We start from the raw sequence: 69,804 nt of genomic DNA, 5'->3' as shown, positions 1-69,804 counted from the left end.
TGGGATACATAGTTGAAAGTTGCTAAAAGAGTAGATTTTAAAAGTCCTCACCACAAGAAAAAAATTTTTGTAACTAAGTATGGTGATGGATGTCAATTAGACTTACAGTAGTGATCACTTCACAATACATACAAATATTGAATCATTATGTTGTACACCTGAAACTTATATAATATTTTATGTCAATTTACCTCAATTTGAAAAAGGAAAAGGTCTACCATTTAAAAAAAACAAGAAAGCATTTTTTGGGGAATTCCCTGGCGGTCCAGTGGTTAGGAGCTGGGCCCTGGGTTCAATCCCTGGTTGGGGAACTAAGATTCCGCAAGCTGCATGGCATGGCCAAAAAAACCCCACATATTTGGCCAAAAGAAAGCCCTCAATATTCAATATCATAATAGCTGATTTAATCATAAGTGCCTGTAGTAAGGCACTTGTTCCTATTTTATAGATGGAAAAACTGAGGTTTGAAGAGATGAAATAACTGGGCTAATATTGTACAACAGGTTAATAAGAGAACCAAGACTTAAATCTGGGAGAGACTGGCCACCATGCTAGACTGCCTCTTTATATTTCAATTAATCCATGAACAGGTATAAACATATACACGTGAAATTATAGATAATCTAAGAGAGCTTGGATTACATAACTAATATATGGTTACTCAAAATCACCAAGAACAATTGCTGAATGTGGGAGTGAGATAAAGAATAAGAGGAAAGGAGCAATTTTCCTGCACCCAAAGAAAATTTGTATCACTGAATTCAGCAAATATTTCCTGAGAAACTGCTGTGTGCCCAGCGCTATGTACAATACAAAGACCCAGCTCTTGCCTGGCCAGGGCTTTAGTTCTTGTATGAACACTAGTAACAATGATGTCAGACAAAGTGTTAACTGCATTAGGGGTACAAAGTACTGGGGGTTGGGTGGCCAGATTTAGCAAATAAGATATTTATCTGAATTTCAGATAAACACTAAAAACAATTTGTTGTTTATCTGAAATTCAAATTTAACTGAGTGTCCTGTATTTTATCTGGCAACCCTAACAGTGATGGAGTTCCACTTAGAACATGAGCAAAGACAGAGAAGCACGAAAGCATATATGTGTTCAGAGAACAAATAGATGTGTTTAGAAGAAAATAAGGTCAGAGAAGTAGGTGAACCCACGTTGAGAAGGTCTTGAGAGCCACGGCAGGAGAAAAGGAGGAAGAGGAAGAAGTAACAAAGAATAGTCAGGGGCTTCCCTGATGGCGCAGTGGTTAAGAATCCGCCTGCCTATGCAGGGGATACGGGTTTGAGCCCTGGTCTGGGAAGATCCCACATGCCGCGGAGCAACGAAGCCCGTGCGCCACAACTACTGAAGCCCGCATGCCTAAAGCCCATGCTCCGCAACAAGAGAAGCCACCGCAATAAGAAACCCTCACACCGCAACGAAGAGTAGCCCCCACTCACCGCAACTAGAGAAAGCCCACACGCAGCAACGAAGACACAATGCAGCCAAAAATAAATAAATAAAATTATATAAATAAATAAATAAGACCAGTCAGAGAGGCAGGAGAAGAATCCCAGGAGTAGAGTGCAGTGTTCCAGCAGGCCCTGGAGAAGACTTGTTCAGGAGAGGACAATCTAATAGGTCTAGGCTTCAAATGTCATATGCTACCAAGAGGTTCAGTAGGAATAAGACTCAGAAGGTCACTGAATTTAGCAATTGAGTTTTTATATGAAAATTAAAATCATATGGTATCAGTTATATGGGGAATCTAAAAAAAGATGTTAATGAACTTATTTACAAAACAGAAATAGACTCACAGATGTAGAAAACAAAGGGGCCAGCAGGGGTGGGGGAGATAAATTAAGAGTTTGGGATTAACATATACACACTACTACGTATAAAATAGATAAACATCAAGGACCTACTGTATAGCACAAGGAAGTATATTCAATGTCTTGTAATAATTATAATGGAAAAAAATCTGAAATATATATATATGAATTATTTTGCTGTACAATTGAAACTAACACAACATTGTAAATTAACTATACTTCAATTTTTTTAAATACCCAAAAAATAAATTTAAAAATAGAAAAGGAGGGGCTTCCCTGGTGGCGCAGTGGTTGAGAGTCCGCCTGCCAATGCAGGGGACACAGGTTCGTGCCCCAGTCCGGGAAGATCCCACATGCCGCGGAGTGGCTGGGCCTGTGAGCCATGGCCGCTGAGCCTGTGCGTCCTGAGCCTGTGCTCCGCAACGGGAGAGGCCACAACAGTGAGAGGCCCGCGTACTGCAAAAAAAAAAAAGGAAATTAAAATAATAATGAGATATGCTTTTCACCCATCAGATTGACCAAGTTCAAAAGTTTGAAAATGAGCAATGTTGATGAGGGTCAGGGAAATAAGACACTATGGTGGGAATATGTTACTTTAACCTCTTGAAGGCAATGTGACAAAGTAAGAAAATAATATCATATAATAAAGGCTAATGCTATGTGTTTATTGCATACCAGGTGCTCTTCTAAGCAGTTTCCTTTGTATATTAACTCATTGAATTTTCACAGCAACCCTGTGGGGGAGGTCCTATTAGAGATGGGGAAACTGTGGCATTAGAGATGAGGAGGTTAAGGGACTTGTCCAAGTTCATCCAACTGGTAAGAGGATGAGACAGCACGTGGCTCCAGTCTGTGCTCTACTACAATATCCTGGCCCTATCAGTCAAAAATCTAAAAGGCAACTACTCTGACACAGAAATATCCCTTCTAGGAAAATGGTCTACCAGAATATTTACACATGTGTGCAAAGACAATTGAACGACATTATTTATTGCAGCACGGTTTGAAAAACAATCTCAATGTCCATTAGCAGGAGACTAATTAAACACATTTTGGTACAGGCTTAGAGTGGAAAACTATGCAGCCCTTAGAAAGAATGAGGCAGGTCTATAAGTATGCATATGGAATGATCTCTGAGCCATAGTGTTGGGTGAAAAGAGCAAGACATAGAAGTGTGCCCCTACTGGGGTAAAAAAAAAAAAAAGCGAATATATATGTGATACACACATACACTTGTATATACAAAGATTATCTCTGAAGGGTTGGTTGCCAAGAAAATGAGCTAGAAAATGATTGCTTCTGTGGAGGAGAGAACTCAGTCACAGGTGGGAGGGAGGAAGGTTTACTCTCCATCTCATTCTCTTTGGTGCTGTTCGAATGTTTCTCCTTGTGCGTGTACTGCTTTTTCAAAATACACCATTTTTTTTCAGGCTTTAAAAAAGAGATTATAATAGCCAATGGTTTTGTAGCGCTCTCCATTTTATAATGTGCACTTATGCGCATGAGTTTCTTTGATGCTCAAGTGATCTTAGAGGAAAGCCTTATTGACCCCTTTCTGGAGAGTCATGTTATAGACATGAGATACTCTATCAGAGACCGCCATTTGGAATGGATTCTCTAGAGTGCTGAGCTACAGCAGTGGTGCTTTTATTGTCATACGTGAGAGGCAGAGGCCTGAGCAGTGCAGGCCTGTGTGTTCAGCTGTCTCAGCACACAGAGTTCCTCGAGTAATTATACAAATCCAACCTGACAGCAGGGCTTTAATAAGCAGTTTCATTCATGTGACCTGAGGGGAACAGAGTGACCAGGGCTTAATGAGTGGGAGGAAGAATGGGTGACTTTGGGAGGTGAAGACATTTGGTGATGAAGAAAAGGTGAGATACATGCAGGAATGAGGTGGGGAGGGTGGGGGCTACTGGGAGAAAGAAACTCAGAAAGGTTGTGTGAGCAGGGAATAATGGAACGAGCTGTCTTTGCCAATCGCAGGTCTAGGCTGTCATCTTAGCTCTGCCTTGGAAGGGCTACGTGTCCTTAGAACAGTTATTTTTTGTATTTTTTAAATGTGTGTATTGCACAGTATTTTTTTAACATCTTTATTGGAGTATAATTGCTTTACAATGTTGTGTTAGTTTCTGCTGTACAACAAAGTGAATCAGCTATACATATACACATATCCCCATATCTCCTCCCTCTTGCATCTCCCTCCCACCCTCCCTATCCCACTCCTCTAGGTGGTCACAAAGCACCCAGCTGATCTCCCTGTGCTATGCGGCTGCTTCCCACTAGCTATCTGTTTTACATTTGGTAGTGTATATATGTCCATGCCACTCTCTCACTTCGTCCCAGCTTACCCTTCCCCCTTTCCGTGTCCTCAAGTCCATTCTCTACGTCTTCATCTTTATTCCTGTCCTGCCACTAGGTTCATCAGTACCGTTTTTTTTAGATTCCATATATATGCGTTAGCACAGGGTATTTGTTTTTCCCTTTCTGACTTACTTCACTCTGTATGACAGACTCTAGGTCCATCCACCTCATTACAAATAACTCAATTGCATTCCTTTTTATGGCTGAGTAATATTCCATTGTATATATGTGTTGCACAGTATTTGAACACAGTGCTTGATGTAAAAACATTTCGAACCCTATAAATAACATAAAAGCCCCCATCTGCCCCACTTAATTTCACCCCCCTTACCAGAGGAAAGTACCATATCATGCTACTGGGGTTTTTCTGAGGTGTTTTGATATGCACCATTATGCGTAAGGTACAATATATAGGTTATATACATATATAGGATACAATATAGATTTCTATTGATACATAGAATATATAATATTTTATATTAATACAAATAGAGAATAGGTATATTTGGAAACATAATTTGGTTTGTTTACAGAAATGAGATCATTCTATGTGTGAATATATGTATATGTAAAATTTTTTTTCAGTTTAAAATACATTGTGGAGCTCTTTTCATGTCAGTACTGTTAAAAACCAATATTCATCCGAATAAGTTTGAAGATCTAATTAGCTTTAATCAATGATTCACGCATCAGGCAGCAACCCATCTTGTAAATAGACGGGAGCTCTAAGGGGGCGTTGTATAAACTGGAAGATTTTTATAGGAAGAAATGTGGGGCAAGGGAGCTATTAGCAAATGAAAATAAAAGGTTTTTTAAGGCCAGGATGTCTTCTTTTGGGGTGGGAAACGGGCAAGGTCTTTATCATGCAAACTATCCCTACTTCGGGGAGGAGGATGGGAAGGAAGAGGGCACAGATGACAGATCACCTCTGTGTGCTGACCAGAAAATTCCAGAGACGGTTAAGATTTCATTTCTGGTGAAGGTTGAAACTACAATTAGGTTAGGTATTAAATCTAGATTTAGTATCACGGGAACGAATGGCGCCATTTTGGGTTTTTCTCCTTAACAGGACATATTGATCTACTTTATTTTTTATGGATGCTACATCATATTCCATAGTATGTATTTAGCAGAGTTTATTTAACCACACTACTATTGATGAACTGTAAGACTTTTTATAAATTTTTACTATCACAAACAATGCTGCAATGAATATCCTTTTACGTGCTTTACTTTTTTTTTTGGCCCTGCCGCACGGCTTGCAGGATCATAGTTCCCCGACCAGGGATCGAACCTGTGCCCCCTGCAGTGGAAATTCGGAGTCCTAACCCCTGGACTGCCAGGGAATTTCCTCCTTGTACATATTTTAATGTGCAAATATTCCTCATGTTTTCCGGTGTTCGATTTTTTGTTGTTGTTAAATTTTATTTATTTATTTTTGGCTGCATTGGGTCTTCGTTGCTACCCACAGGCTTTCTCTAGTTGCAGTGCGTGGGCTTCTCGATGCAGTGGCTTCTTTTGTTGCGGAGCACGGGCTCTAGGTGTGTGGGCTTTGGTAGTCGCGGCTCGCGGGCTCAGTAGTTGTGGCTCCCGGGCTTAGTTGCTCCTCAGCATGTGGGATCTTCCTGGACCACGGCTCAAACCCATGTCCTCTGCATTGGCAGGTGGATCCTTAACCACTGCGCCACCAGGGAAGCCCCCTGTGGTAGATATTTAGGTACCTAGAAACTGGATTGCTGGGGTGAAGTGTATGCACAATTAAAATTTTGATAGCTACTATTTAATTGTTTTCCCTACTATTTAATTGTACGTACCAATTTAGATTCCCATCAATAATATACTGAAGCACACTTTTCTCTATACATCAGCTCTGGATATTGTCAAACCTAAATTTTTGCCAATTTAGTGGTTTAAAAATATTTCATTGTTGTCTTATTTTTCCTATGCTCAATTACTAGCCGGCATCTTTCATATGCTAATTGATCATTTGTTTTTCTTCTTCTGTAAATTGTTCACATTTGCAGTGGATATTTTGATTATTTTGCTGGCATCCAGTCCACTCCCTCTCCCAGAGTATAAGAGAAATTCCATCTGGGTGTGACCCTACTCTCAGCTCTACTGAGTGCCACAATCAGCATAATCTCACCCTTGTTTTCCAAGTGATTAAATTAAAAGGCCTAAATCAATCAGGCAGGAATGTGTATTCCTCAGGTATAGTAGTAGGTACAGTGCCTAGGGCCCACAGTCTTTTCATGAGCACATGAAAACATCTTAATTTCTTCTAAAATCAGAAGAAAAGAAATGAGCTTTTAGGTTAAAGAAGATGACTTTATAAATGTTATGGACTGAATTGTGTCCCCCCAAAATTCATCCCCAATCTCTAATGTGATTGTATTTGGTGATAGAGCCTTTAAGGAGGTAATTGTAATTAAGGTTAAGTGAAGCTGTAAGAGTGGGGCCCTAATCCCATAGGACTGGTGCCCTTATAAGGAGAGGTTGAGACACCAAACAGTTCTCTCGCTCCATGTCTACATAGAAGAAAGGCCATGTATTTTGTCATGGCCCCTGAACAGAAGAATACAATACGTAATATTTGTGTATCCATCTTTACTATCAGTGCAGTCATAAAATGTAATAAAAAAAAAACCTGTTTTAATGGGGGAAGGGAACCATGAAGGCAAAAGTGTCTGAGGCCCATAAAAGCCATAATGTGGCCCTGCAATCAGGCCCTAACTTTCTCTTGGTGCAAGCCTTTAGAATAATGGTAAGGAAAGACGACTGCTTTGGATGGTTAGGTGTGCTGATATGAGGCCTGGAACAGCTGCAGCTACTTTGCTATTACAAGGGAAGCTAATACCCTAGAGAAAACAGAGAAAAACAGACTAAAAAATTAGAGAAATATGCAATCAGAGCTCTGAGCCCTTATGCCTCTCTGCTTAAAAAAACAACAAAAATAATTTTTTTTAACCAAGTAATGCATGCATGCATTTGTTTTGTTTTGTTTTGTTTTTTTTGCGGTATGCAGGCCTCTCACTGTTGTGGCCTCTCCCGTTGCAGAGCACAGGCTCCAGACACGCAGGCCCAGTGGCCATGGCTCACAGGCCTAGCCGCTCCACGGCATGTGGGATCTTCCTGGACCGGGGCATGAACCCATGTCCCCTGCATCGGCAGGCGGACTCTCAACCACTGCGCCACCAGGGAAGCCCTGGGTTTTCTTCCTTTTTTTTTTTTTTAATGAATTTATTCATTTATTTTTGGCTGCGTTGGGTCTTCGTTGTTGCACGTGGGGTGGGCTTTCTCTAGTTGTGGCGAGCTGGAGGCCACTCTTCGTTGCCTTGCATGGTCTTCTCATTGTGGTGGCTTCTCTTGTTGCAGAACACAGGCTCTAGGTGCGCAGGCTCAGTAGTTGTGGCACACAGGCTTAGTTGCTCCACAGCATGTGGGATCTTCCCAGACCAGGGCTCGAACCTGTGCCCCCTGCATTGGCAGGCAGATTCCTAACCACTGTGCCACCAGGGAAGCCCCATGCATTTGGTTTTAAAAGTTAAATAGTAAGATTATTATTTTTAAAAAATTAATTAATTAATTTTGGCTGCATTGGGTCTTTGTTGCTTTGCACGGGCTTTCTCTAATTGTGGTGAGTGGGGGCTGCTCTTCGTCATGGTGCGTGGGCTTCTCATTGCAATGGCTTCTCTTGTTGTGGAGCATGGGCTCTAGGTGCGCAGGGTTCAGTCGTTGTGGCACGTGGGCTCAGTAGTTGTGGCGCATGGGCTTAGTTGCTCTGCGGCATGTGGGATCTTCCCATACCAGGGCTCAAACCCATGTCCTCTGCATTGGCAGGTGGATTCTTAACCACTGTGCCACCAGGGAAGTCCCAGTAAAATTATTTTTAATAAGAATAGTATTTTATACCACTCCTCTCCATACTCCCCAGGATGCCCCCCCACAATGGCCACCACCCTCAATTCTTCTGGATGCCTCCCTAGTATTTAACTTTTGTATGTCTAAAAAGTTTCTTTTTATTTTATTTTTTATGTATTTGGCTGCACCGGGTCTTAGTTGCGGCACATGGGATCTTTTTAGTTGCAGCATGGGGGCTCTTAGTTGCGGCATGTGGGACCTAGTCCCCTGACCAGGGATCGAATCTGGGCCCCCTGCATTGGGAGTGCAAAGTCTTAACTGCTGGACCACCAGGGAAGTCCCGTAAACAATATCTTTATAATTTCTTTTTTACTCTAATAATGATAACAGGAATGGACACATGTAAAGTGTTTAGTGCTCAACAAATGGTAGCTTTAATGTTATAAATCATCAAAGTAACGCAATGAGGAAAATATTATTTTTACCCTTCTGATGAAGAAACAGAGGCGCCAGAGATGATGTTACTCTCATGAGCTTTCACACCTTGTAAGGGGCTGGAACTAGGATTCTAAATCCAGAGCCACAGTAATTCACATATCACCTGAAACCACCATCTTGAAAACCGCTGGGGTGGAACGTGATACAACAGAACTTGCTGAGAATAAAGAGGGTAAGGCATGGTGGGGCTGCGGACCTGGATTTAGTGAAGCCCTGGAATAGGGTTGCCGGATAAATTACACAACACCTAAATTTGGATTTCAGATAAACCATGAGTAATTTTTTAGTACAAGTATGTACCAGCTAAAAAGTTATTTGTTGTTTATCTGATATTCATATTAACTGGAGGCCTTGCATTTTAATTTGCTTAAAGAGGTACCTAGGAAGCAAGGGCATCATTTCAGCGCAGGGAGTTAGCCCCAGCCAGGAGCCCGCACTTAGAGCGTCCGTGAGGGCCAGTGATAAATCCAACCCCTGCCACTAGGCGACAGTAGAGGACTGAGCAGGACAGGGGGAGGGGCTGATGGTGGCTGCAGAGCAGGCCGAGGAATGGGCTTTGGGACTGCTGTCCATCATGGCTAGAATTTCAAATCAAATCACAAAGGAAGGAACAGGCAGCTCACAGAAAAAGAACAGCTTATTCATGACTAATAAACATGAAAAGAAGCTCAGCTCCATTCATAATTAAATGAATAAACCTGAATTAAAATGAGATATTTTCCAACTCTCAAATTGGCAAAAATAAAAATATCAAAAGGATTAATAATACTCAATGTTCTGAAAGTGTGAGGAAATACTGTGTGGGTGGAGACTAGCAGATCACCTTTGGATTAATATAAAAATTTAAATTGCATGTAGCCTTTAACCAGTGATTTAACTTTTAGGGATCTATCAAACAAATTTGCTTTCACATATATGTGGAAACATGAAGATGTTCATTGTTGTACTAGCCATATACACACTAACAAACGTAAGGTAGGTAGATAGCTAGTGGGAAGCAGCCGCATGGCACAGGGATATCGGCTTGGTGCTATGTGACCGCCTGGAGGGGTGGGATAGGGAGGGTGGGAGGGAGGGAGATGCAAGAGGGAAGAGATATGGGAACATATGTATATGTATAATTGATTCACTTTGTTATAAAGCAGAAACTAACACACCATTGTAAAGCAATTATACTCCAATAAAGATGTTAAAAAAAATAAAAATAAAACAAACAGCCTAAACGTCCACGCAAAGGGATGTAATTAATAAATGGTAACATATCCAGATAATGGAATACTATGCAGCCATTTAAAGAATGCTGTAGATCTATATGTTGATCAGTAAAAAATTCCAGGGTATTTTGCCAAGTGAACAAATCAATGTGCAGACAAGTCTCGCAATGTGCAGACCTTCCCTCTCTGTTACACACGAATTTGTTAATTTGTGTGTAACAGAGAGGGAATGAGATGTATTTATGAATTCATAAACCAGTTCTAAGGGGTACCCAAGAAACCGTCCACACTAGTTCCATGATGGAGGGAGGCAGGGGTCCGGGATGGGAAGGAAGTTTACTACCCATTGCATGGGTTCTACCTGTTAATTTTTTTTTTAATAAATTTATTTATTTATTATTTATTTTTGGCTGCGTTGGGTCTTCGTTGCTGCGCCTGGGCTTTCTCTAGTTGCGTCGAGCAGAGGCCACTCTTTGTTGTGGTGCGTGGGCTTCTCATTGCAGTGGCTTCTCTTGTTGCAGAGCATGGGCTCTAGGCATGAGGGCTTCAGTAGTTGTGGCACACGGGCTCAGTAGTTGTGGCTCGCGGGCTCTAGAGCACAGGCTCAGTAGCTGTGGTGTATGGGCTTAGTTGCTCCGCGGCATGTGGGATCCTCCCGGACCAGGGCTCGAACCTGTGTCCCCTGCATCGGCAGGTGGATTCTTAACCACTGCGCCACCAGGGAAGCCCACCTGTTAATTTTTTTAAACCACGTGTCGATATTACCTTTACCAATTTAAAATAAAGTAGAAGTTAGAAGAAACAAAGAATGTCGAAGTCAGACTAAGAGGTGGAAGGTAATGTGTCCAAAAATGAGATGGGAAAAGGGAAATGGGTCCAGTCCCTGGGCAACTGAGAGTGTCATGAGGCAGCAGCAAGCTGGGCAGTTCTGTCCAGAACACATGGAAAAACCTATGGTTCCTAGAATGCCTGGCCTCCCTTGGTGTGAGCTAGAAAAGTGCCCACAACCTCTGTACTCAACGAGCTGCTGTGGAGGGACCCTGACCACTGGCCGCTTCTCAGGCAGCCGGAGCATAAGATGACATTCATACAAACTGTGGATGAGAAAGACCAGCACAGGGCAGGGCCTGAAGCCTCTCCTCACCTGGGTACTTTACTTCAAGTAAGACAGTCTGAGACATCACTTTTTTGGTTTGAAAGAGCCTGTGGTCATGTTAGTCATTGCGGTTTTTGATGCTACTGATAGGAGAGGCCTAGAATATTAACAGTAGCAAGAAGAGAAAGGCAAAGAGGCCAAAAGTAGGGGCAGATGCTAAACGGGAAAAACAAGAAGTTTAGTCCAGGAGAGAGAATTTAGAATGAGAACAGTGGCTCTCAAAGTGTGTACTCCAGACAAGGCCCTAAACATTGAAAAACACTGACTCCACCTCCTAACACATATGCAATTAAAAAGTAAAAAATGTATGGATGTCTCTAAGCTCTGAATTTTCCCACTGTGACTGTTTTGATCTTTTAAATACCAAACATAAAATCCTTTCCTCATCTTTCTGCTTCCCTTATTTGCTAATACATGGAACTTGTGATTTAGATAGCTGGAGTTTTTTGTTTTTTGGGTTTTTTTTTGTGGTACGCGGGCCCCTCACTGCTGTGGCCTTTCCCGTTGCGGAGCACAGGCTCCGGACGCGCAGGCTCAGCGGCCATGGCTCACGGGCCTAACCGCTCCGCGGCATGTGGGATCTTCGCGGACCGGGGCACGAACCCATGTCCCCTGCATCGGCAGGCGGACTCTCAACCACTGCGCCACCAGGGAAGCCCCCACTTGCCTGGCTTTTTGATGGCTACTTCAGTGCTACTACATGGGAAGCTCTAGAGGTGGGGTCAGGAAATTGAATTTTAACCAGATGAATAATAATAAATACTATAGTAGCCAGCCTCCAAGATGGCCCCATTGCTTCCCGCCTTGTGATAGTCACACCCGTGGTAGTTTCTTCCCACATGGTACTTGGGTTAGCATCTGGCAGAAGTGAAGCGATTTCACTTCCGAGATTAGGTTACAAATGTTTTCGGCATCCACCTTGGGGGCCCGCTTTCCCTGTCTTTCTTCAATCTGTCACCCTGGAGAAGCAAGCTTCTACGTTGTGAACAGCTCTTTGGAGAGACCTGTGAGGCAAGGAATAGAAGCCTCTGTGCAGCTGAGAACTGAAGCTTGTCAACAACCTTGTGAGTGAGGTTGGAAGAGGATTCTTCAGCCCCATTTGAGCCCCGAGATAATTGCAGCCCTAGGCCAGCAGCTGACAACTTGAATGCAACCTCTTGAGAGGCTGAGTCAGACCATCTCTGCTAAGCTACTTCTGCATTCCTGGCCGTTGGAAACCATGAGATAAGAAATGCCTGTTGTGTGAAGTTTAGGGTTAATGTGTTGAAAAAGAAAACTAACAGAAGGACCATTTGTTGAAAGCTTACTATGTATCACACTCTCTTCCAAGTGTTCAACACACATTATTCCATGTGAATTTCTTAACATATTTGTGAGGTAGGGATTATTGTCCCCTTTTTACAAGGGAAGAGACTAAAATTCAAGGAAAGTGCTGAAATACCACCATTTTGCATATAAAGGTTATAAGAGAAGATCTAAAATGTTAAGTGAAAATATTACAAAGCCAGTTACTTTAACAAAGAATAAAAATTTTTACTAAAACTGAGCCTTGGTGTAATTATCAGAAAAAATCATTTTATATCTCTTCCCAAAAATGTACTCTCAAAGGTACCCAGAGTAGCAAATTAGTTGGCCATTCAGCATATATTTTTGACTTAAATTTTGGAGAATTCCTGCCAAATACAGCATTTTAAAATTTAGGCATAATTAATGCTAAGGCAGCCTTTCTGACAATTAATTGGTACTAAAGTACGTTCCCTTTCTGGTGAATTTGTTTATTAATTTGTGTCAATAAAATCATGTCATCAGCACAAATGAAAAAAAGGAAGAGGAAAGGTTAAGAGAGTTTAAGCGGAGTGTTCTCAGGAATTCCCTGGTGGTCCAGTGGTTAGGGCTCTGCGCTTTCACTGCAGAGGGCTTGGGTTTGATTCCTGGTTGGGGAACTAAGACCCCTCAAGCTGCATGGTATGGCCAAAAAATTTATAATAATAATTATTAATTAATTAAATAAAAAGAGAAAGTGATAGAAATTCTATGGTAGAATATCTCAATAAATCTCATTTTCAGGGATAGCTGACTACAGGGATAATAAATCTGTCATTGATAAACAAGACAAGTAACAGTCACTCATCTTAGCTGAGAGAGGCATGTGTAGCTTTTAAAGATTCCGCAAGCCTCACGGCGCAGGCCGAAAAAAAACTGGCATGTTACTTCAATGGGTAGTTGACTTGCTAAACTGGGATTGTAGCCTTGGCCTCTGGACTCCTGAACTGGGGCCATTCCTATACTTGAGGCTTTCTCTCTGTGAAATCCCAGACATTCCTCTCACAGATGCAAGGTGGAGCTGGGTCATAAGTCCTGAAGGCACCCTGGATGTCAACATGGACTTTACCAGCTGTGAAGTGTGACTTGACCAGTGGGAGGAGACAGGGGAAGCTCTGACTTAGGGAGCTGAATGTTATCTCTCTCCCCCTGACTTCTTCCTCCAGCTGCGCTCATCTCTGCTGCTCTGGGGAGCAACAGAGACAGTGTGGATTTTTAGAACCATCTAGACCTGATGTCAAATCCTGGCTCTGCCACTTACTTGCTATGTGACCGTGGCCTAGCAACTTTGCCTCTCTGTGCCTGAGCTCCTTACTTTCATTCATTCATTCACTCAATCATACATTTATTCAAAAATATTTATTGAGAACTTACTAGGTACTAGAATTTCATGGTGAACAAGATAAAGTCCCTTATCTCCAAGAGCTTTCATTTTAGCAGGTGTGAAGGGGTGCTGGGGAGACAGACAACAGGCAAGAAAACTAATAGATAATGTCGTGTGGGAATGGTAGTAGGTGCTATAAAAACAATGAAATAGGGTAGAGGGATAGAGTGGGCAGGGGTGCTGCTTACATGAAGAAGGAGATGGTAATCCCTACTTCACAGGATTGATATAAAGATTACGTAAGATACAACATGTGAAGCACTTAGCACTGTGCTTGGGACAGAGTAGTAATAATGGTAACAATTACTGAGTCTTTCTTATGTGCTAGATAACATTCCAAGTACTAAAGATTTATTAACTCATGTAATCACCTCGTTTTATAGATGAGCTAACTGAGGCACAGGTAGGTTGGATTACCTGCCTAAGGTCAGGAAGTTAACATGGCAGAATTTGGACTTGAACCCTAACATTCTGGCCTCAGAGCCTATGTTTTTAATTGATTTGCTAAATGTTAGTGGCTCTCTCTGCCTTCCATATTTTGATTAATAGAGGAGGGAGAACCCAGAAGAGGGCATATTCAATTTTGTTGGAGTTGGCAGGGACAGAGGCCAGGTGGGACCTAGGGTAGCTTGTGGAGCAAATGCAAGGGCATCTGGAAGGTGAGTAATCATGTAACTTGGTGATACAACTAGATGGCAAAGAAGGAGAGAGTTGAGGATAATGGAGTCATGAGATAATGCGGTAAACAGGGTGTCTTAATCAGCTTAGGCTACTGTAACAAAATGCCATAGACTGTGGGGCTTAAACAGTAGACACTTATTTTCTCATAGCTCTAGAGGCTAAAAGTCTGAGATCAGGGTGCCAGCATGGTCAGGTTCTGGTGAGAAGTCTCTTCCTGGATTGCAGACTGCTGTCTTCTAGCTGTGATATCAATGGTGGGGAGAAAGAGAGAGACAGGGAGAAGGCGAGGCCGAAGGCACACTCTCTGGTGTCTCTTCTTATGGGGGCATTAATCCCATCAAGAGAGCCTCACCCACAGTGACCTCCTCTAACCCTAATTACCTCCCCAAAGCCCTATCTCCAAATACCATCATGTTGGGGGTTAGGGCTTTTATATTTGAGAAGGGGCACAATTCAGTCCACAGCAGAGAGGATGGACAGGACCTATGGAGCTTACTGCCAGAATCTGGATCCACAAAGCTGCCACGGACAAGAATCAACAGAGATAAAACATAATAGGAAAAATACCAAGTCCTAAACTTAGATGCAAAAAATTACAAAGTCAAAGGATGGAAGAAAATATTTTGGATTTAATTAACTAGAAGCTTAGCCCAGGCTGGTGGGACAAGATGGTCACCAAAAGAGCTGGCTTTTCTCCTCTGGTCAGGTGCAGACATTACCGGGACAACATTATATCTGGGCAACCTCCCCAACACAGTTCTAAGTTGCCTTGAAGCTTTAGTGTGGGGTCTCCCAGACCCTGCTACCTCAAAACAAATCCTGCCATCTGCAACCCTTTTCCCCAGGTATTTTCAAATAGGCTGTCATCTTATTTGTGGACTTTATGAAGCATTTTATATTAAATTTTTGCTGACTATATGTTATATAACATGCCACAATACACTAGGTCTTCATATAGATAAGGGACAGCAGGTATCAAAAAATTAAGAAAAATACATGAAATTAAAACTGAAGGTTGAGAAAATTAAAATTGAGAACAAGCCTAGGATTATTTTTTTTAAGTGGTACAAAGCCATGTTCAGGCCAGCTCCCAGAACATTAAGGAACCACTGAAGTTCTGCAGGAATACGGTTTGAGAGCCATTGCTTTACTGTATAATCATCTCCATTCTTGTTAGCCCTTTAACTGCCTCATTACCAGTGGACTTTTTTTTCCTGTGGCCACAATATCCGGTCCTTCTTGTTCTCCCTCTTCATCATTTCTAGCTCTCCTCCCTACAGGCTATATGGCATGTTTAATCAGACATTCATTCATTTGCCAAATATGTATTGAGCATCTACTATGTGTCAGGCTCTGTGTTAAACACTGGTGATACAATAATGGCCAGAAACAGGCATGGTCTCATCTCTTATGGAACTTCTAATCTGGTAGGGGAAAAAAAAATCAAATAGTCTCATTAATTGTGCTCATAATTGTAAATCGAGGTGACATCTCTAAAAGAACAAACATCAAAGGCGGTGGTCACGGTGTTGTCCAACAAAGTTCAGTCACCTTTGCTAGTAAATTTACTTAAGTCAAGGAAGTCATAGGGAGTTAATTATCACAAGTTGACAAACGAGGACAGTGTCTTATGATAAGCCCGGTATACAATCTTGAGTAAACAATCCAATTTCATACAAAAACCATTTAAACAGAAGTAATTTCCTATAAAAAATATTTATGGTCTCAAGGTTGTTAGCCAGCAATCCCTGGAAACCGTGAAAACCAATGTGTCATATCACAAGGAAGTTCTTTGCCTCTTAGTAAACAAACTTAGAAGCTCAACTTTATAATGACAGGCTATAAGTAAATATAGATTTAACGTAAATTTTATAACTGATATGTAAATATTCTCTATTCTTTTTATTATCTATCCAAGATGTAAGGCCAGCTAAAAACTTTGTCTCCAAGCACCTGTGTCAACAGTCAACTTTTGCTTTTCAAGATTCCTCATTAAATGGGGAACTAAGGCTTGTGGCTTCTGGCTTCAGATATAATTCCTGGCTAATGCTGATTAAAGAATTTTGGGGGGTTTATCATTTCTGTTTCCTCATATGTGACCTAGGTCAAGTCCCTTAGCCTCTCTGAGCCTCAAGTTCCTCATGGAGACAATAATAGTGCCTGTATCATAAAGATATTGTAAGAATTAAAAAATATATAGGGAGGAAATTCCCTGGCGGTCCAGTGGTTAGGACTCCACGCTTCCACTGCAACGGGCATGGGTTCCATCTCTCGTTGGGGAACTAAGACCCCACAAGCCATGCGGGGCAGCCGAAAAAAAAAAACCAACAACAAATAAATAAATAATCTGAATTATTTAAAAAAAAATATATATATATATTTATATATACACACAGCACCCAGTACAGCGTCTGGTATATAGCAAACACAAGAAAACAGTTGTTGTTATTAATACAGGAAGTAGAGCTTCTAGGAAGTTAATAGAAACAGATCTTTATATCATGCTTAAGTAAAGAATTTACAAGTTTATTTCCCAGATGAACTAATGTGGTTCATAGCTATCACAAAAGCAAAAGCTGTTTTGGAGAGTAATTTGGCAATTAATCTGGAATGATGTTTGTGAATCATAAATATAATAATTTCCTTTGGTTTAATCATCCTACTTCTAAAATTCTTTCCTAAGAAAATAATCAAAGATGTGGGCAAAGATTTATGTGGAGCATGTTCATTATAGCATTATTTATAGTAGGGAAAAAATGTACATATTCAACAATATGGGAAAATTAAATTATGGTGAATTTATATTTTAAAACTTGAAATATGCATGTAAAACAATTGGAAGGAAATATACCAAAACACTCAGCTGTGATTGCCTCTGGACTGTGGCATTATAGGTGATTCCTATTATTTATGCTCTTCTATATTTTCCAAATTTTTTGTAATGAATATGTGTTACTCTCACAATCAAAGAAGGTTCTTTTTAATAGTCTCATAGACAGATTTTCTCCCTAACCTTTGTAAAAGACCACACTGGGATGACAGAATTCCAATATGGGAAAGGACTACATAAAAAGCCTCTGTCTACACTCTAATGTCACCTCTACAGTTTGGATCTTTTCCGGATTTCTCACGGACTAGTGCAACAGCTTCCTAACCACTCTCCTTGCCTCCAGTATTGACTGTGCCATCCTGTACTCCATACTGATGACTGCTAATATGAGCTTCCTACAGTGAAAACCTGTTTGTTCACCCCCATCACCTGCATGACTCCCCAGCATCCTAAAGCTGAAACTCCCTAGTAGGGCAGATCCATCACAGTCTAGTCTCCAAATACACATCTCTTCCTGCTTCATTTCCCAGCACTCCCCCTGGTACTTATGCTCCAGACATACCTAGTCATGCTCTTTGCACACAGCCACTAATCTGGCTGGTAAACCCAGATTATTCTTCAAGCTGTCAGATGCCCTTCCCCTAGGAAGCCTTTTCAGACACCTCCCTCTGCAGACAGCATTAGTTACTCTTTGGCTACCCTTTCTTTGGTGCCCGCTTTCCTTACAAGTTCTTGTGGCTACTGACTGATTTATTTGCTCATATCCCCAATAGGATGCACCTCCTTGAAGACTTTCATTTGATAACTATTTAATAAGTGCTCATCAGTGCCAGGTCTGTGCTAGGCACTAGCCTTTCAAAAAATACATTGTTTTCTTCTTCGTTTCTGCCTGGCATCTAGCTCATACTTATTGAATGAAGGGTTATCTAGTACAGAAGTTCTCAAACTTCAATGTGCATATGAATCACTTGGTGAGCTTGTTAAAATAAATGCCAGGGCCACACTCTAAAGCTACTGAGACAGAATGACCTGGGCTAACACCTGTATGCTTAGCAAGCTTCCCAAATGATTTCGATGCGCTCCAAAATCCCACTTATCTTCAGAAAAGACTCTGCCTAAGTCATACCAGGCAGATAAATGCTCACTCTGAATTTAAGTTTCCTCAAAGGAAAGCACTATTTACTGAGTACTTTATAAGTATCAGCTGCCTTATATGTTGAATCCCCACAAAAACTCTCTACGAAGACTACTGGTTTCCTCCCTTCAAAGGAAATTGAAGTTCAGAAAGATCCAATTGATTCAGGAGGGAAGCAGGCAGGGCACAACCATTAAAAGAGTGACACAGCCATTGAGGATACAACATAAACTGGTTAGAACCAAGTAGGCCCAAGATGGCAGAAGATTTGACTTCCAGTAGACCTTGAACCTCATTATAAGCTCATTGTAATGCATTAGCATGCTAAATAACTCACCCACAGGTGCCCGTGAGAGTTCCGAGACTGACCATAAAAGGCCAAAAAGTGGGCAGTGGCCCAGTTCCTGGAAATCCCTGCCCCTTCCCCCAAATAGCTGGAATAATCCTCCCACTTGTTAGCCTATGACATTATCCAGCCCATAAAAACTTACCACCCCATGTTACGGGGCGGCTCTCACCTTCTGAGATGGACCACGTTCTGCCTATGGAATGTGTATCTATACTTTCATTTTACTATGGCTTAATTCTTTCCTATGCAAAGCCAAGTACCCTTGAAACAGGAGGGAAGGGGACAGTGTACAACTTTTGAAAGAATGACACAGCGGGACTTCCCTGGTGGTCCAGTGGTAAAGAATCCACCTTACAATTCAGGGGACGCGGGTTCGATCCCTGGTCAGGGAAATAAGACCCCACATGCCGCAGGGCAACTAAGCCCGAGCGCCACAAGTACTGAGCTTGCACGCCTCAACTAGGGAGCCTGCGTGCCACACACTACAGAGCCCACGTGCCCTGGAGCCTGAGCGCCACAACTAGAGAAGAGAAAACCCACACACCACAACTAGAGAGAAGCCTGCGCGCCACAACGAAGAGCCCGCATGCCGCAATGAAAAATCCCACATGCCTCAACGAAGATCCCGTGTGCCACAGCTAAGACCCGACGCAGCCAAAAATAAATTAAATAAATAAATAAATAAATAATAAATCTTAAAAAAAAAAAGAATGACATAGCCATGGGACATGACAAAAACTGGTTAGAACCAACTGCGTCCAAGATGGCAGAAGATTAGACTTCCAGTAGACCTTGAGCCTCATTATGCACTCCCTGTGATACATCAGCATGCTAAATGACACAGCCATAGACCATGACAGTTCTGAGGCTAACCACAAAAGGCCAGAAAGTGGGCAGTGGCCCAATTCCAGGAAATCCCCACCCCTTCCCGGAAATAATTGGAATAATCTTCCCACTCATTAGCCTTTGAAATTACCCAGCCCATAAAAACTAACCACACCATATTTTATGGCTCTCTTGCCTTCTGAGATGGCCCACACTCTGTCTGTGGAGTGTGTTCCTCTCTAAATAAATCCACTTCTTACCTATCACTTTGTCTCTCACTGAATTCTTTCTGTGCCGAGACATCAAGAACCTCAGATTCACCGGGAACACCCTTACTTGGTGGTCTGTCCCAGGAACTCGCCCGAGACCTGGCACATGACCATCCTCTCATGCCCCATTTTCCTGCAGCCTCTTTACAAAGGATATTAATAAATCTACTTCTTACCTTTCACTTTGCTTCTCGCTGAATTCCTTCTGCACCGAGACATGAAGAACCTGAGCTTCATTAAGTCCTGAGACCAGGTGTGTGGTTTTAGCTGGGAGATTGTGGGTTTGAGTCCCCTCCTAAGCCAGAGATTGTGGGTTCAAGTCCCATATGAGGTGTGCAGTTTCACAATCACTTGCCCAAGAGAAGTTGGTGGATCTGGGACTCTAACCAGGAACTGCTGGCTTCCAAAGCTGTTTCTGAAACCAGGCCGGACCACATGAGGTCCTCCTGGGCACAAAAGCCTTTCCGGGTCCACCTCCTAGACCTTCCCTGGGTTCCAAAGTGCAGATTCAAACAGCTACTAATCAGGGAAACAGGGAATGCAGGAACAAAGGAGGAACAATCAAGAAACTATAGCACAGGATCCTGGTTCCTCCTCAAGGGATGTACATAACAATATCTTTTCCGGGAGCTGAGGCCCCCACCCAGGTGGAGGATGGCAACTTCAGGCTGAGCACAAGATTTCTGGAGCATCACCCTGTTACTCCACCAACAACCAATCAGAAGAAAGTCACACACCCTACAGCCCTCACTCTAAATTTTGCCTATAAAAACTTCTCCCTGAGGGACTTCCCTGGTGGCCCAGTGGTTGGGACTCCACGCTTCCAATGCAGCAGGCGCTGGTACGATCCCTGGTTGGGGAACTAAGATCCCACATGCCACGTGGCACAGACAAAAACAAAAAACAAACAAAAAGCTTCTGCCTGAAAACCACTGGGAAGTTCAGGGTTTTTGAGCACAAGTCACCCGTTCTCCTTGCTTGGTCCTGCAATAAACATTTCTCTGCTCCAAACTCTGATGTTTTGGTTTGCTTGGCCTCACTGTGTGTCAGGCACACAAACTTATATTCAATAACATTTACTTCACACAATAAAAAATAGGCAACTCGGGAGGGAGGAAGACGCAAGAGGGAAGAGATATGGGGACATATGTATATGTATAACTGATTCACTTTGTTATAAAGCAGAAACTAACACACCATTGTAAAGCAATTATACTCCAGTGAAGATGTTAAAAAAAATAGGCAACTCTAGCTTGATGTCTAATATATATATATATATATATATATATATATATATATATATTTTTTTTTTTTTTTTAAAGTAGACTAGTTCTGGAAATCCACAAATGTGGTTACTGCTGATTTAAATGCAATCCCCCTTCTATCTCCTGAGCCTGTTTCCTTGGCTCTCACTGCAGCAAGTGGAGATGGCTTGTAACACTTCCCTGTACCACAGTGATTTAGGACACTTGTTGCAGAGCGGTGTGTGTGTGTGTGTGTGTGTGTGTGTGTAGGAATGGGGGAACTGCTCAGCATCTCCACTTGACTGCTGCCTTCCCCTCCTCTGACCCCCACCTCTGAGCCTGGCCAGGGCAGGAGCCGGGAGAGGAGTATGGTCACAATTCCAACTGTTTTAATTTGCAGCTTAAATCTCATTGTAATACAAAGCAGAAATAGAGACACAGACATGGATACCAAGGGGGAAGCGGGGGTGGGATGAATTGGGAGATTGGGATTGACATATATACACAATTGATATTATGTATAAAATAGATAACTAATGAGAATCTACTGTATAGCACAGGGAACCCTACTCAATGCTTTGTGGTGACCTAAACGGGAAGGAAATACAAAAAAGAGGAGATATATGTATACATATAGCTGATTCACCTTGCTGTACAGTAGGAACTAACACAACATTGTAAAGCAACTATACTCCAATAAAAATTTTTTTAAAAATCCTATTGTAATACATGCATATAACGCATTCCCAAAGCCCACTCTTCTCTGGATGGGAGCCAGGAAGCGGAGCTGGAATAGGAAAGCGTTTGGAGAGGGCTGAGGTAACACAAATAACTCTCCCGACCCCTGCACAGGGTGCTGCAGCCTCACTGGCTTTGCTCCACTTCCCTTCCAGTTAGGAGGAAGCTTTTGGAAGGTCCAGCCAGGACCGGGCAGGCCCAGCCAGCCCTCGATGTCCCTGCCTAATTTTCTGGTCTTGGAGATCTGAGGACAGAGGGGTGGGGTGGAGGTGGGAAGCTGAGGCTGTGGTCATTGTATCAGCCTCTCCTGCTGGACCATGAGCTCCACAAGGACAGGGAAGGTCTGTTTTGTTCATGTCTGTGGTCCAGATCCAGCCTGGCCTACTGTAAGTGGTTAATAAATACCAGTTACATGAATGAATGCTTATATCTGAGTGAGGTAACTAGAGGAAGAGTCTGGTCAGGGGAGTTCATCTGTCAAGATGGGGTCTTTGAGAGGAAGAAATAGGAGGATCTGGTCTGGCCTGTTATCCTAAGACTGGTCCTTAAGGAGCTGATATTGAGGAGAGAATTACTCATTCAGGGTCCTGGGGCTTGATGAGTGGGATCTTCTAGGTGTTTTTATATTTGTTTGTTTCTCAAAAACCATCCTCCTGCTCAACCCCCAGACTCTTCTCTTTTATTGTTTCTACTTCCTCATACTAACTTCCCAACGCTGAGGAAGGAACCACCCAAATGCACAACACAGAGAGCTCAGGGTCTGGGTGGAGGTGGGGAGGGGGGAGACTGAGGTTGTTGCTGAGACAGCTGAACTTGGATGACCCCAATACAAGGACTAACTAAAACACTTGGACTTCACAGAGTTTGGAAGTCTAGAATCTTGGGTGTTGGAGGTCATCTAATCCCATACACCCCACCAAAATTATGAATCCCTCCTGAGGCATCCCTGTTATTGAACTCCATTAGGAGACCCTTGATTTGGCAGTATTACAGTTAGAGAAATCCACTCGTGTCTAAGGTCTAATGATGCCCCTGTCAGTAAACAAAGGAAACAAAGGAAAGGAAAGAGGAGTAAGAACCCATGTGTGTCGGCCCCAAGCCCAGAAGCCAAACAAAGAGCCCAGAATGTCCTTAGGGACACTGACCCACAAATTATCTCAAGACAGCATTAAAATTTAGCCCTTGGGGCTTCCCTGGTGGCGCAGTGGTTGAGAATCTGCCTGCCAATGCAGGGGACACGGGTTCGAGCCCTGGTCTGGGAAGATCCCACATGCCACGGAGCAACTAGGCCTGTGCGCCACAACTACTGAGCCTGCGCGTCTGGAGCCTGTGCTCCGCAACAACAGAGGCCGCGACAGTGAGAGGCCCGCGCACCGCGATGAAGAGTGGCCCCCGCTCGCCGCAACTAGAGAAAGCCCTCGCACAGAAACGAAGACCCAACACAGCCAAAAATAAATTAATTAATTTAAAAAAATTAGCCCGAATGGAGGGTCTGGAGAGTTTTGTTAAAATCTTTGTCCTTTTCCTAAAGGCTCCAGGAGCAGACCCTGCATCCCAGGCTACATCAGCTACTCTAGGGCTCACCTGCCTGGCCCAGGAGGGGTCCAGCAGGACAGAGGCATTCTGGAACCAATGTCTTCAGAAGATGGATTACACTGGGATTTGGTACCCCTAAGTGGACTCCTGTAAGCAGAGAGAGCAGGAGAGACCTGCAGGAATGCCCTGGGCTGGGGTTGGGAGAATGGACCCTCAAAGCAGACCATAAACTGTTGGAGCACACAGTCAGGAGTGAAGGTGTGTCATTGTCCTGTGCCCTCAAGGCTTCTGACCTACTGCAATAAGGAAGCAGAACCACCATCTGTCACCTGTTCTGGAAGGAGGGAGCCAAATCACAAATACCATAGATCATTTGTGTAAACATATGCTTCTCTGGGTGTGTCTGTCGCCTCCCCTGTGAGTGGACTGGAGGTGTCAGAAATATCCTTGACATATCTGTTTACCTGTTTACCTGTTCCCCAGTTCTCCTTCTTTACCCTTAAATGTCATGACCCCCAGGGCTTGGTCTGGTCCCTCTTCTCTACTCCCTCAAGACCTCCCTGGTTAACTGCATCCATATAGCCTTCAGAGTGGCTATGGCTTCCAAATCTATACCCTCTCTTCACCTTGGTCCTGAGCTCCAGATGTGTATCCAGCTCCTCCCAAACGCCTCCACTTGGCACACACATTCAGCTCACTTCTAACAACTCACCAACTCACTCCCCCTGCATTGCTATCAGAACATCTAAACTTGTCACACCCTCCTTAGTATTTATTCACCATTGTCTGATTTTCCTCCCCAGATCTCCAAGTGGGGCAGGGGTGGGATGGGGTGGGGTGGCCCTGAGGGCTGGTTAGAAGTGTTCTGGGGATCTGGAACAGACATGTAGAAATTAGCTGAGATTCAGCAGCAGGTCAGGAATCAGGTAAACAACGGATTAGGATGCCAAGTGGGGCAAACCAAGTGAGCAGAATATATCCCAGGGCAAAATCACAGCGGTCAGAGGGAGCAGGCTACTGGTGAGAAAAAGCCCCACAAGAGGAAGCAAGGCAAACCCAGAATGATGGTTGGTCACCATTTCTGTGTATCCTCCATGTGTCTGGTGTGTAAGAACTGAAAACAATCAGAGAAACTGATTTCTTTTTTTTTTTTTAAGGAACAGAAGGCAACTGGCTTCCAGTCATCTACTATGTTAAGTCCAAACTCCCTAGCAGAACATTCAGATCCTTTCTGACCTGGCACATTCTTACGTCTCCAGGTTCACCTTTTTCACCCCCCAGCTCACTCCAGTACTACAGGCATTTCCCTGTATTCAGTGTGTCTCTTGTGCTTCTATGTACGTACGCAATTCCCTCCGTCCTATGCTGACTGAAAAAAAATGCACAACGTGAGAGTTGTGAGTTGAGTTATATGTGGGGAAAATGAGGAATATAGCCTGGGAGACAGCGTCTCAGATAGCTCTGAGGAACTGCTCCGAAGATATTGGGGGGGGTCAGTATTATATATGATTTTAGTGAAGGGACATACGTGTAATCAAGCACACATTTGGGCAGAGGGTTTCTGCGAGTCACGAGAAAGTTGTTGCTAGTCACAAGGAGCAGATGTCTCTGTTAATTATTTTAGTGCTTTTCTAGATATGAGGGATGCAAGAAATTGGGCTCATAAAATCTTCTGAAAATATCTAACTATCTGAAGCCCTGTTCTGCCAGTTTTTCCCAGAGCACAGAGGACCTCATTCCTGATCTCCACCCTGAACTCCTTTCACGGTGTGTGGAAGGTCAGTGACTGCAGTGGCTAGTGACTTTGTAGAGGCAGAAGGCAAGTGACAATTTTTAGTTGGCACCTAGAACATCATTTTCATTAGTGTCTACTCAGTGAAGACGAACTCATCTTTGTAGATTTAGCCCCAGCTTTCTCAGCTCCTCCAGGCATGCTGAATGATTCTGACATCTTTTTGATGTCACAGGAGACATATCTTCATGCCTCAATTATTTCAGTTGCCACACTCCATAATTACTGTTTACTTGCCTGCCTGAACTGAACCCTGTGAGGACAGAACCTACGTATATTTTTTTCTTTTGGCTGCACCACGCGGCCTGTGGGATCTTAGTTCCCTGAACTAAGCCTGAACTTGGCCACTGTCTGAGAAGTATCTCTTAGGTGACATTAAAGGGTTTGGCTAGAAAACTGACACATTTGCACATATCTTCTTGCCCAATTCCTCCATTTTACTGATGAAAAAACTGAGGCTCCGAAAATGGAGTGATGTGCGCAGTTATATATAGCTAGTAAGTCACAGAGGAGGAAGGACTAGTACTAAGTACAGTATTTTAACTTTTAATCCAGTGTTCTTTCCAGGCAGCACACTTTGTAGGAGTGTATGTGTGTGTGTGTGTGTGTGTGTGAGACAAAGCACTTGGGGCAGCAATTCTAGTCTCCCATTCTGGTAAGGTGAATCTCCCCACAGTAGAACACGCATAGTTCAACCTTGGCCACTGGGACTCTGTGTAGGAAGAGCCTGGAGGGGATGAGGGAAGGCTGGGGGTGAGCCTCAGTCCCAAGCCTTGGCTCTCACCCTTATTGCTCCTGGCTCTGAATCTCTGTTTTTCAATTCTGTCACTAGAAGAGGGCTGCTCCCTCCTCTGAGAGGGTGTCAGGTGGACAACACAGGCTTTAGGGAAAGTAGGCAGAGTCCAAAAGAAAAAAGAAGAGGCCCATTGTGGGAGGGGCTCACAGGGGATCTCAGTCTGTGGGCTTCTCCCCAGCCAGCACAAGGAGGGGTCCAGCACTAGGGTCTCAGTGTCATCATGATGCTAAAATTCCTTTATGGCTGCTAATTAGAACTAAGTAGGGCTGGTTACTCCACCCCAATTCCCAAAGCCTGACACACAGCTACTTCCCTCCTATGGCAGATCAAAGATCACCGGGCCATCCTTTAAGATGTATCTGAAATCTCCATCTCCAGGAAGACCCCTCTAGACTTAAATTTCCTGAAAGCAGCAGCCCTTGCCCTTCCCAATCATAATCATACACATGTTGGGCTTGGGAGAAACCTTGGAGAACATCCACTCATCTTATATATGAAGAAATCAAGGCCAGAGAGGGGAAGCATGGAAGTGGCAAACCTGGGACAAAGTCCCAGTCTATTTGACTGCCTACCATTTCTCTCATGTAATTCCCATGATTCTGAACATGCTTGGTTCCAAATGTGCCTGTGTACTTTTAGTCTGTGTGACATCAACATTAATCTGCTTAAGTTGCATTTTTGGTGGAGTTAGTTCACACTCCTTTGGGTCCTTAAGTATGCTCAGGTCTGCCTGCCTATCATTCCTGGTGTGTTCTTGTGTGTGTTACAGCTGTCTCTGAGTTGTGAGAAGTGTGTGCCTAAGGGCAATTGAGTAACTGGGTTTATCATGGGTCTATAGGATGCTGCATGCCTACATATGTGTCTCTTTTTACCTTGAAGGATGTGTGTCCATCTGTGGTTGTTCGTTTTGTGTCCATGTACTTGTTTGATGCCTAAGAGTAATTGTGATCCTGTGTGTGTTTGTGCATATGTATGGGTCTATGGGCTGCTACATGTCTCTTTTCATGGTGAAAGTTGTACGTCTGCTGACCATCGTGGGTCCATTTGGATGTGGGTTTGTACACAGTGAAGGCTGTGGGTCTAATTGTAACTGTCCGTGCGGACTGCATGTTTAAAGGCTGAAGGGAATCTGTCTTTGCCTTTTATCCCCGGGTTATGAGAAAAATGTGTGCAGCCGTGTGACCAGAGCAAGAATGTGTTTGTCTCTCGGCCAATCTCCGTCCTCACCCAGGGCCTGCGGTCACGGTTACTTTCCAGGATGCCTTGGCACTGATTCCTAGACGGGCGGGACCTGCAGGGCCCCGCCTCCAGCCACCAGGGATAGGCAAGCCTCTCTACCCTTGGCAGTAGCGGCCGGGTGTGTGGGTGTGAGGGTGTGGGAGTGTGGGTGGGTGGCGGGCGGGGTCTAGCCCGCAGCCCCAGCCACCCTCACTCCTCCCGCCCCCCACCCCCGCAGCCGACTCCAGCCTGCTCATTGGCCGTGTCTGCAGTGACGTCGTGGGGATTGCAGACAAGAACCCTCAGCGCCCGGCGCGCGGGAGGTGTTGTCCATCACTGGGGCTTTGTTACGTCGTCGCCTCCTCACCTGGCTGCGGGCGCGTCCTGGCAGCTGCAGCCTGGAGCCGGGTGCCAGCTGCTGCGGCCGCCGCCTCCGCCATGGTGTCCCCGGTCACTGTGGTGAGTGTGTGAACGAGCGAGCCAGTGTCCGGCGCGGCCACAGCCCACCGGCCTGGGGACTGGGCTGCGGGAGGCCAAGCAGCCGGGGGCTGAGGAAGGGCAGGGATCCCGCGGCGGCCCGCGTCCCCAGGCGGGAGTCGGCGCTGTCACGGTCCGCCGCATCCCAAACCTCTGCACCCTTCCTCCGCGCGCCCCCAGCCGGTCGGAGGGAGGGAGGAAAACAGTGGGCACGTGACTCGGAAGCGTGACTTTGTTGATCGCTGTGTGTCTGGCGCGGGTCGGCTGGATCGCTGCCTGGGAGAGGAAGGGGACGGTAGCGGACCGCAGGCTTCTGCGTGGGCAGACCAGAGCGAGGCGTGGGAGAGGGCGGGGGAGAGCAGGAGGGTGACTGGGACCTCCTGGGAATCCTGTTCCAAATTTGTTTCCTCCCTTTCCTCATCTTATAGAGAAGTCTGGGGCGGTGCAGGGCACGCCTGTGAGTCTAAACAGCCTTGATAACGCGCTGGAGGAGAAGAGGTCGTTCTCTATTGACACCCCTTGTTCAGACTTTCTCACCTGAACCTTTGTCTCTCCCCCGCCCCCCTCCTCCTTCTAGTGCTGGGTTCTCTGTGACTATCAACACCTCCCCAGCTGCTACTGCTGTTTCTCCTTCTAGGAAACATGGGGCTGGGGGAGGGGTGTGGAGTAGATGCTTCCAAGGGCTGGCAGGTGGAGGCTGGGGAGATCTGGGGACTGTGAGGATAAGCCGTCCCCTCCTCTGCCCGTGTCCCTGCCCTGACCAGCCTGCATGGGGGAATCTCCATAGGAAGGAACTTAGTCATCTCTTCTCACTGTTCTCACCCCTGGCAGAGCCAGGGCAGGCTTAGACCCTGGACCCACCATCTGTCTCTTCCCAGCCTCCTTCATTACAGCCTGTTCAGTCCCAGGTAACCAGGGACTGAAGGTCTGAGAGTCTGAGTGTGTACCCAGAGCCCTGGGCTACCCAGCCAGAGGCCTGTCACTTGGGGCAGAGCATGAGTATACCGGAAACCTCAGCTGCTCTGAATCACTCTCAGAGCCTCAGTACCAGAGGCCCAAGAAAAGGAGCTTCAGGGGATCACAGATTCAGAATATCTGCAGCAGCCCCCTGGTGCCTGCATGGCCTTGGACACAACCTTTCTTTAGCTGCCCTCCCCCCTAATCCGGCTGAGACCAAGTCAGCTGCTCTAACTTCCCCCTCTCAGTTCCTCATCTCCTCCCAGCCTGACTGCTGGCTTCTGATCAAAAGCTGGGAAGAGAACCTCTCCCTCCCCTTCCTGCCTCTCTTTCTGATGGGCCTCGAGTTGCTGTTATTCTCTGGGAAATGAGGCTGACTGACACCCTCTCCAACCCCCCAATTCCTGAGATTGCTGGTATTTCAGGGACAGTTTTCTTGCTCCTAACTCATGGGTCCATATATCTAGGCAGCATCCCTGTCTCCTCTCCTTGCCCTTGATGGTACCTTGAGGCTGGGGCAGCTGGAGTGGAGGCTGAGTTTGCAGACTGGCCAGGGAGAGAGCCTGTGGGGGCTGAGATGGTTGACGGTGCCCACACATTCCTGGCGCTCACCTGGTGTCGCTGGGCCTGTGTCCTGGCCCTACTGCTGAGGATCACGAGTTGGCCAGTTGTGGCGTCTCTGTGATTTCCTGCTGTCTCCACTCTATTCCAGACAGCTGGGGGCTGATGCTGGCAGAGAGAGGCCAAAGGGGCTTTGGGGAAGGAGAGGGAGGGGGCAGGAAGGGAGAAGCATTGGGCTGCAGGATGGGACACTATTGCAAAGTCTGTTTTCTGTGCAGTGAGTGACTATTCTGGTCCTGCCCCGGGGCCAAGAATGGATGCAACTAGCAGGGACAGGGGAGCCCTTTCTCTTCCTAATCAATTAAGCCTCAGGGTAATGATGGGCTTGTTCACACTCTGCAGGCTGCTTGGGGCAGGCCAAACTGGGTTTCTGTGTGTCAATCCTCTCTGCTTGGGCGGTGGGCCTGTCTTTGGGGTGGATGCCTGGGCTGAGGGTGCTGGCTCTGAGCCCCGCTTTGGGCTTCTGAGCTCCCACGCTCTGAGTGCTGCCCTTGTCCTATGTCCTCCAGGTGAAGAGTGAGGGACCCAAGCTAGTGCCCTTCTTCAAAGCCACTTGTGTGTATTTTGTGCTCTGGCTGCCCTCGTCCAGCCCGTCGTGGGTCAGCGCCCTCGTCAAGTGCCTGCCCATCTTCTGCCTCTGGCTCTTCCTTCTGGCCCACGGCCTGGGATTCCTGCTGGCCCACCCCAGTGCCACCCGCATCTTTGTGGGGCTCATCTTCTCTGCTCTAGGTGATGCCTTCCTCATCTGGCAGGACCAGGGCTACTTTGTGCACGGTCAGTCATCACAGTAGCTACCTGGGAGGAATCCTGGGGTTGGGGGCTAGAGGACCCTGGGGGGCCAAGGATTTGGGAAAGGGAGGTTTTTTTAAAAAACAAGAATATGGGGAATTTGAGGGGTTCTGTGGCCAAAGACTGTTGGGGCCCCTGTCGGAGGATGACCCTGCCGGTGATATGGTGATCAGTTCTGGAGTGCCACAGGAGAGTCGGGGAGGGTATCTTTGCCTTCATGGATTTCTTCCCACCCCTGTTACTCTCAGAAGAAAGCTCCTGGGTTATCCCAAGCACTCTACTCCTACCCCCGCCTCCCGTCACTGGTTATTCGCCTGAGCTTGCCTTCAACATCCCATCATCCCCTCTCACTTTTAGGTCTGCTGATGTTTGCTGTGACCCACATGTTCTATGCCTCGGCCTTTGGCATGCGGCCACTGGCTCTTCGGACAGGTCTGGTGATGGCAGTACTGTCGGGCCTGTGCTATGCCCTCCTCTACCCATGCCTCACGGGTGCCTTCACCTACCTGGTGGGGGTCTATATGGCCCTTATCAGCTTCATGGGCTGGCGGGCTGTGGCAGGGCTACAGCTGGTTGGGACTGCCTGGCGCTGGACTGAGCTGGCGGCGGGCAGCGGTGCACTGCTCTTTATTGTCTCAGACCTGACCATCGCCCTCAACAAGTTCTGCTTTCCTGTGCCCTACTCGCGGGCCCTCATCATGTCCACCTACTACGCCGCCCAGATGCTCATCGCCCTGTCAGCTGTCGAGAGCCGGGAGCCAGTGGAAGACTACAGACTGAGCAAGGCCAAATGAGGGGCCAGGTGCTCGTCACCCCTCTCTGCTCCTGGCGCTGGGGTCCAGAACCTGGGAACCTGCAAGAGCTGGATCAGGATGGCTGAAGTACCAGCCTGGGGCAGCAGGTACCACCTGTGAAATGCACAAGTTTGAGGGGATAAGCAGCAAAAAGGATCTTTCTAGCAAAGCTAGTGGTCCAGGACAATGCTGAGAACTAAAAAGAGCCAGCTTGATGCTCCTTGCTGGAGCCAGAAGAAGATATCTCCCCACCTGTACCACCCCATCCAGACTGTCAGAGCCCCTCTGGAGGGCCATGGTGCTCATCCTCTCAACCTCCCCTACTTCTACTAGGTGGAAGAGTCTAACTCGCCCACTTCCAGTCTTTCTGATTTGCACAGAGTTGAGGGAGGAGGGGAGGAGTCTGTGCTGAGATGACCCACGTCCAGGGCTTGAAGCCCCTTTCACAGGCCGCTAGTTGGGAAGATTGGATGGGGTGGAGTCTCCCTTTCCCACATCTATCCTTGTTACTTGAACAATCTTAATCTCTAAGTGTTGGGTGGGAAGGTGAAGGGGTGTCTATCCAGGTAGGCAAGACTGGGGACTACTTTGGCCTGGGAGTTTGGGGTACCAAGGGTTCAAGTTGGTCCCATCTCTCAAAGGCCGTCCCAGAACTCAGGCCCCACACCACCACCCTCAGACCCTATCCCCAGGGCTAGGGTGAACCACGCCAAAGGAAGGGGCCAGCCTGTGTGTGCATCTGTATGTGAGTGTTTTGTGTGTAGTCTGTCTCCCAGCCTATCTGTATCTTACTCTGCCAGCTGTCTCTGACCTGCTGTGTGTCAAAGTCTTTTAGGGAGAGGGCCTCAGGGAGCTGCTGAGGGGTTGCTGAGCCTGGCTCAGAGAGCTGGGACGCCCCCCACATACACACCCACTCTCAGGTCTTTCCTCCTTGCCCCTTCTGCACTGGGAGTGAGAGGAGGGGGCTCCAGTGACACTCTAGGGTCATAAGACCCGAGGCACATTCAATGCAAGGGGAGCAAGGATGGGACAACTCCATCCTATTGCTTGTGTGAAAAAAAATAAAAAATACCCAAGGGCCATTGGCTGCTCTGCTTGTCTGCCTGTGTGGCACGTGCCTGTCTTGCAGAGGTGGGGGTGTGGGGCATGGCACCAGGGGCCCTGGATGTCCTCACAGCCTGGGTCACAGTCCTGGCCGGTGCATCTTGGCGCCAGGCTGGCTCCCTGGCTCTGTTGACACTGCTGGTTGGAGCTTGTCTCACTTGCTGGTCACGTGTGTGGGTGAGGATGTAGATCAAGAGGATGGGGGTTGGGTAGTATTTGCCACCGTCCAAACTTGACCTTGATGCACTCCCCTGTGCACAGGTGCCCAGCACCTTTGGTGACTCCTAGTTACCCAGTGTCCTCTACTGCTACCTAACTCCTCCCCTCCCCACCCCAGACCTGCCAGCTGCTCCAAGATTCCCTTCAAGCATCTCCTTTCTTCCTGGACTCTGGGCTCAGTTGAACAGCTGAGAGGAATGAGATTAGATTGTCTGGTTCATACTTTACATTTGAAGCCCTGGCAGAATAATGTGTCACCCCACTCCAGGGGCATTTGCATCTTAATGGGCAGTGCCCTGACCCAGAAGTAAAAAGGGAAGCCTTGGGTGGTGGTGAATACGCCATCAGTAGAGGGGTTGTACAGTTGTGGGGATGTGATAAAGACACTCAAGCCCCATATGGGTGTTGAATGAATCAGTGATTTTCAAACTGGGGTTTTTACAGAGATCCCTGCTAGTGGGAGCTAGCAAAAGAATAAAGTAGAGGAGGGAGGCTCAAAGACCCCCATCCTTGTTTCAAGTCCAGTAGGTTCTTAAGAATTTTTTTTTTTCAAGGAAGGGTTTTCTGCTGCAAAACATAAGTTTGAAAGCCGGCAAGCAGGATGACCAATCCGTTCTAGCTTTCAGATGCTCTAATTCTCAAATAGTGGGAACCCCAGACACTGAAGAGGCAAGGTCCTGATCCCTTCCAACCCCTGAACTCTGAAGACACACCTACCTGGAGTGAAGAAATGGGAAGGGCAGGATGGGGAGAAAGATGCAGACTTTGCCCTCTATGCCCGGAGGGAGGGCAGGGTGCAGTGTGGCTGTGGAGGAGGGGAAGGCAAGGCGAGGCCCAGTCAGAAGGGGGCTGGTCGTTCCCCATGTGGGTGGGTTTGGACCGAGCAGGGGTCGTGGTTCTGTGTATCCCCATCCTACGCCCACGTCTATCTCCTTGGTCCCTGCTGCACACCATGGTTAGGAACAGGCACAGGCGCACTCACTCAGTTTATTGTCCCATGCCTTCACTGAATGTTTACATTGACAAGCACCACAGAGGGAACCAGGTCTCTCTCGCTGGGACCACACAGAGGATGGGCCAAGAAGCCCCACGCACATCACAGCATCCTCCTGATGCCTGGTCTGGGCTGGAGCTCACATAAGGTACTTTGATTTCTTCTGCAGACTCTCAGTGACGGAGGCTAGAATTGCCTTGTCATCTTTGTCTGAAAGAGCAAAGCAAGTATTTGTTAGTGTGAATGATGCTGGGGTAAGGGAAACTCCAAATTGCCGGACTTGCAGTCGCTATGCAGGAACCAGGGGCTGGACCCTGCCCGGAATCCTCAGTCCTTGCCAGCCCCAGTCTCCCAAGGTCAGCTGGGTGTGTGGGGCCAAGAGCTGCCAGTTATTCGGCATTTCGTATTTGCCACGCATTGTGCCAGGAACTTCTGTGCACTATCTCATTTAATCCTCATGACAGCCCTAAGCAGTACATGGGGAAACAAGCTCAGAGTGGCTTGCCAAGGTCACATGGCTGGTGAGTGTTGGAGCCAGGGCCCTGTGCCCATGTGCTTACAACCAGAATTAAGTTGTCAGGGATCTCTCTAGCTGTGGAATGAGAGCTGGATGACTCCCACAGGGCCTTCCCTGGCCTAGTTCTGTTACACAGTTCAGCAGCCACTGTGGAGGCGTCACCTCAATGCCAGACACTTAGCTGAGTACTTGAGAGACAGAGCAACAGGACCAGGTCCTTTCCCCAGAGAAAGGCATCTATAACAGGATGAAAAAAAAGCATCTGTAACCATGGAAACCATGGACACCAATAGTGTGCCGTGGAGACTTCGGAGAGTGGCAGAGGATGAGGCTGGAGAGGTAGATGGTGGGGGGGGGGGGTGCTTGTTGATTGTGATTTTTATCTAAAGGATCATGGGAAAGCTAGGAGGGAGTTTAAACAAAGAGGAGCAAAACAGGTCATCTTTGCATTTAGACAGTTCATGCAACTGGCTGTTTAGCTGTGAAGACAGTAGAGTGTGTAGGAAGAAACAGAATATTTCCCCTATATGTGCACCCATGAGCAGAAACATAGCACACGTATGTGCAGAGGGAGGGCTTCCCTCCACTAGGTTCCCTTCAGTGCCTCCCATCTATCCTTATCTCAGACCAGTAGTCTTCAATTTTGGTTGCACATCAGAACCACTTGCAAAATTTGTAAACATAAAGATTCCTTCCAGAACCCTGCCAGGGAGATTGTGATTGGTAAGTCTGGTTTAGGCCTGATCACTGGCGTCTTTTTCAAATGCAAGTCTAGGCCCACCAAGGGTTGCAAACTACAGACTACTGAGGGATTGCAAACTCCCAAGTCTGCAGCGGCCAGGCACATAACAAATGACATCGAGAAGATGGGACAGTGGTACGAACTATGGCCAGTTGGAGAATGTTTACACCACTCCATGTCAGATTAAATAAAAGCCTGCGCCAGCCATAGGAAAAGAGCTGATCAACGGCTCAGGAGGCCGCCATTTTGCGCCTCCGCCCCACGCGGGACACAGCCAGGCACCCTCACCGTCCCGGGCCGACCGGCGCTGCACCCTCACCGTAGACGGTGAGCGTGCAGCTGCTGCGGTCCTTGCCCAGCTCGTTCTCCACCACTACGCTGTACTCTCCGCTGTCCTTGAGTGTGCAGGTGGGGATGACGATGGTGCACACACCACTGGTGGAGTTGTACCAGAACTTGGAGTTGGCCGTGATGTTGACGTCGCCCTTGTAGAGGGTCACGGTGGGCCGTGGGTTCCCAAGGAAGGCGCAGGTCATGGTGCAGTCCTGGCCGCGCAGCACGGTGTGCGGCTTGAGCGGGGTCAGGAAGCGCGGCGCGTGGCGCCAGTCTTTCTCCTGGTACGGCTTCAGCTTGGCGCTCTGGTCCTCGGCTGCGCCCGGATGGGACACGAAGGGCGGTGAGCGCACACCGAGGCCCCCATCCATCGGGCGCCGGCTTAGTGCTCCTAAGACGCCCCGGTGACCCAGCTCACGGAACCCTGAGGACCTGGGTTAGATTCCCACGCGCTATCAACTCTGGGGCCCGGACTTTATACTGGTTCCTAAGCTTTCCCTTCCGCCACCCCCCTACCCCCATGGGTTCCAAGACCTAAACCAGGTCCGCGGGGTTTTACGCTTTTCCAGACCCGGGCGTCCTAGACTTCTTTCCAGCCGCCAGCCTCCGGACCCGAGCTGTTATCTGGCCTTTAACTCCCCATCCAAGCTTTCCCCAACGCCCTCGCAGCCTCCACGGTCTCTGCTTTCTCCAATTTAGGCCCTCATTTCAAGATTCCCGCAGCTATCCTTACCCTTAATGCCCTCCCTCCAGGGTTTCTGGATGTCATCCCTGCTCCCTGGACTCTCCCTGAGTCCTCAGTCAGGTCCTCAGCCAGCCTCTCAGCTCCACAACCCCTCCTCACCCTCCGGCACCCCACTGTCATCCCCGCCCCCAAGGGGACCTCCCCACCCCCCCTCCGCGTTATTCCCACCCCTCAGTGTACCCCGCAGGAATCTCCTCCCCTAGGCTTCCAGGCCTCTGCTTTTCTCCCCCGGGTCCCTGATGTTAATTAACCCTTTCACCTCAGTGCTCCTCAGATTTTACCTCAAATCTTGGGTACCCCTTGCAACCCTTATTTCATGCCCGCCATCAGGGATCCCAGACGTTACCTGAACCCCCAAGTCCCCAGACTCACTCTTGTCCTTGTTGACGAGCCAGGTATCCCTGGAGTCCAGCGGGTCGCTGTCACCGATTTCGTTCCGGGCCAGCACCCGGAAGTAGTACTTCCTGCCGGGGAGCAGCCCGGTCACCGTGTACTTGTTGCTGAAGACGTGCTCGGCCACAGTGAACCAGGTGGCGGTGCTGGCATCCCGCTTCATGATGACGTAGTGGGCCTCGCTGTCCTCCTGCACGTCGGGGCTGTGGTTCCAGGTCAGAGTCACCGTGTTGGGGACCTCCTCGAACAGCTGCAGGTTTGTGGGTGGCTGCGGAAAATCTGGAAGGGTCCGAAGGTCCATCAGCCACCCTGGGGGGGCTGAAGTATCGTGCCCCCACCCCCGCTACCTGCCAAGCCCTAAGGAGGATGGGATGGGGCACCTTACCTTCTTCTAACTCTCAGGCAGCTGGGGGTCTTGGAGTCAGAAAGAACTATTTATGAAGTGTAGCTCTGCCATTTACTAGCCCTGTGAACTTTGGCAAAGTTACTTATCTTTTCTGAGACCCATTTCCTCATTTGCAAAATGAGGCTAACAATAACTATCATGGAAATGTTGCGTAAAGTGCCTGGCATGTAGGAGCTGTTCAATAAAAGTTCACCCATTCTTCTCTTGGGGGTTTAGGGCTTTATTATAAAGCTTCCAGCCGTCTCTAAGAGGCCACCCAATTTGGGGGGGCTGTTATGATTTTAATGGAGAGGGGTACAAAATGCATCAATGCAGAAGAATGTGTCACATACTCTTTGGCATAGTGATTAACGTAAATTTAATAATACACAATGTGTTAAACCTCAAAACCTACAAAGTTTCCTGCAACCTAAGATAATGAAAAGGCTCTTTCCAAAGTGTTTACTCACCACCTTTATTATTAAAATTCTAAATTATTAAAATTGGGGGGACTGAAAAATAACAGAAGGCTCATTTCAGCTGTGGTTCAAGAATTCTAATGAAGCTGGATGGCAATGACACTGTGGGACTGTGAAGCTCCCCCCAAAAGGCTTTCTCGGTGACCACATCACAAACTTTAAAAGTATTTCCAATAACATATAGGCAAATCACCCCAAGTTTTAATGGATTCCTCTCCATCTGTCCCTCCTGCCTCTTACCCATTCTCTGCTCTCTCTATGCTCACAGACCCTACTCTGCATATGCCCCGAAGCTCTCCACATATGACTGAGACTGAAACAAGGGCTGGGTCCTAGTTCAATGCCTCTGGGGCTTCAAGATACTGAGAAAAAGTGAAAACAACCCTCCGCATTAAGGCAAAGGCTGATAAAGTCTTGCTTTGTGGTGCCCAAGAAGCCTTGACTACCTTAAGGCATGACCTTACAGTGGTAGGGACTCAAGCAGCCCTAGGGAGCGTGTGCAGCGATGCTTCCCCAGGCCTCTACCTGTTGTCATACCTGCCACACGCACGTGGATGTCATGGTACGCCTCTCCGAACTCATTCTGGAGCAAGATGCGGTACACCCCTGAGTCGGAGCGCTTGGTGCTGCTGATGAGGAACTGGGAGTGGTTTTTGCTCTTGGTGATGGCCTCCCTGCCCTTGGTGGGCACGCCATCCTTCAGCCAGATCACGTTGGGTGGTGGTGAGCCCTGGGTGGTGACAGGAGATGGCACCAGGGGTCACCTGGGTGGTATTTGGGGGCAGGCCCTATCCCACTGTCCAGGAGTCTCCTGCCAGGCTCTGAGGCCAGGGGTCTGGCGAGGGGCAGAGGCAGAGACTATGATAGCTGTAGCAGCCAACTTGGTTAAGTGGTGGGCGTCTGGGGGCCAGGGTAGGACTCACAGAGAAGGCGGCGTGGATACAGAGGGCTGTCCCAGCGCGAACCACCATGTGACTTTTCAGCCGGGCCCTGAGGTCAAACTTGGGAGCAGCTGAGATGGAGGAGACAGAGATGGGAGCATGGAACACTCTTTCCAGAAGACTTAGCTTTAAGCCTCCCCTCCAAAGCTTTTCCCAACCTCTTCTCCTTCATGCTCTCACTACAGGCCATACAGACATCTAGCAACCCTGTGATGCTGTGAAGCATTTATTTATTTTTTCTCATCTGTCTCCCTCTATTATTATATAAGACTCTTTAGGGCAGGTCCTGTGTTTTATTTTTTTCTAAATCCCTAACACCTCCCTTGGCACACAGTAGATACTATTCGGCACACAATGAGTGGGGTTTTTGGTTTTTGTTTTGTTTGTTTGTTTGTTTGTTTTTGGCAGGGAAGGCCCTGGGGTTATCCCTAGCTCTGTCCAGGCACAAGCATGGACGACTCTTTGTTGATCACAGCATTGCCCAGTTTTCTCCTGTGGGATGAGGTCCCAGAGAGGAAGGTGTGGAGCTAGGATGTTGGGGCCTACACTCCAGCCCTGTCTGCATCCCTCACCTGGTGGTGGCATGGCACGGACCCCCTCGTCCAGCTCCACAGGCTCCCCACACCCAGCCTCGTTCACAGCCCGGATTCGGAAGAAGTATTTCTGCCTCTCGGTGAGGCCTCCTACTGTGTAGCAGGTGCCCGAGATGGGGATCTTTGTGCACTTGGACCACTCCTTGGTGTCTTCAGCCCGCATCTCAAGGATGTAGCCAGAGGGTGGGTCTCCCTCGGCAGGCTCCAGCCAGGCCAGGGAGATGCTGGAGTTGGAGGAATCCGACACATGCAGGCCCTGCACCAGGCCCGGGGGTTCTGCGTGACACAGACAACTAGTCAGCCCCCAGATTCTTCTCCACTCAACGCCATGCCCAATTCCTGCACTCAATACCCCTGAAACTTAACTTTCAACACCTCTACCTTCAACACTCACAGTTAAAACGCTCAATACCCAGGCTTTCACCTTCAACAACCTCTAAATTGAATTCTCTCAGTCTCAATACTTTCACGCTTGAAGTCAAAACCCTCCAAATTCAATATACACTATACACTCAACCCCTCTGTATTCAAAACTCTAGCCTTTAGCTCAGCCCTCTGCACCACACCCATTCACGCGTGATCTCCCCATCTCACCACCTAAGCTCAGCACCCACCCAACCACTTACCCAACACCCCTGCTCAATCCTCAAACATGCTTCTACTACCTCCCCTAACCAGACATACTCAACATTTGATAAAAACTTTTTTCCACCCACCTCCTCGCTGTCCCTGACTCTCAATCTTTATTTGCTGGCTTTCTCTTGTGTGTGGATCTTGTCCCTCTATCAGGCTGGCGGCTCCCAGAGAGTGGAGACTGTGTGATCCACTCCTGTTAGACTTTCCCGGGAAGAAATCCTCCTTCTACCTCCAATGGCTAATTCCACTATGTGTTGGGGCCTGGCAGCACCATACTCACTGACAGGGTCCTTGGCTACCACTGAGCTGGATGGCATACTAGGCTGTCCGGGGCCTGCCTTATTCACAGCTACAACTCGGAATTCATATTCTGTGTCCTCCAGGAGACCATCCACAGTGTACTTGGTGCCTGAAATGGGAATTTGAGGGGTAATGAGGCCAGGGGTGGTCCACGTGGTAGGAGACCATAGAGTGAGTAGATGTGGAAGAGGGGGTCATGAGATGCTATGAAAACCCACAAAGGAGTTGGAGGAGGGAGTGTGTTCAGAGCAGCACGGGAACATGGGTCCACCCAACAAAGTCTCCCTTGGTCCCTCCTGGGCCTTTGTCCCTCGACCTCACCCTGGATGGGGTCCTTGTTGACTGGCACCCACAGGTTACTGCCTTTCTTCCTCCGCTCCACAATGTAGCCGAGCACTGGGGCTCCCCCATCTTGGGTGGGGGCGTTCCATGTGATGGTCACAGCCTCTTTGGTCACGTCAGTCACTTGGGGCTGGGAGGCAAGACCAGGGGGCTCTGTGGGAGAGAGAGAGAGGGCAGAGGTTAGGTGGGGGAGCATGTAGACAGTTGCCCACCCCATGCTGAGCTCTGGTTCCTTCCTTAAAAAAACTTAAGCCAATGATTAACTCTGGTTGCACATTAATGTCATGTGGGAAGTAAAAAAAAAAACCCCAAAACACCACCAAAAACTAGTGTCTGGGTCCTGTGTCCTGATATTCTAATTCAGCTGGCCTAGGGTGGAGACCAGGAATCAGCATTTTTTAAGAGACCTCAAGTGATTCTAATGTGTAGCCAAGATAGAGAGCCGCCAACTTGAATTTTCCAACCTGTGGCAGCCCCAGTGGCACAGTTTTTAATGTACTGTCTTGACACACAGAAACATGGAGATCAGTTGGGAGGAGTGTAGCAAGTAATTAACTAGTGATCATAATTAAAATGCCAATGTTGTCAAGGGTTTTCTTTGGAAAAAAAATTAGAGTGGATTCAAGGCTATCCCTAAAGCAACATTACTCTCCCTTGCGTATGGGATGATTTCTGGAATGGAGAAACAAGTGGAGTTATCTCCCTGGAACTGTGCACAGTTCTGGAGGTACCCACGGGAGTGTGTTGTGCATGTGATCTGACTGGAAAAAGTTGACAATTCCCGTCCAAAACGATCTTCTGCTCTTACTCTAGAAGCCATCTGTCTCGTGGGGCAGCTAGAGATGACCCTGCGGAATCTCCCACAGACCAGCACTCCTCACTGGCTGAAGGTCCCCACGGTGGCCCCTGAGGTCCCCATTGAGCACGGGGCTATCTCACTGACCAATAGGATTTCCTGCAAACACTTCCTCTGTCTCCAGCGGGTCGCTCACTCCTTCCGAATTGACGGCCAGGATACGAAACTGGTAGGCCTTCCCCTCTTCCACCTTGTTGGTGGAGAATTTGGTGACTTTGCTGTCCACCTCACCAATCTTAATCCAGGACTTCTTGCCGACTGCCTTCCGTTCCACTATGAACTGTGTTATAGGCCGCCCGCCGTTGTCCTTCGGGGCCTTCCACTTCATGTGCACACAATTACCCGAGAGCTCCAGGAACTCCACCCGGCCTTGGGGAGGCTTGGGACGGTCTAAGGACAGAAGAGAGCATCAGAATGTGTCTTTGGAGCAAAGGGCCAGAAGGGCTTCATCCCACTGGTTGGAGGTCCACCAGACTGAGACATAGCTAGATTCTGAGCTTTGCGGATCCCTTGCCCTTCCCTCTGTCACTGTTTTCCTAAGACTTGCCCAAATGTCTTGATCCCCGCCCCCCGAGATTCCTGTCCGCCTAGGAATGAGTGAACTGGAGCTGAGGGACCCCCACCTCAGCTAATTCCCACTTACCTCTTCCAGACAAGGTCTCCCCTCCTCTCAGCTTCCAGAACTCCAGTACTTTCTTTTATTACAGTTTATTTTATAATTACATGTCTGCCGGTTTTTTTTTTTTTTTTTTTTTTTTTTTTTGATACAAGGGCCTCTCACTGCTGTGGCCTCTCCTGCCGCGGGGCACAGGCTCCGGACGCGCAGGCTCAGCGGCCATGGCTCACGGGCCCAGCCGCTCCGCGGCATGTGGGATCTTCCCAGACCAGGGCATGAACCCGTGTCCCCTGCATCGACAGGCGGACTCTCAACCACCGCGCCACCAGGGAAGCCCTGTCTGCCGGTTTTTATCCCTTTTGGGTTGAGGGACTGCTGGGGATAACTCATCCCTGTGTCCTCAGTACTGAGAACACAGAGGAGGTGCTCAGTCATACTGCCAAACTGAATTGAAACCCAATCCATCCAAACGCACAGCTTGATGGAGATGCAGGTGGAGGAGGTGATGCTGGGGTGTGTGTGTGTGTGTGTGTGTGTGTGTGTTGCATGTTGAATATGAGTTCACTAAGGCCAGCTCCTCATGTCTTTCCTTAACTTTATGTTCAGACTCATCCCAAATACCATTTCCACCCTCATTCCATCTTTCTCTCCAATTTCATTCTATCCTCAACCCTATCTCACCTCCCCTCACTCCATTTCACTTCCAACTCCAATATTCTTCGCAATGAACCTCACCTTCATCCTAAATTCCACCTCTCTTTTACCTCATTTCCACCTTACTTCCAACCACATCCTCATCTCCAAGTCAGTTACAATACTTCAGCAACATCTGAAGGTCAAGTACGTGCTGTGCACTCTGCTATAGTCTTTAAATTCACTTGAAATAGGCACTTTAAAAAAACCACCCTGTCGCAGATGAGAAGCTGAGGCTCAGGAAAGTTAATGGACTTGCCCAAGGCCACCTAGTTAGGAAGTTAGGAAATGGGCGTCTTCTGGCTGCAAAGCCAGCACTTCATTCCCATTCTCAACCCGAACTCCAGCTCTCTCCTCAGCCTGCGTGCCGCCCCCAGCCCAGCCAAGCCAGGGTCTTGGCCCACCCAGCGCGCTGAGGTGCAGCGTGGCTGTGGCGGAGCCATGGTCATTCTTGAGCTTGAGCATAATGATGCCACTGTCCTCCCGCGCGCAGTTCGAAATGGTGAGCAGCGCCTGGTCTTCCCCACGCTCCATCGACACGCGTTCCTCCTCCGTCACCTCCATGCCGTCCTTGTACCACGTCACTTTGGGCAGCGGCTTTGCCCGGAAGGGCACTTTGATGTTCGCGGTGTGGCCCACCTTCACGGTCACCGGGTGCGCGGCCAGTGCCTCCAGTACCGATGGGTCGATGGTTGGAGGATCTGCAGGGAGGGGCGGCAGGGAAGGCTCGAAGAGCAGGGACGCGGGAGGAGCCGAGGGGTGGAGGAGGAGCCCATGGGGGATGGGGGAGGAGCTAGGAGTAGGTGGGCGGGCCAGGCGTGGTCTAGCTTTGTCCATAGTGGGCGGCGACCTTACCTGCAATAAATACTGAGGCTTCGCTCTCTGCACCCTTGGCCCTGAATGTGTACTTGCCCTCATGCTCTGGCCCCATATTGGGGAAGATGAGCTTGTGTACCGCACCCTGCTTCACGATCTGCGCGCCGGTCAAGTCCGTGATCTGCGGGGCGAGGGGCGGTCATGACTGCGAGTGTATGCCCGGTCGACCCCTTCATCCTTCATTCCCTTCCCTGGCCCCTGCCTCGGACCTCCTCGGCATCCTTCAGCCACACGCCATCCACCTTTTCGTCGTTCAGCACTACGCACAGCTCAGCCAGGCTCCCGGTGGCCGCGTGCACGTCGGACATCCCGCTCTTCACGGTGGCCAGCCGCTCTCGAGAGAAAGGGGGCAGGGGTTGGGTTAGGGTATCGGGGTGGAAGGGACTTACGGAAAAAGGGCTGGTGGCATCTATCAAAATCATTTATGATGAGCAAGATGTTTGGAAATGGGCAAGTGGGTGATGGTCGGTGGGGGCATTAGAGCAGGTAGGTGGGGGGCGGTTGGGGAAAAGTCAATGGCATTGGGAAATGGCAACTGGGAATTCTGGGAGATGGCTAATGGGGGGCTGATCATCGGAGGATGGTCAGTGGGGACATAGGATGCTCAGGTGAAGAAGGGGACTAGATGGTGGGATGCAGGTGGTTAATGGAGTTGGGATATTTAGCTGGTTATGCTGTTCTGTGGGATGCCCAGCGTTTATTGGGAGTTGAGGGTGGTCAGAGTCAGTGAGGAGTGGTCAGGGATAGTGAGTAGGGGCTGGTCAGGGTCTAGGAGTGTGGGGTGACCAAGTTTGCTGGGGATGGTCAGAGTCTGGAAGTAAAGGATGGATGAAGTCAAGGGACTGGGGATAGCATTCAAAAGATGAGGGATGGTCAGTGTCTAGGAGGTAGAGATGGTCAGAATTTGGGAGATGGGGGCGGTCAGAGTGGGGAGGTAGAATTAGATCATGGTCTGGAGGAGCATTGAAGTCAGTCAGGGGACTGATGGGTGTCCACAGTAGGAAACTGTTAGGGCTGGGGGCTTGGTCAGTGGGGACTGACAGGGTGGGCGTATACCTTCCACAGTGACTGCAGCAGTACTGCAGTATTCCATGGGGTCCCCATCCTGCATGGCCACCACAGTGTACTCGCCACTGTCACTGAGCTGTGCATCCTCGATGACCAGCTCCGCTCGCTTGCCCTCATGGTTCATGCTGTATTTGGAGCTACGCTCCAGCAGCTGTCCGTCCTTCTTCCAGCGCAGGGTCACATTCTTGGATGTCAGCTCACACTCAAGGCACGCACAACTCCTCTCTTTCACACGCACGTTCTTGAGGGTGCTCACAAACTTTATAGGGATGCCTATGGACAGACAAACAAACACTTGGTCCTGCTCCCAACCTCCTTCTCTGCAGCTAGATGCTGCCCTGCTCCTCTTCTTGACCCTAGAAACCACAGGGCCTTGTGACATGAAGTGTGTACCCGACTCACAGAAGTACCCGGCAGGGAGGGTCCCAGCTCTGCCTCTTGCTTGCCAGCTGACTGTATGCAGCGCATTCACTCCCTAAGTCTCACTTTCCTCATATGTAAAATGGGACAACAGCTTTCACCTCCTCACGGCACTGCAGGCAGTATCTCTAATGTCCCCTTGGAGCTCCAGCCATAATTGCATTGTCTCTCTGGTGTCTGGGCCTTTACACATGCTATTCCCTCTCCTGAGAATGTCCTCTTCTCTTGCCCCTTCCCTGAAAACTGAATTCCTTTTTGTTTTACTTGGTAAAGCTTTGCCGTCATCTCATCATATCCTTTTTGACATTGCCACGTGGTACCTCTTCTTTGGGTTCTCACAGCCTCCATGTCTCCCTCAATCACAGCAATGATTGTTCCATGTCACTTGTGTCAAGAGTGGTTCACATGTATGACCCACCATCATGTGCAACTCTCCAAACTAGGTATAATATAAGAATGTAAGTAGTCAAGAGTGATGTGCTGTAATATATGATATTAGAGCCATAAAGGCTAATAATTTCTTGACCTGTGATCTCCCAGCCGATAGTAAGATCCTAGAGTGTCTTGACTCCTTGCTTAAGAACTTTTGTTCTAATTCCATTGCCACACCTGCTTCTCCCACTAGACTAGGAATTAGCAGAGAGAACTCTCTATCTTTCTAGTAGCCATCAAAGGGCCTTGCAAGGAGGAGATGGACAGATACATGGATGGATGGATGGATGGATGGATGGATGGATAGATGCTCACATGGAGGTTGCTGTGGCATGAAGCCCACCCCTCAAGCTCTGGCCCAAACACTCACGGTCAATAGTGAGCTGGGCCTTCTGAACCAGGTCCCCCACCTCGGCAGAGAACTCGCCACTGTCACTGAGTCTGGCATCCTTAATCTTAAGCGTGTGGGTCAAACCATCCTCAGACACAGTGATTTCATACTTTTCATCCCTCTTCAGCTCCTTTCCATTGAACTTCCACACAAAGTTGGGCACTTTCTTGGAGAGGTGGATCTCAAATACAGCTGTCTGGCGCTCCATCACCTTCATTGGCTTCATCTCTCCCAAGAACTTCAGAGGCTCATCTGCAGCAAAGAGTAGGAGGGGCATTCATTGGGCTGTATCCCTGATCCCTCCTGAGGGGCAGGATGGTGAAGGGGGGGCATAAAGACTTGGGTCCTGTAGCCCACAGTTGGGGAAAGCATCCTTCTTTCCTTCTGCTTGTGAATCCTAGAGTCTCCTCCCATAATGTTCATATGGTCTCCTCCCCAGTAATGTTAACAGCAATTTTAGAAAGAATATTTCTCTATGTGGTTTTAGATATGCACCAGGCACTATTCTAGCCATTCTGCACATATTAAAGCATTCAGGTAGACTCTACCATTATTTCCCATTTTACAGATGGGAAAACTGAGGCAAAGAGAAGTTAAATCACTTGCCCCAAATACACAGCTCGTAAGTGACAGAAGCTGGGCTTTGAACTCCAGTAGTTCAACTCCAGAAGCTGTACTCTTAACCACTATGCTACACTGCCCCACAGCACTTTATCTCTTAATCCTCTCCCTTATACCCCACGTCTCTCTCCGCCATTAACTCCCATTCCCGTGCAATCTGTGCACAGCCCCATGGTCCTTCCTCCCATGTCCCCATGGACCCCATCCTTGGATATTCCTCTGCCCTGACCCTGACTGTGTCCTCCTTGTGCTGCCTGGTGCCCACACTCTTACCCAGCACTGTGAGCTTTGCACTCATCCTCTTGTTGTCCACGGACAGGCTGTAGGTGCCTGCATCGTTCATGTTCACGTTGGTAATGACCAGCATGTACTTGGTGCCCATCTGCTTCACGTCATACTTGCCCAGGGAGTACTGGATCCTCAGTGGCTCATTATCCTGCCTCACGGAATAGGTAGAAACGCTGATGAAGGGGTTTAGGAGGAGATTTCTAGAGGTCTCCATTCCCCAAAGCCAGCCTGAGCTGGAAGGTGCCGTATCTACCTCTTTAAGATCCTCAAACACACTCAGAGGCCCCTAAGATCTCTCTAGCCTCATCATCTGGCTCGGTGGGATCCAGGGTCTCTGCCTCTCCCGAGGCCTGAACTCTTAATATGCATGAGTTCACTAGATACTTTCTCTTAGAGGTCCATCTTCAGTGACCTGCAGGACTATCTGATCCAGCCTTTTCAGATGGGTAGACTGAGGTATGGAGAAAGGGAAGTAACTGTCTCAAATCAAACAGCAAACTGGTGGAACATCTAAGAATAAAGCCCAGCTCTCATCCAGTTTCAACCATACCAGATGGCATCCTTTTGATGGGATGGAGGAGAGGAAAGGGCTTATGGGTAATGAGAGGGTCTTGGAAGGAAAGGGGTGCAGAGGAAAAATGATATTCCAGGGTGGGCCCTTCCTAGGTGCTCGCCCCACCTTGATCCATGTCATTTTGACATTGGGGTCCTTCAGCTCCATTATGCACTCAAAGACCACCGTGGTATCCACCTTGGTCTCTCTGTCTTCCAGGGGCTTCAGAATCTGGATGGTCTGAGAGATTGTGGTAACAAAAAGGCAGGTGTCAGAGGCATCTGGAACCTGGAATCTGCCCAGACTGTGTCTCCAGTGCTGGAGGAGCCCCCTGAAGGTCTGGGGAGAAATGACTAGGCTGATTAGATAACTGTGCTCCCCGCCACCCCCCTCCCCCTACAACGAACAACTTGAAGATTTAGGGGGAAACGGGTACGATAAGGGAAGAGAAAGGAACCACCATTTGCGGAATAGTCACTATGTACCTGGGCCCATTACATAGGCCTTCTAATTCCAGTGTAGATGCTTAACAGTTATGAGTTGTTGAGTGACTAAATGAGAACACCACCACAAAAACAAATGAAAAAGGAAAGTATAATTTTCATTTTGCAGATGAAGAAGCAGGATCAGAGAGACCCCCAAGTTCACTCAGTTAATAAGGCAGTAGAACTGGACTTTGAACCCAGGTCTGTCTGACTCCAAAGTCCATGCAAATACATTAGGGAGCGGTGAAGAGAAAAGAGGTAGAAGGAGGGTGACCTGAGTTCCTTGCCTGCCCTTGCAGTAGAGAATGCCCTTGAGTACGCACGTGCGTGGTGGGAAGACCTTGCCACTGGGAGTCACACAGGCACTAGCACTTTCGGTAAGGCCCAGCCCCTGGCCTGCAGCTCCCTGCTCCCTGATGGGCACTGACCTCTACCTCCACTTTCTTCATCCCTTTGAGCTTCTTGAGCAGTCCCCGGAAGTCTGTGAAACCATACTCCATGCAGGTCTTCTCAAAGTCCTTCTTGGGCACCTGGGACAAAATCTCCAGCATCTCTTTCTCATCCGTCACCTTCTTCTGCTGCTTCTTGGGGGGAGGGGGTCCCCTGGAAGGAAGCGGGTGCCAAACTTGGACTTAGTGCCTTTCTCTGAAGACAGAGGGGGCCTCTCCCAACCATGAGATGCTCCTCCCTACTCCATGGATTCTTGGAGGCTGGGCCATTAACTCAGGGGGCTGTTGAAAGGCCTTCCAGAAGCTCTAGCCTGGAGGGTGGGGGGACCACACCCTAGGCAGAGGAGCCTCCCAGCCTCACCTCTTCCTCAACATCTTTTTGAAATCCAATTTTTCTTCACCTGAGGACAGAGAGAGGGATAGGGTCAGACAGAGGGAGTTTGGTCCCTAAGAGGAAAGGCCAGGAGAACGGGGCTGGCTCACCCTCGGTCACAAGCAAGGACACGGTGTAGATGGCGTCTGCATGGTCATTGCTTGCAATGCACTTGTAGTTGTCAGAGTCATCCGAGGTCAGTGGCTCCAGCTGGATCAGAGTCAGGCCATTAGCAGGGGAGGCGGGGAGGGAACCACAGGGGGACTGTCTGTGAGATGGGAAAGGAGGGTGTTTCTTTTGGGCTGGGGGAGGAGCTGAGTGCTGGATGTGTGTGTGGAGGATTGAGCAGCCTCTGTGATTAGGAGGTGCCAGGTAGTGGTCAGTGTGCGTGTGTCTGTTTGGAGCCTGATTCTGCATTGGATTCTCCCCCTTGGCTGTGAGCTCCTGGATGACAGGGACTTCCTCTGATTTGCAGCTTTATCTGCAGTTTCTGACGCTGGGCTGAGTACGCCTTTATTCAACACGGATTTACTCCTCTGTACCAGGTATTGGCCTGAGCCCCTGAGGAAATGGGGGTGAACAAGGCTGCCCTGGCACCTGTAGAAAGGCACTTAGGTACCAGTGGGTTCCTGGAAAGTGCTTGCCGAATGAATGACCTTGTGTAAGGAGTGGCCAGTAGGGGGGGGCGCTCTGGGGCAGCTTGTGTGTGCTGTAGGGGCTAAGGGTCCTAGAATGCACCTTCGGGAGGAGAAGGAAGCAACCATTGTCTGTGGGGAGAAGGGAGGCTCTTTGCCTTTCACAGTGGGAAGTCCGGGCAGGATGAGGAACAGGAGTAATTATAGGTCTAGGTCTCCCAGGGACCCATCCCTCCCTCTCCTCAAAGGGTCTGGAGCCAGAGGCTGCATGCAGAAGATAGCTAGACCCTAGGATGATCGGCCCTTGGCATTGCTCTTCTGGAAGGTTCCCCTGAATAGCCCAGGAACCCTCACCCTCACCTACACTCTAGGACCAGCCCCTCCCTCCGTGCCGGTCCCGCGCCAGCTCAGCCTGGCTCCGCCCACCGTGGTCTTAGCCCCTTCTAGCCACGCCCATAGCTTTGGTTTCACGTTCCTTTTGGGTTCACTCACCTTCTGGAACCTCTCTTTCTCTTCCATTTGGTCTTGCCCCCTCCTTGTTCTGGCATTGTCCTAGCTCTGCCTTACCCCGCCCCTAATTTTGGTCCCCTGCTCACTCTGGCAACCCCCCAGCTCCTGACATGGTTTCTCTTATCCTGCCCCTCCTCTAGGGCAATGACAGCCCCTTTTCCCATCTCCCAGTTCTTGGGTCTCCATTGTGGATCTCTTGTTTGCGACAGGACCTGCAGCCCATGCCAGGGGTCCCCGCCTCCGACCTTATGGGTAACTGGACCTCGCACCTTCAGCACGTGCTCCTTGTTAACGCTGTCGTAGAATATCTTGGCGGACTCCTTGATGGGGGTGCCGCTCTCTCTCTTCCAGGAGATGTTGGGTTTGGGGTTCCCCTGCACCCGGACTCGGAACATGGCTTTATCCCCTGCAGTGGGCACAGGACCTATTTTTTCCCTCTTAGCCTCCAAGCTGCACCTTCTACCTGCTCCCAGCCCTGGGCAGGGCAGGGACCCTCGGCCCGACCCAGCCAGTGATTGTGTATTGAGAGGACAATGGTGGTGGTGGTGGCGGCTGGGGCACTGGGGAGGAAAGGGAAGCACCCAGGGGCCTGGGGAGACGCGGGGAGGGACGCACCCTCGGGCGCGATGACCGGCTGAGGCTTATCCACGAACTCCGGGATGCTCTCGCCAGCAGGGATGTTGGAACTCCGGGTCACCAAGCTGAAGAACTCTGTGGTGCTGGAGGACTTCCTCGTCACGATTTCCTCTGTGGCGGCGGGCGAGAGGTCAGAATGGGCCACAGGCGGAGCTTAGCCTGGAATTGGAGGGCTGACATTTTCTTGAGGGGACGGTGGAGCATTTTAGGTTAGCGGGGGGCAGGACCAGCACTGGCCGAGAAACAAGGTCCTTAAAGAGTCGGTGGGTCATTGTGTTATGGCAAATTTCAACCACTAGGGGAGCCAACGCCTCATCCACCCCCTGGTCAATCTTTATTGGGTCAAAGCCTTGAGTTCTACTTTTTTCTGTCTTAGACGGAAACTTGTCTTTGGGATTTTATGGGCGTCTTGGGCTTCTCTTCTGGAAGTTCTGGTCCCCCAGTAGCATTAAATAGTGACCAGAGTTCTAAAGGCTGCACCTGGTCTACACATGTTTTTTTATTTGACCTTTACAATGTTTAAACAAAAAATAGCCCTACATCTAAAAACAGAGATTTCACATAAAAATGCAGACTTCTGGATCCTCAGCACTGGACTCACATTCCCATATGGTAACAGAACAGTCAGTGGGAGGGAGGTGAAGAGTGACTGTCCCTTTAGATGGACTATATCCTGTCCAGTTCACCTCAGTCTTTTTTCTGCATTTATGTTCCCTGCCTGGACACTATCGGCCAGTGGTTTTCAACGCTGGCTGCACGTCAGAATCCCCGGAGATCTTAAAAAAACAAAAAACAAAAAACCACCAGATTTAACCCTCTGACTCACATATCGCTGTTTTTTTTCACTCCCCTCTCCCCCCACTCCTACACTAAGATGACTCTGATGCGCAGTCAGGGCTGAGAATCGCTACTATAGGCAATTGAGTTTGCAACTTCTGGTCTTGAGTCCCGGCTGTTCCACTAGCTCTGCCTCACTGGCCAGGAGGAATTGGTGTAAAGTGTTTACCTGGTCTTCACCTCTGTGCACAGAGGACTCTGAAGGAGGGGGCAATGACTGGGAGGACAGGAATTCAATATCCTGGTCCCTGGCCATCTTTTAATCACTTTCCTCTAGAGACATGACTAAAACAGTCTGTTCTGCTCTGAGACCATTTCTCAGCTTTCCCTTGGATCTGCCCTCCCCCAAGTCTGGTCCCCAAGGGCTGAGTGCCTGGAAGCTCAAGTCAGTTGTTTATGTGTTCATCTTCTCTCCACTGGCAGCTCCAGGTCTTCTCTTTCTTAAGTGAGGCAGGGCCAGCATTATTATTCATAGGTAGATAAGGTTGCTACCTCCCTAACTTCCTCCATGCCTGAAATTCTACCATCAGAGATGGTATTTGCCTATGGCTCTGATCTTAAGCAATTGAGAGTTCATCAATCACTCACACACATCCATGTGACTGATTTTTCCTAAGCTTTTTTTCTGGAGGTTGGATCTGTGGGTGAGCATCTGGCTGGCTAAGCTTTATCAAAGCACAGATTAGAAACACAGGTTGGGAAGGGCTGCTGGTGGTATCTTGGGCTCTCGAGGGGCCCAGCAGTCGCAAATACTGGAGGAAGAAAGGCTGCCCCTACCTGATTACTGACCCCCTCCTCCAGCCATCCCACTCTACTTGCCTCCCACGATCTTGGTTGTCTGGGAGAAGGTCTGCATGTCGGTGGTGGAACTGGAGAACTCCATGGACACGTGCTCCTGAAGCATCTCCTTGTGGTGAATGGTCGTCATGGTGACAGCAGGCGTGGGCACTCACCTGGGAGGACCAGGGAGAGGATGAGGCCATGAAGGACAAGGAAGGGAGCAAGAGGGAGACTCAGAGATGTTCTTATGTGTGTGTGTGGTGGGGGGGAAGGGATGGGACAGGTGGACACAGAGGGAAATCGCTGTGCACAGGGGAGGGTGAGGAGAGGTTGGGCAGCAAGCCTCTTCTCTCTGGCCTCTCTTCTCTTCCCTTAGTGTCTCCCTTTCCCTGGTTGGCTACAAGGACCAATGGGCCTGTCCCCCACTGACTAGTGCCAAACTATTCCAAGTACTTGGAGGGAGAGGAGGTAGGATTTAGACTTACCCAGCATACCCAGTAAGGCCCAGAGGGAGTTGAGGATAACTACTGATAGCTACATGGAACTAGGGGGGCACTGCTGGAGGTTTTATCAGGAGAGGATGAAGTCAGACCTGAGAAGGAACTTCCTGACTAAGCCACACTGGAGCAGGCCTTGAAAGGAAACTGCGGATCTTCTTGCTGGGCCCTGGGGAGCCCTGGCATTGGGGGAATGCTAAGACAGGTGACAAAGCACTGCTACAGCTCTGCTTTCGTTTGCGACATGGTAAAGACAGAGATTGAGTTTTTATTTCTTATACTTTTTTTTTGAATTGGTAATTCAATCATATAGTTAAAAAGTAAAACAATATAAACATCTATGTGAAGAGGCTCCCTCCGGCTCCCAAGCCCCTCCGTCTCCCAGCCCTCCCCAGCAGGTAACCACTTGTGGTCTCTGGGCTCCTTCTGGAGCTCCTTCATGCAAATATGAGTATGTTTTTGTCTCTACTCTTTTTTAACACATAAGGTAGCCTATTATACATGCTATTCAGCCCTCTTTTCACTTTCTTCATCTTTCAGATCTTTCCATCCCAGTTTGTAAAGTTTCCCCATCCTTGTTAATAGCTACACAGTATTCCAACGAATGGGTATACATACCATCTTTTATTTAACCAGAGTGGCGGTTTTTAAACCTCTATTTTGTTTATGAGAAACTGATGTTAGAGAAATAACCTGTCCAAGGTCACCCGGACTAGAATCCTGGCCTCTTGACTCCCAGTCCAGTGTCCTTCCAGGGGACCCCAAAGCCTTCTTCCAAATTAGAAGGTTTGGGGCTAAAGTTAACCCCCTAATCCCATGATATCTCTCTGCCTGGCCTGCTTCTCCCTCCGGGTTCTGAGACCACTCCCCTGTCCCAGCTCCTGCTGTCCCGCTCTGGGCTCAGAAGTTAGCAGATTCTGCCCCTTTCCTGAGGGAAGATGCAAGCCTTACCTTCGTGTCACCAATCCCTTGTAACCCTCGAATGCTGTGTCCACCGCAGCTTTGGAGGTGCAGCTGGTGCCTGGGCTGTAGACTGACCAGTCTGCTTCTTCCTTTGCCCCAGCAATGGGGCCACCAGGAGTCACTGGTTCCTTAAGTATCTGGCCCCCTGGGGGCGATCCCTTACTCAGGCTCTGCAGCTGTCCCAGCGAGCTGGCACACTGCTTTGGGGGGTGGGGGGACTGAGGCCAGGGCTGGAGGAAACGTGGGGCATGGGGCAGGCAGGTGGCTGAGGGGGGTGGTCCCGGGGTACCTTTTCTGTTCCCTTGTGCAGAGCTTTTTGTTCTCACTGCTGCCGGGTGGGACCTTCTGAGCTGAATGGCAGTGTGTGTGTGTTTGTGTGGCCAACAGGGCTTGGGGAACAAAGCGACAGGTCTGTGTTTTCCAGGGACCAGGAGGGGGTGAGTTAGGGAGAGTCTGGCAGGTCTGTCATTTTGCACAAATCCAGGGGGCACCGTTCGTGTTGTGCTCTACACGTGGTGCCTGCAGAGGCTGAGTGGCCTCACAGGGCCACCCCAGGAGAAGAGGGGGAATTGTTAGCTCTTTTCCCCGCTCCCGTTTCTACCGCCCAACCCCCCTATTCTGGGCAGAAGGGTAGAAGAGCCCACCCTCTTGTTGCAGGGTGGCTGGAGAGCAGGCCCCCCTACTCTGGGCCCTCCGTCCCAGCTGCCCAAGCACTCCCTGTTCTTTCCTCATTGTCTGTAGTATACCCTCGACCAGCCCACTCAAGGCTACCTTGTAGGGACCTGCTGGTTAGCAGCCCTGCCCTGGACTCCCTCCTGCCCTGGGTTGACCCACACCTGTCATCAAGGGCATGACAACTACTTTTGCTGCATCCCTGGGGGCTGGGATAAGAATAGAGCAGGAACATCTAGGAGGCACAGCATCTTTGCCTAGGGGCAGATTCCCCAGGCTCCTTGGGTGGGGCTTCCTCTCAGCCCAGGCCTTACAGGGGAAATTGCTGGCTTGCAGCTGCTCTTGAGACCTGCAGGGCTAACAAGGGATAAGTGGGCTGGCCAACAGGGAGTGGCCTCAGTGAGCTGAAGGTCTCCCTGCTCCAGCCTTGGCCTCTCTGGCCCATCTGTCGAAGCTGGTGGCCTGCCAGACACTTTTCCTTCTCTGGAAAGCTCCAACACCTGTCCCTGTGGCTCCCCATGGCTCCTGGCTCCTGGCTGGGTGAGACGGTGGGGGTGTGTGAGGATCCTGCTCGATGGACTTTGGCTTTTCAAATCTGGATTCAAGCCACACTCCCAGCATCCACAAGGGGGTCCCACGGATCTTGAGGGCCAGGGTGTGTGTGTGTGTGTGTGTGTGTGTGTGTGCGCGTGTGTGTATACAAAGACGGGGATACAGGGAGTGGAGGGGAGAGGCAATCACACAGGCCCAGTTTTGCTCAAAATGCTCCATTTATTGCTCTATTCAATGACCATGAGCAAATTATAAAAAGACACCAAATGTCTCTGTCTGCCGTGGAATAAGTACTTAAAGTCAGCAATAAAAACACGTGGCTCCAAGATAACACATGTTGCCAAAGAGTCATGCATGCCCTGCTGACGGGCTCTCAACACACGCATGGACATGGGACACACGCAGAGCTACACGTGGTGAGACTTCTGGGAGGGATTTCCCACAGTGACACCGAAAAATGTTTCACACATATCTGGGGCCGAGTCCCCACCCCACCCTCGGAGCTCCCCCTCTCCCATCGTGGCCCAGGTCCTCTAGGTTCACTGTCCCCATCTGTCCCCTTCCTCCCTGATGCCTCGCGGGTTGCTCACTGCCTCCTGCAGGCATCTGACACCCAGAGGCCACCCTGGCTGCGATACTTCTCCCACCACCACCACCCAGAGACCTCTCCCCAAGCTGAGATCTTTCTGCCACCCCCTCAGGAGCTCCCTGTGCCTGACCTCCAGGTCCTCAGGCCCCCCGTCCTTATCCTGGTCCCAGTAACTAGGGGCAAAGTGCAATCTGCCTGTTGGGAGAAGTGGGGCTGGGAGCTGGGGGCAGGCACCTCTGCCAGGGCCACTTGGGGGCTGGAGCTCATTACCCTTCTCCCGGGCTGAGGAGACACAGTGTCCGGTACAGACAGCAGAGATGGATGGACAGACAGAACACGCTGCAGCAGGACACGTAGAGTGCGGCACGGAAATATTTTGGATCAAGTAGCAATGGAACCATCATTAAAAACCGAGGCCCCAGGTCGCGCAGCGTGGGTCAGGCCCTGGGGCCCCAGGCCTGGCCTGGCACACCCCTCCCCCACCCTCCCCCACTCCCCAATATGTACAGTAGGAAGAGCTACGTTGTGGGGGGAGGCAGGGGCCAGGCCCAGGCTGGGGAGCAGACTGAGGAGAAGGAAGCGGGAGGGACAGGGGGCAGGCTGGACCCGAGGCAGGGCCCTGGGTGTGGCCGGGATGAGGGCCCAGACTCAGGCTGGGTGGTACCCAGAGGACCTCGGGGAGGAGTGTGGTCACTCGGGGGACTGGCGGGACAGCTGCTTCTCGTAGAGGCTCATGACGTGGTGCACGAACTGGTACTGCTCACACGTCTGGATCATGCCGCCCCTGCCCGGCAGACGCACAGTGGGGACGGGGTCATGGAGGGACCTGCCCCCAGATCCACAGAGTGCCAGTCATCTGAGGCACATCAGGGACTCTGTGCAGCTTAGAGAAGCCAACCCTGGCCAGCCACTCCCCCTGCCCCTTCCTGTCCCTCCCAGCTCTGGCACAGACAGCAGGGACACAGGTGACATGTCCCCCCCCACTCAGCCCCTGCCCCTCTGTCCACCAGCTCTGTTTCTCTCCCCTCTTCATCCAGCCACCAACTGCCTGGATCCGGTTCCTTTACCCATCTGTCCTCCCTACTTCCTGTCTGCTGGTCAGTCCCCATGGAGTGTGTCCCCTAACCCTCACCCTATGCACACGTCAGTCTCTCTCTGCTGCCCCCAGGGCTCTAGCTCCCCACGTGCTCAGACCCTGCCCATGGGCTGACCTGTCCTGACGGAGCTGGCACGTGGTCTTCAGGATGTCCACCACGCCCTGGTGCCGCAGCTGCTGGCAGCAGATGCTAGTGGCGATGAAGCAGCCTGTCCTCCCAATCCCTGCACTGAGGGCCGAGGGCGTGGGTGGGTGAGGGGCAGGGCAGCCTAGGGCTGGGGGAAGTTGCCCTGCCCTCGTGGGTGTCTGGGAGGACCCACCTGCAGTGGACGACGATGGGGGCGCAGCGGGGCCCCTCCTGCTGGGCTGCCTCCTCCACCTCCTGCACCAGGTGCAGGAGTGGGGGGGCCCGGTCTGGGGTCTTCTGGTCAGGCCAGGATGTGAACCAGTAATGCTTCAGGCCTCGCTCTTCTGTGCCACTCTGTCCAGGACACAGAGGCCCACCCCAGATACACGTGAACTCTTTGAGCCCACAGATCAGCCCAGAGATGGATGGAGGGAAGGAGGAAACACACAAGAGGGAGGCCACAGGGAGTGGGGCCTCGGGCCTCTGCCAGCTATACCACATCACCCAGTGGCACCAGACAGAGACCCGAAGCCAGGTGGGCAGCAGGGGCTGGTCAGCAGCGTCAGCACTGGTCTTCACGTGGGTTCTGCCCCAGCAACTCCAAGATCATCCAAGAGAGGCGAAAAGTCCCTTCTCCAATTCACTCCTGTCTCCTGGTCACCCCTTAACAGCCCAGTCACCCCCCAAGAGCCCTGGGACCCTTCCTCTTGCCTCAGTATACTTCCCTGCCCACCTCCAACCCCAGCAAGTGTTCTCCCCTCCGTGCTATCCTCTCCACCACCACCGCCTCCACTTTGGTCTTTATCATCTCTCAACTGTGTGAGACCCTCCCATCTCCTCCCTGACAGCCTCAGCTCCACAGTGGTCAAAACGGTCTGTCTACAGCACAGGCTGCTCTGCTGCTCAGAACCCTTTGATGGCTGTCATTGCTCTTAGAATCAAACCCACCGTCCCCGGTCTTCAGCCAGGCAAATAAGACACACATGGTTCAGTATCTACCCTCCAGGCCCAACTCCTGCTCCTGTGAACTTGCACTTGATTCTCTTGCACTCCAAATGGTTTGCAGATCAAACCTCTGCTTCCCCCACCTCCTCCACGTATACACACATAGAGCTATTCTATCTTCCACGCCCTTACTTTTACTTTCTCTCTGCCTGGAATGCTCTCTCCACTTCTTTGCTTCCTAGCCAACTCTTACTCATCCTTCAGAACCCCATTCAGCACCACCATTTCCAGGAAGCCCTCCCTAAGCACCCTAGCTGACAAAGGGTCCTTCTTCTGTGCTCTTACCTATTTCTATGTCAGTACTTACCATTTTATAGGTGCTCCTTGAGGAGAGAGTCCAGGCTTTGGACAGCTCTGTGTTCCCAGTACCCAACCCAGAACCAGGCTCAGAGCAGGTGCTTGTAAAGGTTTATGGACAGAAGTAAATACCCCCAAGCCCCAAGTTGTCCCAATTCTTCCCTAACCAGTCCGGCAGCACTGAGAAGATGAGATAGCCCCAGCATATCTTTCGGGGGGAAAAAGGAAGCTGGTTCCTTGCACCCCTGTGTTACCTGGCTGTGGCAGCTACCACGGCCTCTGCCCTCTACCTCCTGGCCCTTTCCGCCCGCAAGCAAGCCTGTATCTTGGAGATGCTTAGTTGGCACCAGTCCTCCAGGGGCTGAGCTCTCCTTGACACCCCCTCTTTCACCTTTTCCAGTGGGAGGGGGCAGCTCAGAGGAACAAGTCTCAGGCCCTTGACATCCTATCCAGACCCTGTGGCTGCCGGCATCAGTGGACCTCCTAGGCTGTTTCTGGATAGGATGTCAGCTTACTGGCATCTAAGCTCATCTTCCAGACTTTGGGTTATTACAGTGGCACCACTTTCCCCAAACATGGGTCATATGATTTCTCAAAAACAGAACGCACTGATTCTCCTGACTCTAAAGGAACAATCTCCTCTAATGCTGAGCCTGGAAGAGGCTCAACCTCAGGGTGGGAGGATGCCTCCCCCCACTCTTTTGGGCTGTTCTGTAATTGCTCGTATTTCGTATGTCTTCTTCTCTTTTTTTTTTTTTTTCCTTTTTCTGTGCAACCACAACCTCCCTGTGCAGCCCAAATGCAGCAAGGAGTGCCTGCCCTCTGGTGGACGGTGTCATACTACAGGCTGGAAGCTCAGGTAAAGGGATGTTCTAGGCAGGACCTCAAAGCTCAGTTATAAGGACAGTGCTGGAAGCTGCTGAAGCCCCCTTTTCCAGACAGTCCTGGCCTTGGGTACACTTGAAGCAGAGCTGGAAGACATTATGAATGACAGTGTGGATGGAGAGAACCTAACGATATGAAATGCACTGAGGGTTTGGTCCTTCTTCTGGCCTCCAAGTCTATTCACCACACTCTCCCTCGTCCCTGCTTATCAGTAAATCCTGGGAGTGACACACGCCTTAATTTCAGCTATCATGGCCTCTGGGACCCTGTTGGCTGTGGAGTCCCCCATCTGCCCAGCCCAGTCCAACCCCAGGCCTCACCCTGAGAGCAATGAGTCGGAGCCGGTAATCCTCAGTGTGGATGACTTTCCGCACAGTGATCTCCACGCCGTCGTACACCACCTGCTCCTCCGGCCAATACTCGGTGCACTTCTGCAGGGGCCCAGATCAGGCTGTGATACCCCCAGCACCCCAGCCATACTCTCCCCAATACCCCTCCCAGGCCAGCGGGAAGAGAGGTAACAGGGCAGTAGGTTTGCAGTTAGAGAGTTCAAATCTCAGCTTCCTAACCTGTAAGTTACTTCCCTTTTCTGAGCCTGAGTTTCCTCATCTGGAACATGGAAATAATACCCATTTTGAAGGACTTTTATGGGAGTTCCATTAAATGGGCCGTGATGAGTACAGAAGTAGCCAGCATCAGCCCTGGCAGGCTGAGCAGCAGCAGAGCATCGTGTTTAAGATCCTGAGCCCTGGAGGTGGAGAGGCCACAGCTCCAGGCTCTGCCTCTGACTCTCTGTGTGGCTCTGAGCAACTGACTTAACTTCGCTGAGCCTCACATTTCCTCCCCCTGGCAGGCAGTGAGGTGAACATACCAACCTCACAAAACTGCTGTAAGGATTAATACGGAAACGAGACGCTTAGCTCAGGGCACAAAGCAGCAGACACCTGGTAAGGTACAGGGGTGCCTACCTCGTTCATCTCCTCGATGTTGGTGATCATGACAATGATGGGCGTGTGCTCCTGCCACACCATGCGCCAGAAGTCGCCAACTGTGCTGACGATGGGTCCCTGAGTGGCGATATACACCTTCTCTTCCCCACCGTAGCCCTGCAGCCAGCCAAGGCCAGGCCATCAGGGTCAGAGGCCGTGCTCCTGGCTCCCCACACTCAGGCTCTTCCGGGGGGCTGGCAGGAGCCACATGGGCTTAGGGACAAGCCTAGAGGATGGATCCCGTTGACTCGGGCCTCCCTTTCAGGGAGAGGCCATCGGGATGGGGCTACATACCCGGATGTAGTTGGCGTTGATGTAGGAACTCAGAGGGTCGTCAGGGTCTGGTGAGGTCAGACACACTCTGCTGTGAGGGTCTGGGGTGAGGGAGACAGGTGAGGCTGGGATTTAACATATGCAGTCCCCCTGGTGCAGAGCCCACTTTGCCCCATTTCAGGGCACCCATATTTCTTCTGGAACTTGAAGTTCCTTCTTCCCTTGCCCGGAAGCAGAACACTGACCCATCCCTGTGGCCCACTCAGGCAGGTGAGGCCCAGGCTGAAGAGGACAGTAGAGAGAGGCCTTAGGTCTCTCCCTCTGTAGGATCCATGCCGCCCCTTGCCATGTGTCCCTTAAGCTTCCCTGTCCTCACTGTGCCTCATGTTCTGGGGAGGAGACAGCTAAATCTGTAAGAAATTCCCTAGAGGATGAATCCTGGCCAGCAGGGCTGAGTTCGAGTATACACTGTCCCCAACGTGCCGTGTAAGCTTGTAAAGCACATGGCCTTTCTAAGCCTCAGTTTTCTGATCTGTAATATGGGGGCAAAGATGCCTACTTCCTAGGACTGTTGGGAAGATAAATAAGAAAACAGATGGGAAAGTGCAATGTGAAACTGTAAAGCACTTTATAGCTAAGATTTGGGTAGGACGCTGAGGGAGAATATTACCATGAAAGGAGTAAAGTCTTCCACGTCTGAGATGAGATGGCACACACGTGCACAAGGGTTCCCCCCTACCCCCATCTATTCACATGTCAAATCCCACAGCAGCAGATTCTCACAACGTCCTGCCCTTCTTCCTGGGTTTGTTTTGTTCCAGCTACAGCCTCCCTGTATTGACTAGTCTGCTCTGTGAGCCTGCAGAAGCTGGGCTTGAGCCGGCGGATTGTGGGGTGGGCAGGAAGCTGGGGCCTGGGGCCCGGGGCCCGGGGCTCCGGTCTGGCTTTGTCACCAATTGGCTGTCTTCTCCCTTCTCTGGGCCCCAGGGTCTCTTCTGTGGAGGGAGGGCTGGACTAAAGGCCCTGCCAGTGTGCCCCATACGGGGCTCTCAAAGGCCGTGTGAGGAGCGGTCAGGAGCCTACACCACTGACCAGTAAGGCTGGGTTCAAGTCCTGGCAGTGTCAGTGTAGGCCATTTACTTAGTCCCCCTGTGTCTTCTCTGTAAACTAGGGACATTCCTTCCATCACAACCTCACTCATCTTGTAAACGTTCAAGAGTAGATGTTAGTGAGTCCTCAGACCCGTAACTCGGCCCAGCATATGGTGAACACTATAGGGCACGTGTCTGCTGTTATTACTACCATCATTACCAGTTCCACTATAAGCTAACAGGTTAAAAGAAGGATCCCACGAAGTGAGAGAGCGGCATGGACATATATACACTACCAAATGTAAAACAGCTAGCTAGTGGGAAGCAGCCGCATAGCACAGGGAGATCAGCTCGGTGCTTTGTGACCACCTAGAGGGGTGGGATAGGGAGGGTGGGAGGGAGGGAGATGCAAGAGGGAAGAGATATGGGACATATGTATATGTATAGCTGATTCACTTTGTTATACAGCAGAAACTAACACACCATTGTAAAGCAATTATACTCCAATAAAGACGTTAAAAAAAAAAAAAAAAAAGAAGGATCCCAAACCCGGTAGATGAAATGGGACATGACACCCACAAAGCCTCCCCTCTCTGGCCCTTTCATGCCCTGGCCCCAGTGCTAGAGGTTTGGGCAGGTGATGGTGGGGGAGGTGGGGACAGGGCAGCTCCTGTGGAGGAGGGAGCAGAGGGGCGTCAGGTATGGGGAAGAGTGAGGGTAAATGGAAGGAGGCTTGGGGTGACGAGCGGGAGAGAGGAGGGGCAGCACTGTGTGGGCCACCTCCCTTCTCCTGGTGGTGCCTGCCCAGATTAGGACTCAGAAGTGGGCACTAGACCCCCTGGCCAGACACCAGGGCCTTTGATATTAAAGAACCACCGTGAGAATGGTGATGGTTCTATTGACCCTACCGAGCGTGGACTCTGAGCCTGACACTGTGCCTGAGCACGGGGGCTCCTAGATCAGCCAGGCCCGGTCCCCTTACTGCTGGGCAGGCAGTCGAGCAGTGTATGGCCTGTGAGCACTGGGGACGAGGGAACAGAGGGGACTTGACTTGGCTCAGATGGAAGAGGGGGCACCTGGGTTGGGTCTGAAGGACCAGTAGAAAGCGGAGTAGGGAGCACCACTCTGTCCAATTCAAGTGTACAGGGCCAGGTGGGAGTTGGGGAGAGATGAGGCTGGAGAGGAACCAGCTGACAAAGGGTCCAATAAACCATGCTCATAAGGCTGGACCTCAACCCAAGGATTACAGGGTAACAGTGACAGTGTTTAAAGAGGAGAATGACACGATTAGTTTTCTGTTTCGCGTGATTTTGGTGACAATGGTAGAAGATGGACAGAAGGAGAGAATGTGGGACTCAGCAGACTAGTTAGATTACTGTCATGATCCACATAGGAAGTGTCAGGGTCAGAGGGCTGCCCTAGCCCTGCACAACTCCAGGGGGCACTATGTCAACGCAGTCCATGTAAATCGCACCCCTGGAATTGTGCTACATGCAAGTCCGACCCCCCAAAATCACTGGGCAACATGGAAGCCCTCACCCCATAAAAAGTAATTTGGCAGTGAAGTTGGAGAGGGGGAGCTAGATTTGAGGGATATTCATTCATTCATTCATACAGGTGCAGCTCCCCTGTATCTTGTCCTCAATGCTGCCTGCTGGGTCACTCTGTACTGGAACTGTCCATGGATCTCTCTCTCACTAGACTGCGAGCTCCCTGTGCACAGAGTCTGTGTCTCTTTCATGTCTGAATTCTCAGGCCCTGGGCATGGTGTAGAATGAATGAGAAAGCAAACCTCTGGCTGTCCCGGATCTGAGAGGGGGCTTTGCCATACACCCTAGCCTGGTCTCTGAAGGCACAGGGTCAATTCTTGTTGGCCACAGAGAAGGTCTCTGTTGGGCTCGGGGACCTGAAGGCTCAGGGCCTGGCTGGAGGCTGGAGTCTTCTCAGGAATCCAGTGGGGACCAAATGGAGTGATGGCCCGGCTCCCATATTCCCCCAGTGGCTATTCTGAGTGGCCAGCAAAGCCCTAGATTGTGGCGTACCCGAACCCCTCCCTCCAGGTTGGGCTGGGTGGGTGGAGGGCGGCAAGAGGAGGGAAGAGGTGAGCAGCCCTGAATATTGCATCCTGGCCTTAAATGGTGCTTTGTTTAACCGGAACTACCTAGACACTGTGTAACCATAGCAACCACAAGTCGATATTTTAAAAGTTAAAAATAAGTCATGACATCTTACATGTTGTTGGAGTTGCTAATGGCAAAACTGCTTTTTTAAAGCCTCGTTACTCCACAAACTGAGTGGAGTAGGTTTGTGGATTTGCTTTCAATATATCACCCTCTATGCTAGCCCTGGGGCCTGGGGCCAGAACTTGGCAGGGGTGACAGGCAGATAGGGGCTTGATGAAAGTTACCTGAAAATGACACTCCAGGGCTAAAAGAGGAATATCAGGTCGCCTGGTCTAACTGCCTTCAAAGGGGGAAAATCCCTATCAGACCTTCCAGGGGACTGCTCATGCAGTCTAGCTTGAATACCCTGACTGATGGGGAGCTTACTACTGGACAGGCAGCTCATTCCCTTATGGGGTGGCTCTGCCTGTTAGAGGACTCACAGTCTGGCCAAACTGAACTCAAGGTAGACAAAAGAGCCCAATTCTGGGGTCACAGGCCCAGTTTGAAACTCAGTTCTGAATGTCTTAGCTGTGTGACACTGGATGAGCCACTTATCCTCTCTGAGCCTAATGTCCTCTCTTTAAAATCTGCCCATTCTGAAGAGACCAAGGATGTGATAAGACTTTTCAGCCACCACGAACTGTCTAGGAGCTGCTGTTATTGTTCCTCTTTCTCTCTGGGCTTCCACAGGGCAAGGGTCTGGAAAGTGCTGTGTGAAGGAACAAGGAGCCCTCTACCCTCTAAAGGGGGTGTTTCCCTTCACTGGGTACCTGCACCCTCCGTCCCCGCTCCTGTGACTGTGGAGGCCCACTCTGGGGTTAAGGCCTTCCTCAGGGTGAAGTGGCACCCAGGTGAGGGGGAGCCTTCCCCCACCCCCTGGGGCAGTGAGTACTCACTGGGAAGGATGGTTTTGTACCGGTTCTTCCGCACCAGCCCAGGGATGTTATACTCTTTTGGATCCACAAAGTTCATGGGAATTTCCTGCAGGAGGAGGACATGGGGGTGTGAGGAGAGGTGGGTTGACTTAAGTGCATGCATTCATTCAACAAACACTGACTATTAAATGAGTTAGTGCACATAAAAAGTATCTAGAACAGACCTGGCAAACGCTGAGTGCATAATAAATGTTATTATCACCATTGTTTATTGGGGGCCAGCCTGGCACATAGTAGACACTCAAAGAAGAACAGAAGAAAAAGTGACCTGGCAAATCACTGCCTTCTTCTGCACCCTGTGCTGCAGCCACACTGAGTGGTTTTACTGACCTGTGTTCCTACCCTGGGTGTCTCTACCTCAGGACCCTGGATAGTGCTGCTGACTCTGTAGTAACATCCACCCCATCCTCATCTTCTCATGTCCTCCTGTCCATCATAAAGCCACCTCCTCCAAGAAGCCTTCCCTGATTCTCCAGCAGGAAAGGAGCCTCCTTCTGGGCCTCCCAGAGTTGTATTTGCATCTCCCAATCACTCTCTATGTCAAGAGTTCCAAGTTGGAACTTCTCTGCCTGGAATGTGAGGTCTTTTCCGATCTGGCCTTTCTTCACCACCAGCTGCTCTGAAGAGACCCACCCTCCAGTTGTGCCCATCTCTTCCTGTGGCTAATTTGTCAGTATCCAGCTAGCCTCCAGGTCTGAGCTCACGGCACCCAGCTTGTGGGGAGCACCGGTCCCACCCCTCTTCATCACCCCAAATCCTTCCCAGCCTTTAAGGTTCACCTCTTCCCCCCGACCTGTGTTCTCTGGGATGACTCCTCAGTGTCTGTCTTCTCTTCACGCCCCTTCCCTCTGTCCACACGCTTTAGCACCTGACTTCACATGGTTTACAGTGTTCACTGTTTGTGGACACACTAAGTATGTGCTTTGTACGATGAGGATCATAATACTTACCTTCTAGGGTGGTTGTGAGAATCAAAATAAAAAGCATGTGCAGAAGCGCCCATGGAGTGGATGTGTGGGCACCCCCTCTTTCTTACTCTCTGAGCAAAACTGACAATGATCTACTGAACTGGAGATGACAAGGGGATGCAAGCCCTTTCCTCAAGGGGAGGTGTGGCTGTGGGAATGGCAGCTGAGGCTGAGTGGTCGAGGAAGGCTTCCTAGGGGACTCCAGGGTGGGGGATGATGACAGGGAAGGCACCGCGGCGGGGGCGTGGTGCGGGCCCAATTTGAAGTGGACAGTCCCTGCAGGGATGGGGATATAAGTCCGGAAAAGGAGTCTGGGGCTCGCTGAACTCAGGTAAGGCAGGCTGTGCCACATTCTAGAGAATCTGGAGCAACGGGTCAGAGGGTGATGGAGGGCTTCTCAGAGGGGAAAGACATCGGGTCCAGGTAGGGAGCAGGGAGGCCTGGGACGAGGGGAGCTGTGAGGGAGGCACACGGGTTCTCCATCCCTCTGGCTTCTCCCAAGAGGGACTCTCCCCAAATGCTCATGGCCTCTTGCCCGTTCCTACCCACAGAGGTGGGCGAGTTACCCAATGAGTGTGTTTGATTGAGGAACCGGGCTTTTGGACCCCAGCCCCTTCCTTCCTCCTTCTTTCCCGGCCCTCCTGCCAAGAAAGAATTATAGGGCTCCCCTATGAGGTGAGGCCGGCGATGTACCAGCACTGCCCCGGGGTGGGTGGAAAGTTTGTTCACTCTGGTGGTTGGTATTAGGAAGTTCCCTACTGCTACATACCCAATCCTCATGCTAAACCTAGCCTTTATCAGCAAAAATAAAGGTGGTTTTGTGATTTTCCATGTCTTGGCTCCTAACTGGTTGAGTGCTCAGGCAGGTAAAACAGGGGTGTCATTTATGGGCCCCTCAAAGTCCAACAGGAGGCAGCTGGAGGCTGCTGCCTAAGTCTAGAGGGGAGGCGATCAGGACCCCCCCTAAGCCTGAATCACAGAACTGGACAGATTTCAAAGGAGGACGAACAATGTTAGGTGATGTCGGGCAGGGGGAGGGTGGGAAAACGGGAGAGTCAGAAGAGAAGGCTTTCAGGAATTCCCTGGCAGTCCAGTGGTTAGGAGTCAGTGCTTTCACTGCTGGGGCCCAGGTTCAATACCTGGTGCCTCGCGGCGTGGCCAAAGAAGAAAAAAAGAAGAGAAAGCTTTCTAAGTCTTTCTCAGGCTTTCAGAGCACAGTCCTGGATGATAAAGACTTGGGAATGCCACAAACACCAATCACCCCATGGGCGCTTTGCACACGTTCTGCATCTCTTGAATCCTTGCAATACCTCTGTTATTTTTACTCCCATTTTCCAGATGAGAAACTGAGGCCCAGAGAGAAAACAAGACAGTAGGAGAGGTGAGAATGAAATGATGTTCATCTATCAGATGCTGAGTTTGGGGTACCCCGCTCCAAAGCCTTGCTGGGGGGATGAACATGTGCAGAACGGGCTGCCCCCTGCAGGGGAGCCGGCTCAAGGGGACTCACAAAGAATTCTGCCTGAAGCAGGAAGGGGTCCAGGGCCTTCTCGTGAAGCTCTTCGGCCTGGAGGACACGGGAGGCGCTGAGCAGGTACTCGCGGGCCGACTCCTCGCGTGGGGACATGAGATAGCCGAACCCCTCCTCATTGCAGCCCGGGGTGCACATGTCCAGGGTCAGGGAGACGTTGGAGCCCCTCCTGGAAGGACCGGGTAAGGAGGGGTGAGTATCAGGGTCAGGGACGGCCATCAGCTGGGGGCCTTGGAGCAGGAGGATGAGGGAAGGAGAGATGGGGGTGGGAACCAGGTGGGCTCCAGAGACAGGAGTGGGTGTGACATCTCCCCTGACACAGGGAGCGTGCGGCTCAGCCCCGAGGCTTAGGCTGCCTGTGGTGGAGTAGCCGAGTGTGGCCTCAGCCCGGTTCCCAGGGTTCAATGCAAGGGCCCTGAGCACTCTCCTCTGCCACTGCTGGAGGTAGTTCCCAGCCCTGTGGCCCCAGGAAGCTCACAGAGAGGGTGCCCGCCTGGAGCAGAGAAGCAGGGCTCGACCTTCTATATACCAGCCCCGACCGGCAGTCTGCAAGGACGCAGAATCCAGGAGAGGCCTGGGAAAGATGGGGTCTCAGGGGCAGCACAGCGGCAGCGAGGATGAGCAGACGCAACAAACCCTACTGTGTTCAGGGCACAGCACGGGAAAGCCCTCGTTACACGGAAAGGGGATCTGAGTGCTACAGCGGGGACGAGAATGGCCCAAGCACACAGTGAGGGGGTGGCAGAGGTGAAACAAAAAGCTAGGTTTTCCGAGTCCTCGTCCAGTGCTCTTTCCATGACATCATGTGGGCATCTCAACCTTGGTGTGATCTGGCTTACCCAGCCAGGCCCCCAAAAGAGAGTGCTGACACCTCCCAACGTGTGCTCTGGGGAACACTATGAGACACTATAAAAGAGAGCTAGTGGGAACCTGTATAGCACAGGGAGCTCAGCTCAGTGCTCTGTGAGGACCAAGATGGGTGGGATGGGGGTGGGGTGGGAGGGAGGTCCAAGAGGGAGGGGATAGATGTATACATATAGCTGATTCACTTCACTGTACAGCAGAAACTAACAACATTGTAAAGCAACTATACTCCAATAAAAAATAAAAAAAAATTGAGTTCAAACCAGAAAAAAAAAGGGTTCTGTGGTCAGATGGCTTTGAGGAATGCCACACATTACCCTTAGTCAGTCTACAATGACTACAAGCACGTTAAAGGTCCTGACAAGTCCTGCAGTAAAGAAACCTATCCAAACCACAAGTGTATGTGCGAGCATGCACGCATGTACACTTGTGTATGCCCATGTGTTTGTGTGTAGTAACAGCATTTCTTAGCATTCACCTTGGGGCATCCTGATCTATGTGAATCAGACCTGAAGAGGATGTGTCTCCACTGGTGGGCTTATGAGCTCAGCTCTTCCCTGGGCACTGGGAGGCAGAGTCAGGCATCTGCCCTTCCGATCGGGAGCTGAGAGCTCCAGGGCCCACAGAGCCCACCTCTCCACTGGACCCACCTCTCCTGCAGACCCATGGCCTTGACAGTCAGTGAGGCAGGGTCGGCCTCAAGCTTGATGTCCATCACGCAGTCAAACACAGGTGTCTCAGGGACAGGGTCCAGGTCCAGGAAGTCATCCTCGACCTTCTCCTCCATCCACTCAGAGTAGGTGAAAGAGGGCTGACGGCTCACCGACTGGCGCCTGTCCTCGGGGGGCAGCGGGCTGGGTGGCTCTGCGGGAGTTCTCAGGAGGTGCCACACCTAGTTCGGGGCATATGGCATCATGGCAGCCCCCCTGGGTGAGGGGGTGCCCATGGAGTTGAGCCCCCTGCTCCTCCACGTGTCTGGAGCAGCCCTACTCTCCTGGGAGCTGTCTGCATTGCACCACCCCTCACCTAGATGAGAGGCTCCACCCCTGTCATGTCCTCCCAGCCCCCTCCACCTCCAACCCTCAGGTTCTTGTGGATTGAAGCCTTCTTCGTGGGGTGGGGGTAGGGTTCCTTCTCCAGTCTTCTCCCTGCCTCAGCCCCTTTCCCCAGCCAAGAACGCTGCAAACCAATTTTGAGAAAGACGGCACCTCTCCCCCCAGGCTGGGCGCATTGGTGGAAGGAGACGGGTACCCCATCCTCAGCCCTACCCAGAAGGTGTAGTCTGTAGGTCAAATGGGAGAAGGTGGGGATCGGGCCTCAGGGTCACGGAAGAGGAGCACGGAGGCTGGTTCAGGAGGAGTCTTACCAAGGTGGTGATGAGGACCACGGACAGAGAGACCAGCAGCAGATTAGGGACGTCCCAGGTCCCAACAGCCAGCCAGGCCTGGAGAACAGCAGACAAACAGGGTGATGGGGGGGTGGGCAGAGTTCTCATGTTTCAACAGGGATAAAATCAAGGCTCTGAAAACTTTGGACCCGGTCTGGGTGGGGGACAGGGAGAAACACTTCAGGGGCCAGTAAATACCTCCTGAACTCAAAGAAGCCCTAGGCAGGGGTTGGTGGGACTGGAGGCCCCCGAGCATTCCCTCCTACCCTGGGGCTCCCTGGAGCGTACTCACCGAGGGTCCCAGCTGCTCCAGGAGCGTGAGCACGGAGGAGATGAGGTCTGTGGCATTTTGCGACCAGATGGGGCCGTAGCCGCTGAGCCAGAGCATCCCGCAGGCGAGCTGGGGCGGCCGGGGGCAGCACGCTGAGCCCGGAGCCTGGGCTCCTTGCTCCCATATACCCCCATCTCCCCACCCTCGAGAGCTCCCCTTCAGCCTCAACCTGGCCCCCCAAGGCCCAGACTGCGCAGCTGGGGCAAGGGCCTGGGACCTCTCCCTAGAGAAGAGCTGACTCAAGGGAGCCAAGAGAAAGCCCTTCCCAGAGGGGACCCTGCCACCCCACCAGGTACACATAACAAGGAGAGTCTCCCAGAGATGCCTCCAGAGACAGGAAGTCCTCAGAAGAACCCCTGCGGGGCCAGGGGGTTGGGAGTGGGCCTGTGTTCCTACTTCTGAGGTCAGGGTGTGAGGGGTTTATGGCTCAGAACTCCAGCCTTCTCCTCACACCAGCCCGAGGGCTGGAGTCACGAGGGACGCCACGGAGGCCCCTCATCCTTCTGTGTCCCCAGGCGGCCATCTCGGGGAGGAAGTGGAGGCCGTCCCTCAACCCGCCCTCCCTCCAGGCCCCGCAAGGCCTGTGATGTCCTTACCAGGAACTGGGAGGCAGCCAGCAGGCACAGGCTGCTCCTGACAGCGAAGGAGGGGCTCCTGGCGTCTCGAGGTGGTGGCTTCTGAGCTGTCTCTGAAGGCGGTGAAGGAGACGGGGGCAGTGGCACCTCTCTCTGCAAGGCCGTGGGCCCCTCGGCCTGGTCCAGCGCCTGCATCCCTACCGGCTGGGGGACACCTGCGGAAGGCGGACACGCGGCCGGTGATCCGGGCCCTGCCGACCCCGGCGGACCGCTCCTTCTGGGGCTGCCGTGGCTTCCTCTCAATCCGGGATCAGTCAGCCTGGCTCCGCTTCCAGCAGTCACCCTCGATTAGCAAAGCAATACTCACCTACCTTCGTCAGAAAGAGCTAAGTGTGGGTGGACAAATTATTTCTCTTTGATTTCTCCAGTAACAGAGTTAAAATGGCAGGAGGTTTTTCAGGGAGTTAACATCGTGGTGTTTACACAGCTTCATTCTTTTCCCATTCCTTAAGGAAACGAAAAACCACCACCTCAAACTCAATTAAGAGAGAGAGGGAAAAAAAGGTACGGCATGACCAGGCCGTGACCCTGAGCAGCCCACCCATGCCTGCCCTCTGGGTTTTCGTCTCTCATGCTCTGCGCCCCGACTCAGTATGTGTGCCGGGGGGGAGACGCCGGACACTTGACAAGGTCACAGCCCCGTGCCCCTTCCCCACCTCAAGACCCCACACTGAGGGGGGATGGGGGTGGTCAGGATGGTGTGGAGGAAAATCTCGGTGCAGCAGAATTGATGTCAAACGTCTAAGATCCAGTTCTGGGTCTATCCCTGGTTGTGTGACCTTGGGAAAGTCACCCCCTCCTTTCTGGACCTCAATTTCCACACCTCGAAAATGGGGGTTGGGGGGTCTCCCTTGGTTTTCTTTTTTAAAGTTGTTGCTGTTTTTGATGTGGACCATTTTAAAAATCTTTATTGAATTTTTTACAATATTGTTTCTGTTTTACGTTTTGTTTTTTTGGGCACAAGGCATGTGGGATCTTGCTTCCCGACTAGGGATCGAACCCGCGGCCCCTGCATTGGAAGGCGAAGTCTTAACCACT

At 50.1% G+C, this 69,804-nt stretch overlaps 3 protein-coding genes across 3 annotated transcripts in view; 1 reads left to right on the top strand and 2 right to left on the bottom strand.

Moving 5' to 3' along the window:
• Nucleotides 1-26,755: 26,755 nt before the first annotated feature.
• Nucleotides 26,756-31,949, top strand: TMEM86A (transmembrane protein 86A). The gene is made up of 3 exons (XM_079929834.1): nt 26,756-27,493; nt 29,599-29,863; nt 30,236-31,949. Exons 1-3 carry the CDS (start codon nt 27,473-27,475, stop codon nt 30,670-30,672), a joined length of 723 nt encoding a protein of 240 aa, XP_079785960.1. The 5' UTR covers nt 26,756-27,472; the 3' UTR covers nt 30,673-31,949.
• Nucleotides 31,950-32,657: 708 nt separating this feature from the next.
• IGSF22 (immunoglobulin superfamily member 22) lies at nt 32,658-51,062 on the bottom strand (the record flags this gene model as incomplete). Its single annotated transcript, XM_079928784.1, has 22 exons — nt 32,658-33,199; nt 34,568-34,897; nt 35,699-35,998; nt 37,121-37,313; nt 37,507-37,595; nt 38,097-38,393; nt 39,034-39,162; nt 39,375-39,548; nt 40,339-40,641; nt 41,965-42,261; nt 42,416-42,557; nt 42,646-42,770; nt 43,493-43,777; nt 44,727-44,999; nt 45,642-45,804; nt 46,336-46,449; nt 47,123-47,297; nt 47,505-47,544; nt 47,627-47,726; nt 48,931-49,067; nt 49,277-49,408; nt 50,954-51,062. The coding sequence occupies 22 exons, from the start codon at nt 51,060-51,062 to the stop codon at nt 33,129-33,131; spliced, it is 3,978 nt and encodes a 1,325-aa protein (XP_079784910.1). The 3' UTR covers nt 32,658-33,128.
• A 3,666-nt stretch (nt 51,063-54,728) lies between these two features.
• The window catches only part of PTPN5 (protein tyrosine phosphatase non-receptor type 5), a 54,456-nt gene continuing 39,380 nt past the window's right edge, over nt 54,729-69,804 (bottom strand). Inside the window, exons 4-15 of the mRNA XM_079930302.1 lie at nt 68,728-68,921; nt 68,093-68,200; nt 67,780-67,857; nt 67,064-67,305; nt 65,529-65,718; nt 63,012-63,096; nt 58,881-58,960; nt 58,566-58,703; nt 57,918-58,028; nt 55,604-55,764; nt 55,399-55,512; nt 54,729-54,971 (exon numbers count right to left, since the gene is read on the bottom strand). Of these exons, the coding sequence (XP_079786428.1) occupies nt 54,878-54,971; nt 55,399-55,512; nt 55,604-55,764; nt 57,918-58,028; nt 58,566-58,703; nt 58,881-58,960; nt 63,012-63,096; nt 65,529-65,718; nt 67,064-67,305; nt 67,780-67,857; nt 68,093-68,200; nt 68,728-68,921 (1,595 nt within the window). The 3' untranslated portion in view covers nt 54,729-54,877. The remainder of the gene's footprint in view (nt 54,972-55,398; nt 55,513-55,603; nt 55,765-57,917; nt 58,029-58,565; nt 58,704-58,880; nt 58,961-63,011; nt 63,097-65,528; nt 65,719-67,063; nt 67,306-67,779; nt 67,858-68,092; nt 68,201-68,727; nt 68,922-69,804) is intronic.

Source organism: Stenella coeruleoalba (assembly GCF_951394435.1).
Source record: "Stenella coeruleoalba genome assembly, chromosome: 8".
Classification (NCBI taxonomy): Eukaryota; Metazoa; Chordata; class Mammalia; order Artiodactyla; family Delphinidae; genus Stenella; species Stenella coeruleoalba.
Note: the sequence above shows the minus strand (reverse complement) of the source record. Positions and strands in the feature narration are given on the sequence as shown.

What these genes read in the sequence shown, in the direction of transcription:
- TMEM86A (XM_079929834.1), top strand. Translation starts at nt 27,473, where the DNA reads ATGGTGTCCCCGGTCACTGTG. An exon ending in TGGTGTCCCCGGTCACTGTG is followed by an intron (nt 27,494 to 29,598) that starts GTGAGTGTGTGA and finishes TATGTCCTCCAG; the next exon opens with GTGAAGAGTGAGGGACCCAA. An exon ending in CCAGGGCTACTTTGTGCACG is followed by an intron (nt 29,864 to 30,235) that starts GTCAGTCATCAC and finishes TCTCACTTTTAG; the next exon opens with GTCTGCTGATGTTTGCTGTG.